At 39.3% G+C, this 54,824-nt stretch overlaps 1 protein-coding gene across 3 annotated transcripts; it reads left to right on the top strand.

The window, feature by feature from the left end:
• The first annotated feature begins 3,245 nt into the window (after positions 1–3,245).
• ZNF143 (zinc finger protein 143) lies at positions 3,246–46,589 on the top strand. Of its 3 annotated transcripts, none has more exons than XM_033121207.1 (16): positions 3,246–3,357; positions 14,067–14,185; positions 14,505–14,597; positions 15,424–15,507; positions 16,025–16,105; positions 17,381–17,577; positions 18,293–18,367; positions 24,967–25,086; positions 26,553–26,628; positions 27,345–27,470; positions 29,717–29,896; positions 35,387–35,614; positions 38,058–38,206; positions 40,338–40,499; positions 44,635–44,781; positions 45,608–46,589. In XM_033121207.1, exons 2-16 carry the CDS (start codon positions 14,074–14,076, stop codon positions 45,689–45,691), a joined length of 1,914 nt encoding a protein of 637 aa, XP_032977098.1. In that variant the 5' UTR covers positions 3,246–3,357; positions 14,067–14,073; the 3' UTR covers positions 45,692–46,589. The 3 variants fall into 3 exon arrangements, with proteins under 3 accessions (XP_032977098.1, XP_032977099.1, XP_032977097.1); XM_033121208.1 differs by having other exon boundaries at positions 3,247–3,357; positions 16,022–16,105; positions 45,608–46,139; XM_033121206.1 differs by lacking the exon at positions 3,246–3,357 and adding an exon at positions 6,060–6,553 and having other exon boundaries at positions 16,022–16,105; positions 45,608–46,139.
• Positions 46,590–54,824: the final 8,235 nt, after the last annotated feature.

Here is a 54,824-nt window from a genome sequence, read left to right as displayed (position 1 = left end):
GCTATGCTTAAGTCAGCATATATACTGAGAATCATTTATCTGAGATTGGAAAGGAACATTTTAAGTAACCTAATCATGGCAACACTTCCAAAATATGTTCTAATTAAGCCCTAATCAGTGCTTTCAGTGTGGAAGCTGAGTGAGATTAACTGAGTTTAGTCTACAGACCAAGCAAGGGCTCTAACTTTGGGTCCATGAGCCCTATGACTATAAACTTTAATATCTTTTTCATAGTTTTCATCCAAAATCTCAAAGGAGCTATCAAAGTGCTCAAGAACCACTGCTATAGACTATTAAAGAGAATTGGAGAAAGATGGGCTACCATTTATTAAGCACTTGAATGCATCTCTGATAGGAACTGTGCTAGATTTGTTTACCTCCATTCTCATACATCCTCCCAATCACACCGTGGCATAAGTGGTTTTACCTTACATGAGACAACAGGTTTTCAGACAAGTGACACATCTACAGCCACAGCTCCCAATGGAGAGCAAACCACTAGTTTGGTTTTAAATTCCTGTTTAAAAAAAAAACAACCTACAAATTCACGATAAATTCAAATTTATTACAGAAAAACAATTCAAATCACCTATAACACACCCATAATTAATGCATCATTTCTATTTTTCTATACATGTTATATATGTATACATATACATATTATAACCATTATGTCACCGTACAAATATGCTAAAGTCAATTCTCCAGAAAGTTTTGAGTTATTGAAGGAAATGTTTTTAAAAAAATGTGATGGTAATAGTTTTTAAATGGGGCTAGAAATAAGTTAGGCTATCTAGAAAATTGGGCAAATAGTCCAGCTTTAAGAGCCTAGACTAGCACTGGTTGGAAGTGAAATGCTTTCAAGCCGCTGATTTAAGATACAAGATGTAAGGGACAGGAGGTGATCTGGGGAAAATGTGAAGATTATGAATGGCTCTAAATACTATGTACATTTGAACTCTGTTCCACAGTCTCTGGTAAATACTGTTAATACAAAGTTCTATTACCTGTGACAAAATCAGAATTAAAGTCTCTCCCAGAATCAGATTAGAATTACAGCGTCCTATTCACCACCACTACCATTCAATTTTTACAACTACTTAGTAGTCCTGGGGATGTCCTGTTAAGTGCAATCTGCAATTAAAGGGTTATTTTAAAATTCTTTTTGAGGTTCTGTATTATAGTGTTTTAATGAGTAGACTACAGGCATGGGACTTAGTAATACAGATATACCATCTGGAAGGTACAGACAATATAAATTAAAATACTTTTCATCTGAACTTGTTAAGGTCCGGAATTGTCCCCCTCAGACAGACAGAGAACCCGCACAATAATGCAAGTCACACAGCGAGGTTTATTTCCAGCCGGCTGGGGTCCGAGTCTCTGCCCGACGCAGCGGGTTTTAACAAGGACCCCCAAACACTTAAAGCCAAGGGGTTATATAGCATTTTCAAGGCTTTTCATAGCTTCTGAGAGTACTAGATAAACTTACAGGACTTACAGAGCTTCAAAGAGTATAAGATTTACTACAGGACAAGGAGACCAGGAGTATAAGATAAGCTACAGGACTTCTAGTCTCCATGCTGCAACTGCCCACATCCTGGAATTTTATAATTATGTTGTTTCAGGCTAGGGGCTGTTAACCCTGACCTAAAGATAGCAGTTCACATGCTAACAGTCTCTTACAAACTCGGTACAGCCCTAGGACAAAGGGAATCCATTGGATACAAGACTGGTTTAAGTGAGCCATTCCTCCAGTTTCAAGTAACCTAATCCAATTTTGTCACATTTTTCATTTTTATAAGAATGTAAAAAATCACTACTTTATAGACTTCTAAAGAATATAATCAAACGAAACTCAAAGTTCAATTTTCCTTCGAATGGCATTTAGACAATGATTGTGCAACTATACTTTGGTTATAGTCAGCCTGACCCCCCCCACCCTACTCTCCACCAAAAAGAAAGTAATGTTAAAATCTCAAACTAAGCTCAATTGTAAATCAAAACATTTTAATTATTCTGAGAATGCTACCTTTAACTTCCTTTTGATTTAACCCCTTGGCTATTCCATAATCGTCTGAATGCAATAGACAATACACCTAACATCATTCAGCTCTCGCCAATTTTTGCAAGCAGACAGAATACAAACCTGTTAACAACCGGCAAGCCTCCTCATTCTTAGTAATTCAATTCTGCATCTGGAATGCCCGATTTAACAAACCTTTGGTCTATACACCTTATCTAATCTTTACTCAGCCTGCTTGTCAAAGCAAATGAGTACTTAATACTACTGACATGGCTAGTATTTCCAATAGTATAGAAAAAGTTTGGGTTAAGACCTACAAAAATAGTACCTAAATTTCACAACTAATTTGTATCCTTTCTTAATAGGTTTGGACAGTCCAAGTCAATGCTTTTCCCACCCTTTTGACTTTCCTTTAATTCGCGACACACACACAAAAGGTAAAAGGTCAAGTAAAGTAGCGACACCATTACAGACGACTTCAAATTTTGAATTTAAACATGAAAGCACGAAAAATTCCGTAGTGTCTCCCAGCAGAATTCAAGACCATCACCCAAGTGCCAAGCTGCGCCGGAGCTTCGGCAGAGGCAGGAAGCTCACCCTCCCACCGAATGGTCATACCCCGGCGACTGCAGAAGCAGGGCAGCCAGTAACCGGCAAACAGAAGCTCTCGGATAAGCACAGCCCTTGCCCAAGACCAAAGGCCTCAGCTGGCATCGAGAGCCCCCAGGGAACTGTTAGGCTTTCCATCCTGTCCTATTCCTCCCACCCACATCCCTCCCAACGGCCGACACTCGGCAATCGCAAGACAAAGCCTAACGAATCGCCAGAACGCTCTCCAACAAGCCCACCGGGAGAGCCAAGGCCATCTCCTACCCCTGTGGGGAAAATGGCGCCAGCCACCCCTTCTCCCTCCTGGCTAGTCACAAGGACCAGCCTCCCTCCCTCGCTACAAAATGGCGCCTCCCGCTGGGGCCCCAGAATCGGCATAATTCACTTGTCAGAGAGGCGGTGTCGGTCTGGGATGAGCGGTTCTGCTAACCAGTCAGACAGAGGAACTTTGATTCCGCACTTTGCGCAAGCCACTCAGATGCTGCCTTTAAGGCATGACGTAACGAATATGGGGCGTGGATAAGGCGGTCTCTCACGTAGCCTAAATTTGAGCCAATGGCAAGCAGAAACCGTCCAGTGAGTAACGTAGTGATAGCCCAATGGAAGCTGGGGGTGGGCTTCAGACTCACTATGCGGGTTGCGGGGCCTGGGGGCCGGGCGGCTGTTTCCTGTCCTGGTGCATGGTGGTCGGACGAAGGAATTGTTGGAAAATTTTCTCGGAGGTTCGTATATAAATGTGTTTTTACCCAGTGTGCATTATTCTCCGCCCGGCCGCCGCCCTTAGCGCGGCGGCGCGGGCCCGCTCGGGCCCCGGCTCTGACTCCGGCTGCTCAACCTCCGCCGCAGGCCTTGCCGGTTCTACGGCCGGCCGCGGGAGCGGCGCCTGGGCAGAAGCGGAGTTTATTAATAACCCGCGGCCGCCACTCTGGGGCGGCGGAGCTTTTCTCGCTGCGGACGCCACCCCCCCACACACCTTGTCTCTGCGCGCTGTGCCCCGCCTGTTCCCCTCTGGGGACCGCCGAGGGGAGGGAATGAAGGAGGGGAGGGTGGAGCCCTCGGGAGCCTGGCGGCGCTTCTCCGCTTGACCTCCGCGCGGAGCGAGTCCCCAGGCGCTGCTAAGGCGAAGCTCCTCCGACTGGGACGGCGGGCCACAGCCCGCACTAGGCCCCAACTGGGGCGCCGGCGGCAGGACTGGCCGAGGGCCCGCTGGGACCCCACCTGCGGATCGCACCTGGAATTTCCTCCAACCCAGATCGTGCACAGATCACTTGTTTCCCTCACTTTTATTTTATTTTTTTAATTTTTAGGTCACTGAGGCCTAACATCGAATGTTAGAAATTAATCCATTTTGTTATATCTCCTTTTTCATGGTTGGGCCAAAGACTGAACGAATCCTTCAGTTGCTTTTTAACATTTTATTGTGGAACGTGAACGAGTTTTTATTCCCTCCCCTTATTCTTTTTTTAACCTTTAACCCCCGCATTAACGAAGTTAAGGAAAAAGTTGGGAGAAACCATTGCTAAACCCATTATTTGTTTAAAACCAATGTCAACATTTAGTTTGGAAGTGTCTAATCAGCTGATATAATCAAGGGGGGGATATGGTGGAAAATTGTCAGCTTTGATACGTGAGTTTTGCTGTAGTTGACAAAAATCTGTGTATTTAAGTTCATTGTTAAGTTTTTAGTAAGAATAGGTGATGAGATCACCGAAAAACTGATGAGATTCGTAACTAATCCAGGCGTATAATTCGATAGCCCCCCATTATTTTTTTTAAATAATAGCTTTATTGGTATAATTCATATATCTTACAACTTACCCATTTAAAGTATGTAATCAAGTTGGTTTAGTATATTCAGAGTTGTGCAACCATCTCCACAATCAATTTAAAACATGTTTATGACTCCAAAAAGAAACTACCCATTAAGTTACTCCCCATTTCCCCTTAACCTTCCACCCCTCCCCCAACCACTAATCTGCTGATTTGCTTATTTTGAACATTTCACATGAATGGAATTACAGTCTGTGGGCGTTTGTGACTGGCTTCTTTCACTTAGCATTATATTTACAAGGTTCATGTTATAGCATATGGCAATACATTTCTTTCTGTTGCCAAATATTTCATGTATAGATAACATGTTTTATCCATCTGTTGATGGACATTTGGGTTTTTTCCAGCTTTTGTCTGGTATGTGTAATGCTGCTATGAATATTTGTGTAAAAGGTTTTGTGTGGACATGTTTTCATTTCTCTTGGATATATATACCTAGGAGTAGAATTTCTTGGTCATATGGTAGCTATGTTCAACCTTTTGAAGAACTGTCAAACTGTTTTCCAAAGTGGCTGCACCATTTTACATTCCTACCAGTAGTGTATGAGAATTCACAATTCTTCATATCCTTGCCAACACTTGTTATTAACACAGTCTTTTAGATGGTAGCCATTTTAGTGGGTATCCCTTGTGATTTTGATTTGCATTTCCCAATGACTAATGGTTTTAAGCATTTTTCTCATGTGCTTTTTGGCCATTTGTATATCTTCTTTGGAGAAATGTCGACTTGGATCTGTTCCGTGTTTTTAAATTGGATTGTCTAGTATTGATATTGAGTTGTAAAAGGTCTTATTTATATACAGGTACCTTATGAGACAGTGATTTGCAAAATGTCCATAGCTTTTTTTTTTTATTATTAACTTTTTTTTTTTATTATTAAGATTTTATTGGGGAAGGGGAACAGGACTTTATTGGAGAACAGTGTGTATTTCCAGGACTTTTTTTTTTCCCCAAGTCAAGTTGTTGTCCTTTCAATCCTAGTTGTGGAGGGTGCCATTCAGCTTCAAGTTGTTGTCCTTTCAGTCTTAGTTGTGGAGGGTGCAGCTCAGCTCCAGGTCCAGTTGCCATTGCTAGTTGGAGGGGGCGCAGCCCACCATCCCTTGCGGGATGAACCCGGCAACCTTGTGGTTGAGAGGACGCACTCCAACCAACTGAGCCATCTGGGAGCTCAGCGGCAGCTCAGCTCAAGGTGCCCTGTTCAATCTTAGTTGCAGGGGGCGGAGCCCAAGTCGGGGAATCGAACTGGCAACCTTGTGGTTGAGAGCCCACTGGCCCATGTGGGAATCGAACCGGCAGCCTTTGGAGTTAGGAGCAAGGAGCTCTAACCGCCTGAGCCACCGGGCTGGCTGCAAGTTACGATAGTGCTGTGACGTAAGGATTCATTGTGTTCTTCATGGAAAGATGACCAAGCTGGATTGGGGAATTGTGCCTCTACTAGTACTTTAGCTGTTATTAATTATGTATAATGTATATGTAGTTTATGATCATGTGAGGAAAACTCTCTGCGTCCTGAGGTTTTCATCCTTACTTAATTTGTAAGTTTTCATCTAGTTTCTGTTTTTGTTTTATAATGTGAGGTTTTACCTAGTTCTGGGTCTTTTTGCTCCTGGCTGTATTTCAGGACAAAATGTCCTGAAATAAAACCAGGAGTTGCATGTGTTACTGCTCCATTCTGTGCTTAATTAGTGACACAGTGTTTTAAACTTTATTGTACTGTCAAAATGATTTTGTTTATAAGATGGATTTAGACTGAGAAATCCCCCTCTCCCTTGTAGAAAAGAAAATTTTGAAAACAATGATAAAGTTTTCAACATACTTGCCCATAACTCTAATTCCATTTTAAAACTACGCTGTAGTAACAAACAACCCTGTCTATTAATAACTTGTTCATTAATGTGTAGACCCAAGCATTTAACTCCAAACTACATTTTTTTGTACTTAAGATACCACTTTACTCAGCACTTAACTTTGGCTAAATGATTTTTGGGGTGAATTAAATGGCTTTTAGGGTGATTTACATATATACATAAACTTTATCTTAACCACAAACCTAAGTCAAGTACTGGAGTAGTTACTCCTGTTTTGCAGGTGAGTCAACTGAAGTTTAGAGTAACATGTCCAACTGCGTATTACACAGCAAAGCTGGGGCTTAAATCTATGACTGACTCAAAAGCCCAGTCTCAACTGAGTTATTCAGTAACCTACTACATACCCAACTCTAACTTTTAAAATGTAAGATGTCTGTAGTTCCTAGAATGATAACACTATTTTAAGTACTGTACATAATATTGGCATAGGATGGATGTTATTGTACCTTTTTATTTATCTTTAAGTTAAATGATGAATGCATTTGGCCTCGTATTGAAAATACAAAGATTTATATAGTATGGAGTAATGGTCACAAGAAGTTGGAATCATTTAAATTAATGGTAGTTTGTACTTGCAATAGCCACACAATACAGTAGCATGTTATAAAAAGTAAGACAATGAAAAGAGCACTGGAATAAAAGAAAACCTAATCGTTAATCCCTTCCATGACCTCATACAAATTGTGTTCATTTGTTCAACAAATATTTAGTAATCAGGTACCATGTGCCAGGCGTTCTTGTAGGCACCAGGGATTCAGGGGTGACTAGGACAGATGGGGACCTTGTTTTGGGGGAACTTAGAGTTAACTTAGACATTCTGGTAAGTGAAATTCTCTATGAAGGAAATAGTCCTATGGTAGAGAATAAGGAGATGGTGGTAGAATGGATATTTCAAGTAAGAGGTGACACTGAAATATATGTGCAAAAGCAGGAAGAATTAGATGTGTACTAGTTACTAGAAGGTCAGCGTGGCTAAATATACAGAGGGTGCCAAAAAAATGTATACACACTTTAAGAAAGGAAAACTATTCAAATTGTAATACTCAATATATATACTGATAACAAAAGATGACTACAAGTCACGTTTGACTTCTGCAATTACAAGAGATGCTCAAAGTGGTTACCATCAGCATCCAGACACTTCTGATTATGGCGAACTACTGCTTGAGCAACATTGACCAAAGTCCACTTGTATACATATTTTTGGCACCCCTAATATATGATAGATGATAATTGTAAAGCACTCTGCAACATGAGGTATTTTAAACTCATTATATATTGAACATACAATCTTGGGAGTCAAAATTCCAAAGACCCATAGGACATACCTTAGAAGGCTTATAGTCTAATGGGGCAGGCTAGATGTAGGAGTTAACTGGTAAGAGGAGAGAGGAGCATTAGGTATCAGGAATGAGAAACCTTTCAGCCAAGAACAAGGTTCTATAAACCTCACTTTCCTCACCTGTAGAAAGAAAAGTGGCACAAGAATACATCTTTAGTGCTAAGAGCTTTACATACATTATTTCACTTAATTCTTACAACAGCCTTATCAGGTAGGTGTTCTCGCATTTCTTCAAAAGAGGAAATGGAAGCTCAGCAGAAGGTTAATTGCCCAGGAGCTGAGCAGGATTCAAATGCATAACACTCCAGCAAATTATAAAGCCATATGCAGATAAATCTATGATAATAAAAGCGATTAGTAATTCAAAGTGACCTGGGCCAGAAGTCAAATAACGGCAAGTAGTATAGGAGTCAAATGTTGACTGAAACTGGGTAGTGTCCTTGGAAAAGCCGGTGGTAAAGGCTGTTACCTGTGCCCGGACTGCCTTTCTGCTCGTCCTAGTGTAGGAAATGATTATTTTTTTATGCCCAAATTCACATGCCCTGTCTTTGCATCCCTGAGACAAAGTTTAGGTGCTCTTACTCTTAATGCTTCTGTTTATAGTAAAGTAACTAGTTTTTTTAAAGTAACTAGTTTTAGTTTTTAAAACAATGAACGTAATACAAGGTAAAAATTTTTTTAACTTATAGAAGGTATAGAGTAAAAATTAAACTGTCCATACTCCACCCTCATTTCCTAGTCCCATTTCTGGGAGGTAACCATGTGAATTGTTAAATATATATACAAGCATATGCAGATACTTATATACATTTTTAAAAACATGAATGCAGTCATACCATATATACTCTTCTGCAATTTGCTTTTTCCCCCTTACAGTATATCTTGGACATATTTCCCACCCTTTCATATAGATTTATCCCATTCTGTTTAATGCCTGCATGTTTCATTTATGGATGTCCTATAATTTATTTAACCTGTCCTTTTTGATGGATTTTTAGATTGTACTATTTCTTGCTATTAAAAATAATATAACAGTGAACTTTGCACACTTAAGATCTGTTTAGTGAACACACAATGGGATTTATAGATGATGTAATACAGAATTATTGTACACCTGAAATCTATGTAACTTTACTAACAATTGTCACCCCAATAAACTTTAATTTAAAAAAAGACAGAGAGAGGATCTGTTTAATATGTTCCAAGTAGAATTACTTGGTTTAAAATTTTGATAGCTAGTGCCAAATTGTCCTAATTGTGGGTTTTTTCCACATTGTTTGGTTTGATTGTTTTCCAGTCTCAACGTGGCTTTATCTTTATATTCTTAGTTATAAGATTTCTGTTTAGCTAGTCTTCAGGTGGTTCTCAAGGGCGGTGGTTCTATAATTTTGTTGTAATTTTGATGTAGTTGTGAGAGGAGGCTAGCATATAACGTTTACGTACTACACCATCTTGACAGGGAATCACCATGTTGTGTTTTAATGATCTGTTTTTACATGTCTGGAGTAATGGAATGAGTTTCTTAAAAGCAAGGACCACTTCTTTTTTACCTCTCTATATCCGTCAAGGCATACACATTGTCTGATATGTGTGTGCATACACATATATGTATCTGTACATACCTATACTACCCACAATATAAATCCTGCACATTTATCCAACAAACATATTTTTTAGTAGTTTGACCACGGTAAAGGTAAAGACCTAAAGGAGAATAATAGGAGATGAAATTAGAAGGGTAGGTAGGGGCCAGGTTGGAGAGTAGCCTGAATGTCAGACTAAGGAATTGGACTTAGTCCTGTAAGTGATATAACTATAAAATATCAGAAGGGGAAAAAACGTTCAAATATGGAAGGATTCTATCTTAAAATCCCTTTGCAAAGATCTTAAGTTCTTGCTCTTCTTTAAAGTAACCCCAACTGGAATTCATCGTACTACTGATTTTTGCAAAAAGTCCATGCTGAACAGACCCACAGACCAATTCTCAGAGTAAAGGCCTTGGCCTTCTAGCAAAAATTAGTGAATGAATGAATGTATGTTTATATATTAAAATTAAAATATTTAAGGTATATGTCATTTTTATGCTTCCCTTTAATCTTTTTGACTAATCATCCATCTGTTCTTATAACAGACCAACCTTCTAGTATAATATCCAATGCCACTAAAGATGTAAAAGGAACATACTCATTGTGTTGCTGGTGGCCATGCAGTTAGCACAACACTTTAAAAAAACTAATGGCGGTAAATAGTCATAGCCATAAAAATGCTCATATTTTTAAATCCAGTAATCTTAATCCTGGGAGTTTATTTTAAGAATGTAATCTACTCTACCCCCCTCACACCAAAAACCTAGTAATAAGAGAAAGTAGAATAAGACAGAGACACGGAGCTGTATAAATCTCTTCTCATATAGCTTAAAACTACTCATAAGCATTAATAGCAAACATATATGTAATGCCAGGTGCTATTCTATAGGATTTATATTTATCTTAATAACAGCTCTGTGAAATACCCTCCTTTTACAGATAGGGAAACTGTGACAGAGCAGGTAAATAACTTGCCCGAGATCTTAGATAATATGTGGAAAAATGAGATTTTGAAGCAGGCTGTCTGGCTCCAGAGTCCTCATTCTTAAGTATAATGTTCTATTACCTCTTACAAGCATTCCTTCCTAGGTGTAACCCTCACTTTCTAATCTAACTATGGGACATCCTCCTTAAATAGTTTGTTCTAGTAACTGCTTACTGTAGATACACTGCTTCCACTCTGGAGAAGAATGGGTAAAGTAACTGTGATAAATGTTACGATAAGAGTATAGACAGAGTATCACGGGAAATCTGAATCATTCTGACCCAGTTTGAGGAGTTCAGGTAAAACTGTCTGGTGGACTCTGAGACCAGAAAAATTTAGCCAAGTAAAGAGAGCAGGAAGAGTTTTCTAGATGGTGTGAATAGTAATGTTTGGAGGTCTAGATGCAATCCAGTAGCTCCTATAACAGTTGTTGAGCCAAATGGTTAGAAGGCAGACTTTGCCACTTATGTTGTGAAGTTAAGGACATTTAACCTTTCTGATCTTCGTTTTTATCTGCAAAATTAGGATAAAATGGTACTTAATTCATAGGATTGTTAGGAGGATTGAATAAATTAGTCATAATGCCTGGCATATATTAATTTGGCGCAAAAGTCATTGCGGTTTAAAAGGTTAAAAATCGTCGCAAAAACCGCAATTACTTTTGCACCAACCTAATAGTAAGTATTATGGAAGGGTTAGTTATCATTATCATTTTCTATTTAATATGTTTGTGTTATTAACATTATTAAATGACAGTATCATTAACTATTAGAATTTTAATCATATTGTTGGAGTACAGAAAGGGAGCAGGTTTTGGCTAGAACAAGACTGGAGGGATATAGTAACTAATTTGTCTTGATTTGCCCAGTGCTATCCCAATTTTAAAACAAAGTGCATTTCCCCTCCCCCCCGCCCCAAACAAAACAAAACAAAACTGAAAGTCCCATGTCCCCAGAACTTCCTCAGTCTTAGGCAAACTTAGGTTACCTCCCTACTGGCGAAGTTAGTCGTCCAGATCAGGGTATTTTGGTTTTTGTTGTTGACTTGTACAAGTGCTCTATGTATTCTGGATATTACGTTTGCTACATTTCTGTAGGGTTTTTCTTCTTCTTATGCTCACATACATCATTTTCCAGAAAGGCAGGAACTTTATTACACACATTATGTCTTCATTGGAGATTCCTAGTGCTTCAGGACAGCCTCCTCTGTGTCTGATTGTGGCCCATGAGTCTTATTAAAGCACATGAAATTGACTGCCTTTCACAAGGTAGCCCTTTCTAAAGATGTCATGTGCCTCTTACATGCTCATTTTCATACAACCTGGAGAAAACGTTGGTGACAGAAATGATCAAGAGATGGTGATGGATATGGTGTGAACAACTGTAGAGTGTTTTATCTCTGGCTTGTTTATTCCTTTTCTTCACTCTCAGATTTTCCCCATTGGATCATTTTCTAACAAGGCATTAATTGTATCACAGAGTCTTTTTGAGAACTTTAAAAATAAGATGGTCTGTGCACCTGCCATCACTTAGTACCTCTGGTAATTGTAGTGCCCATTTGAACTCTTCTGAGTCCTTTCTCCATTCACTACCCCTTGTATTTGCCAGCAATTTATGTCCAGAAAACAGCTGTCTCATCTTTCAGATAGAGTAGATTTTTTTCCCCATTAGGATTGAAACTATAGGTTAAAGAAATTTAACAGCTGACCAGATTTCAAACGAGAGAACTTTTATTTATTGCAGATATGCCAGCTACCCTCTGATGTTGCATATTGTGGTTATTTGGAGATTTATAAATAATTGAATGAAAAGGACAAAGGCTTGAGTTACAATTAAACCCTAGATATTTTTTAACTTCATGACCCAAGTTACCTTGTAATCTGCCTCTCTTAGATGAATACAGCAAAAATCATGCAATGCTTACTACATCTTTATAGGTGTTTTCCCTTGCATTTTCTTATCTTAATTTATTTCTGTTATATACTGATACTAGTTGTTCTGAAAATTAGCTTGTCCCAATCCTATACTCATCAGGCATCTTAACAGCAGAGTACCAGTGTTGAGACTTCTCTGTCAGCCCTCAGAGGAAACAAGAAAGTGCAGTTTCAGTCTGCTCTATGAATCTTTCAGGGATCCATGAAAAATCAACCCTTGATTGACTTTTAGCACAGCACTAATATCTTTCTGTGAGTCTAAACCACAGTCCCTGGCTTTAGTCCAAAGAGGGCACAATTTATAGAGTTTCTAAAACAAAAATCTCCAAGTAGTCCTAAACATAAGTGTAACTGAAAATTATTATGCTTTCTGCCTATTGCTTTTTTAAATATTGACACTGAAAATCAGATCTTTAGACCTGGAAAGGTCCTCAAGAGATTCCCTGGCTTAAGCAGCTAAGTTATCCCAAATCCTCTGCGATAACTCAAGTACTTTTTAGGCACTTGAGTCAGCAGTGAGCAAACAGGGAAAAATCCCTGTCCATTCTAGTGCAGGGGGAAATAGATAAGAAAGAAACAAACAAGTAAATACATGTAATATGTTCAATAATAAGTACCATGCAGAAATATGAAGGAGGGAAGAGAGATAGGGTATATCATGTTTGGGGGGTGAGAGGTGCAGTTTGAAATGAGGTGAACAGGAAGCTCTCATTGAGGTGACAGTGAACAGAGACTTTAAGAAGATGAGGGAATAATAATGAAAATGCTGGAAAGAATGTTTCAGGCAGAAGGAACATCAGATGTAAAGATCCTCAAGCTGCAAAACACTTGTTTGAGGAAAAGCAAGGACACCAGTGTGGCTGCAATGGAATGAATGAGATGGAGAGTAACAGGAAATGAGGGACAAGACCATTGGCTTCATAGGCCAGTGTAAGGACTTTGGTTTTACTCTGATGAGAAGCCATCAGGGTTTGAGCAGAAGAGGGACATGCTCTAACAAAGGGCACTCTGCCTACTGTGTTGAAGAGACTGTGGGGAAGTCACAGTAGAAGTAGGCAGACTAGTTAGGATGCTTTGCAGTAATGTGGGTGAGAGATGGTAGGTAGGCTTGCATCAGGGAAGTAATGGCGAAGGTTGTGAGAAGTGGCCAGATTCAGGACAGATTTCTGAAGATTGAGGCTACCGGGATTGCTCATAGATTATAAGTTGGAATCTTCAACCATACTAAACCCAAAGAATTCTAATTATGGGAATTTTAGACATGATACAAAACCGATAGGCAAGACTGATAGGCAGTGTGCTTAATAGTACTGATGAATTATGAAAAGCATGCTTTGGACTTTGGGTTAATACTCTTTTTTTTTTTTTTTTTTTGCAGCATAGTTTTTAATAGCAAAGAAAAAGGAAATATTAAAATAACCATGAGTAGAGGGCTTATCAAATATATTAGAACCTGTACTCAGTATGAACCACAAAACAGCTTTTAAAAGGAGATATTTCTATATGTGTGGACATGGAAGTGTTACCAGTTCAGAGTCTCTATGCCTGACATTTCAAAAGGCCAAAATTCAAAACATCAGAGTTTGGAGTAAGGAAAGGTTTATTGATCTAGAAAGTGCCGATGGAGAAGATGGGAGCCTAGTGGTATTTCAAATCCATCTTAAGAAAGCACCGAGTTCAGGCTTCTTTTACGTCAAGGGAAGGAGAAATGGGAAGGGCAAGAGGTGACTCGGTTAATACTCTTAACCTGCATATTAAGTGAAATTTTAGCTTATTTCAAACACCGTTTACTTTCTTAGCAATTTTTTATGGTTCTGAAATACTCTTTGTAGCTTTTTTTTCATGTGCATCATTCTTTGTTCTCAAGTGCCTATATTTTTCTTCAAGGTAAAAAATGTTGTTAGCCCAAATAAATCGAGATTCTCAGGGAATGGCAGAGTTTCCTGGAGGAGGAATGGAGGCTCAGCATGTTACCCTGTGCCTGACAGAGGCAGTAACTGTGGCAGGTGAGCAGTCTTGTTTGAAGGGATGATGTGGGTTTGAAAACAGCATTTATCTTAAGGGAAATGAAAACTCACTGTGTTTACTTCCCTCTTCCTGGTGTAGCTAAAGGCAAGCCAAAGCTAAGCCTTTCTAGGAGCGTTTTTAACTTGGTGTGGGTGCTGGGTACAGTAAGGCAGGGAAATATTTTTTGTAAATGCTAGAAGAAATTCTATTTGAGTCTAAGTTAAGCAATCTACCTTTTGCCTAATTTTCATTTAAAAAAATTAAACAGCATGCACATATAATAGTTATCTAAAGAAAATAACTGCCTTTTTATAATAGATGGTGACAATTTGGAAAATATGGAAGGTGTCAGCTTGCAAGCAGTGACACTTGCAGATGGTTCTACTGCTTACATACAGCACAATTCCAAAGGTATGTGCCTCATATACAGCCCATTGGTTAATACCAGCAATGCATAACCTCAGAGTTAGAGCACTTAGCAACTCTACCCCTTCCCAATCCCCCCTAAAGACTCTAGTGCATATTTTAAATAGTTTCAGTGTAACTTAAATTTTGTTTTGATAATTTGGAGATACCCTTTGAGATACTTGAAAAATGGGGAAGCGGGGAGGGAGAGTGTCCCCAGCCTGTTTCTAGTAAGACCTCTCTTGCCTTTTTTGGTTCAAGTAATTATTTAATGTTTTTATAAAATATGCATAAGAATAAAGACATTTGGTTTTGCTTATATAATGTTGTCTCTGAATCAGTGTTTACTTTGCTCCAAGCAATAGTCTTATTCTCAGACTACTTGTTTTTGTGGAAACCTACTGAGCATGTGTATATGTAGTCCAAGGACTTATGCCCCCAGGGATGAGAATGACAACTAGCCTCACATACACTGACATATCTGTTTATTCTTCTCAACTTCAGCTTCTCAATGGTCAGAGTCACTGTTCCTAAGTGGCTCTCAAAGGTATATAGAGGTTCAACTCACGTAGCCTGCTGTGATGAGCCACTCTTCCTCTTGAACTTGTCTAATTGAAAATTGGAGGGGAGGAAGGATGGCTGAGGGAGGATTTTCTGCTTTCTGTAGGATCACTGGATGTGTTATTGAATTGCCTCAGAACATTGAGGGAAGAATCAAGATGAACATGATCTTAAGTAGTGTATGTTTTTATAGTTGATATCATTTTGAAATTGTATAACGTTTAAAACTTTTTGCTTGTGCTAATTTATTGGCTTAAATGTTGTGTTCCAGATGGAAAACTCATAGATGGCCAGGTCATTCAGTTGGAAGATGGTTCTGCTGCCTATGTTCAACATGTACCCATACCTAAAAGTAGTAAGTATTTGATACTTATTTAGCCTTTTGATTTTCATACTTCAGTATTTGCTGCCTGCAGTTCCTCTTACTACTTAAACTTAATCCTGAGCTCTAGTCCTCCTTCTGAAAGGGAAGATCAATAGATGTCAAAAAGAGCATCTAAAGACCATTTTAATTGAGACTTTCTCTCAAAGATAAGAGAAAAGAAGTTACTGGATTACACTTGAGATAAATGTGCAACAGTCCTAAGTAACTATTTCTATTATTTGAGCAAAATCCTGCATGTCTCTCATGTTCTTCTTTTTTCTTCCTTCTTTCAACTCTCCTTATCCCCTGATATATTCCTAAAACAAATATCTTAATATCTTTTTACCTTTAGACACTTATTCAGAGCAGCTTTACTGAAATTCCTTAAATGTTCAAGAACCCATAAAGCAAGTGTAGTTTTTATAATATGTTTAATGATTTATTTGCTCTGTTGTTGCTGAGTTGTCAGAAAACATGGGATCTAAATGTAAGCATTGTTCTCGAGCAGGGGACAGTTTACGTCTAGAGGATGGTCAAGCAGTACAGTTAGAAGATGGAACTACAGCATTTATTCACCATACCTCCAAAGGTAAAATAGTTTTGGAAATATGAATAAAATAGGGGAGAAATGGCAGTGTGGGAAAAATAAGACCTGCCTTTAGTTACTGAAGTGCTGTCATGTAAAAGAATTGTGCTTGTTCTCAAGTACAAGATGGCAGATTTTTTCACAGTCTAAGGAAAAAATTTCTAATAATTTGAACTTTCCAATACCAGGTCTGAATAGCAAACCCCTGTTGCCTGGAAGACTTCAAATAGAGGCTGCTTTTAAAATATGAAATTAAATATTTGAAAGTTAAATTGTTGATTTTTTTTTCTTCCGCTTAAATGTAACTTCTTTAGCAAAGTCCTTTGCTTGTTGTGTTGATCTTTATTTAAAACTAAATAAAAATTTAAAAAATATCTAAAGCAAATATGGCAAAATGTTAATGTTTATTAGCTTTGTGTGGAGAGGACCATGGGTTTGAGATGGAATGCATCGGAGTAATGAGCATAGCTCTACAACCAGAATATCTGTATTCAAATCTTGGTCTCCTGTTCTTTAGCAGTATGACCGTAAGCAAAGTACTTAACCTCCTTGTTCTTCAGTTTCATCAGCTATAAAATGAGGATTATGATCAGTATCCACATCATAGGGTTGTTGAGACAACAGAATGTGCAAACATCTGTAAAGCACTTAGAATAATTCTTGTCACGTAGTAAATGCTTAATAAATGTTACCTATTGTTAGTACTTTATAAAATATTTTATTATAGAATGATATAACATGTTTTAGAAAGACTGTTTAGTTGTGAAACCAAAGGGAGAAATTTTTTAAATTTTAGAATATTTAAATTTGTAAGTAAATTTGCTTATTAAAGATGAGAAAAAGTAAACTGAAATTTTTCTTTAGCTGTGCGAGTAAATCATGGGTTCATTGTAATTGTACAGATTTACTATTTCACAACACTGTATGTAGCTTGGTATAGTTACTTAGAGGGCAAAAAATGGACTTTGGAGTCACACTGACATGAATTTGGATCCTGGTTTCTCTACATACTGATTTTGACTGTTAATTGTTAGTTTTATTTATTTCCTGGTTCCTAAGGAAAGTAAATCTACTTCCCCAAACCTCAGTTTCCCATTTGTACAGTGGGGGTGGTAGTAAGTATACCTGTCTCTCAGAATTGTGAGGATTGAATGAAATAACACATGTAAAACTAATGGGCCAGTGCTCATGTAAACTACTCAGTAAAACCTCTTTTTCCTTTAAATACGTAACTGCTGATCAGACTCTCTTTAATGCCATTCTCTTCCACTCCCTCAGATAGTTATGACCAGAGCGCATTACAGGCAGTTCAGCTGGAAGACGGCACCACAGCTTACATCCACCATGCAGTGCAAGTCCCGCAGTCTGACACCATCTTAGCCATTCAGGCTGACGGTACAGTGGCAGGTCTGCACACTGGGGATGCCACGATTGACCCTGACACCATCAGTGCTTTGGAACAGTATGCAGCAAAGGTACATCATTTTACAATGACAACAACGTCCCTCTTTATTTTTCATTAAAAAAAAAACAAAAAATATATATTTTATCAAATAAGGAACTAGCAATTCAAAGTCAAAATCAAACACAATGCAACATACAGATGCTGTATAATACATTATAGATGATGTATTATACACTTGAAACCTATATAATCTTATTAACCAATGTCATCACAATAAATTTAGTAAAATTTTTAAAAAAAGAAAAATACCACAGCAAAAAAAAGGAAGTCAAAATCAGACAGCATCAAGAAGATTGGCGTTTATCTTAAAAGAAGTGAAATGTAAAAAGAAATACTGAAAGAAGAATAAGGTGATGGAATAAGAGCTTATAGAAAAGAAATGTGTGGCAGGTAACTCACAAAAAGATATATTTGAGGATGAGTGCCATAAGAGAAGTATAGATGGAGCTGTTTATGAATTAAGAAGTAGAAATTAGAGATTGGAAAAAGGGAAGGAAAGTCTCAATTAAGTTTTACAACAAAAGGGCAGGGTTCCCCCCACCCACCCACTCCCGGCATAGAATATTTGTATTCTATATAATATAAAAGGTTATTTCCCAACTTTTATTATGGAAATTTTCAAACACACATAAAAGTAAATGATAATGAATCCCCATGTACTTATAACCCAGCCTAAACAACTGTCAAATGGTTAAATGTTTTTAAGCTTTATTTTATTCCTATAGGTGTCCATTGATGGAAGTGAAAGTGTAACAGGTGCTGGATTGATCGGAGAAAATGAGCAAGAGAAAAAAATGCAGGTATGTAAAGCTACTTTTTTACATTAGAATCTCGTTCTCTTAGCATTTCTAAGTTCTTTTATGGATGAAAGCCAGAATAGGGAACTCACTACCTTTCTAGGAAAATCTTACCTACTCAGAAAAACAGTGTATAGTATGTATTAGCAGCTTTCTGAAACTAACTCAGGTCTCAGGATTCATCATATGGTTGTAAAGTGGCACTGAAGAAATAGAAATACCACAGAAATCCAACTGAAGTTTGTGTGCTAGAAACCAAGGCAGCTTTGGAGACCAGGTGATCTGATTGCCCCTGCATGTAGCAGTTTGTGGATCCTTTTTCTGGGGCTTTGTCATTATTATGACTAACTAATCCTCGCTACTTTGCTTTTTATATCTTTGTTTCTTTTGCTTCCAATTCCCTCCATACGTTCATTTTCAACTCTTGGAGAGAAGGTCCGGCATAGCTGGTTATCATTGTTCCTACTGGGCAAAGCTGTTTGTACTTTTTGTGCCAGACTGCTTCCTGGGCTGCAAAAGGCCATGAGTTAGCTGCACTTGATTCACATGCTCACCCTGGGTCCAGTCATTGGCTAACCCTTACCCAAATAACAACTTAGAGCAGCAGTGCTTCTAAAAGTTTTGTAGCAAGTACCAAATAGTGCAGATGCATTCTGGGAGATCTACAGTTCAAAACTTCAAAAACTTGCGTAATTCAAGACTCTGTTTGGAATTATGTGTTTTTGTGTTTGCATGAGTGGGTGTTCTTGGAGTTTCTATAATCATTGTAGTACATTCTTGCTCTAATGCTGCTCCTTATTGTCTCGGAAATTATCTCTGATACTTTGCTGGCTGCTCCCTTACCACAGTGTTTTGCATTCTTCTGAGAGTTTTATCATATTTAACTCCTATTTTAAAGTTACCGCTTCAGGGCCACACTTAACTTGAGCATTAGCATCACCACTAAGTGACACTGAGTGATACTATTAGGGGTTATCAAGAAGGTTTTAAGTTTATAATAATAGTAAATGATAAAAATAACAGGAATCACTGAAATCACTGGTAGAAATTTGATGCTTCTAAACATTGCTGAATAGCCAGTATTTCTGTTTTTCAGCTAAAGTGGGCCATGAAGTGGCAATAAACACTGTTTACAGTTCACTAAGCCCATCAGCTTTGAAACTATGTGATTCTTGACAAATTTTTCAAGTCTTTGAATTCATAAAATTAGACTTCAATATTTTTCATATGGCCGTATGTCATATCCACCTAAGTCAACCTCTACTAAAGTGCAAACATAATGTAAATATATATAAGAGATGCTGGTCCGTATCTGGATGTGACCCAATAAGGGTTCTATCTCTGATTAATGACTAACAGTTACTATATAAATGTCTAACGATTATGCAGTGATCCCCCAATTAGTCTAGTACCCACCTGACACTATACATAGTTGTTGCAACATTATTGACTCTATTCTCTACTTTACAGCCCCGTGACTATTTTGTAACTACCAATTTGTATTTCTTAATCTCTTCACCTTTTTCATCCAGCATCCAGCTCCCAACCGCGCTCCTTCTGGCAACCATCAGTTTGTTCTCGTATCTATGAGTCTATTGTTGTTTTGTTTGTTTATTTGTTTTGTTCTTTAGATTCCACATAGAAGTTTATGGTATTTGTCTTTCTCAGTCTGACTTATTTCATTTAGCATAATAGCCTCTAGATCCATTCATGTTGTTGCAAATTGTAAGATTTCCTTTTTTTATGGCCAAGTAATATTCCATTGTACATGTGTACCACATACGTACATTTTTTGAAATAATTTTCAGTCATCACAAGTTATGAATTCTACCTTACTTCATTGTTTCGGCTTAATTAAATTAGATGCCAAGCCCTTGATGTATATTTCATACCAGAATTAAAGCTTCTGATAAATTTGCCTAGGAGGGAGCAATATAACAACAGAAAAGATTCAGATGTGAGCCTCTCCAAGATAATGTGCTGCCACAATCTAGTCTGAAAGTGTGAGCTGTTGGGTTTAATCTTTCAGACCTGAGAAGATGATAAGCATACTCACTTCTCTCGTGCTCCTAGAGAAGTAGAGAGACTAGCAAGAACTCTTTTCTCTTGCTTTGGAGTCTCACTTTCAGATAATATCTGCCTTTAGAATTTATGTAAAGCATAATTCCAATTCTGCTAAGATAAAACTACACACTAATATATGTTCATTTAGAAAATACTGAATAGAAACACATCATGATGTTAATAAAAGTTTTCCCTGGATGGTGGAATTACAGTTCCCTTGAACTTCTCTTTACTCTTTGCAATGGTATCCAGATTCCTCCAATGTACTCTTACATGGATTACTGTTATAATTAGAAAAAGTAATAATGAACTTTGAAAAATAAGAGTTAATTTTTAAAGGAGTCATACAGGCTCTTCTGGTTTTTGAGAAATAAACAGAAACTTATTCCAATTACCATTTATTTCACATATAATAAAGGTCAACCATTTAAAGTGGTAAACGATGTGGTTTTAGTAAATTCCCAGAGTTGACCAATCATCATCACAATCTTAATTTTTAGAAGTTTTTAACACCCTCCCAAAAAAACTTTCAGTTCCTTTTGATTCTGTTCATATATTTAGTGACATAAATCGTTTTACCTAGCACTGTGAGGTATGAAGGCAGATAAGACACAATCCTTGACTTCAAGGAGCTGTTAAACTAATAGGGAAGAGAAGGGAATACAGATGCTTTTAAAGTAAGACAGCTGGTCAAGTGCTATGTCAGTGATCTAAGCTAAATATTACAGAGATGCTGAGGAATTGAAGAATCAGTTCTGTTTGGAATGATGAGAACATACCTCATGGAGGTAGGGAGATGGAATTTCCTAGGCAGAGAAGATGTGGAATTGTATCATTCTTTGTAAAGACACTTTTCGGTCTGTAAGCATTTCCCTTATAACTATTGGGAATTGTGCCCATATTTTACCTAAATGTTTTATCAACATTGGCCTACTTTTAATCAGAAAATTGTAGTCTGCAACATTTAATGGAAACACTGTAATACCTGAGTATGGCTAAATTAATGCTTGTATTTTAACAATTACATTGAGATCTATGGCTTGTTTTTTTTCGTTGATTTGACAGTTTCAAGGAAAAACCTAAGGTACATTCTGTATAGCCACCAGTGTCCATATTAGGCATACTGAACCACCGTTTTCTATGCTGTTACCTAATTCTGGGCCCCTCTAAATCTCCTGACCCTTGTTCTAGCCTCAGTAATTGTCTACTCTTTCTCCTTACCATTTAAACATGTGTATTACCGTAGTCAAACGGTGAGGACCTGACCCATTCCCAGAGTTTCAATAACTCTATTCAAAGCTAGAAGAATGATTTTTAAAAGCTATTTTGTCACATGCAGTATGATAAGAAATAAACAAGTTTTTAAAAAGGATCTACCCTAAAAAAAATCTTATGTAATGTAAATGCATCAGGTAAATAAATTAAATGTGTTAAGTCAGTTTTATGCAGATTGAAAATATCTGGGTTTACCTGAAAATGGAGGAAACAATGATTATTTTAAAACCTAAATATTTAGTAATATAAGTAAAAATAATTTTTGTTTATCAGTTCTCATACTGACTCAGATTCTGTAAAGCACATTCATTACCTTAAAAATGGAGATAGAAAGGATCAGGCAATTAGAAATATATGTATGGAATTTTTTTTTTTTTAAGATTTTTATTGCGGAAGGGGAACAGGACTTTATTGGGGAACAGTGTGTATTTCCAGGACTTTTTTCCAGGTCAAGTTGTTATCCTTCAATCTTAGTTGTGGAGGGTGCCGTTTGGCTTCAAGTTGTCCTTTCAGTCTTAGTTGTGGAGGGTGCAGCTCAGCTCCAGGTCCGGTTGCCGTTGCTAGCTGCAGGGGGCGCAGCCCACCATCCCTTGAGGGAGTCGAGGAATCGAACTGGCAATCTTGTGGTTGAGAGGATGCGCTCCAACCAACTGAGCCATCTGGGAGCTCAGCGGCAGCTCAGCTCAAGGTGCTGATTTCAATCTTAGTTGCAGGGTGCGGAGCCCACCATCCCTTGCGGGACTCGAAGAATTGAACTGTCAACCTTGTGGTTGAGAGCCCACTGGTCCATGTGGGAATCGAACCGGCAGCCTTTGGAGTTAGGAGCATGGAGCTCTAACTGCCTGAGCCACAGGGCCGGCCCTGTATGAAATTTTTATTTACCAAAAACTCCATGTTGATCTGCAGCAGGTGCTGTGTGACAGAACCTCTTTGGGAAATAAGAGAGTTCTCTTTAACAGAAACCAAAGGGATTCTAACAGCTCTTTGGAAAAAAGGGTCATCTGCTTAATTTTGTTATGCCTTTTATTTTCAGATTTCTCTTTCAGCCTTTAGCATCAGTAGTATCTCCTCAGTCATGATGATCTTTATTCCTCCATTATTTTTAAACTTTTTGCAATACATAAAAGCTTTTGGAAGAGACTTTTTGAGCCATGTGTCACAACCTGGGATGTTGCAACACTATTACCACATTACTCAGAGAGTAGAAAATCATTCTTCAATTTTTACACTATCTTAATTTCTAAAATAGATGGTCATCTCTAAAATCAGTGCAGTTGTTTGAAGTCATGTGGTGTCCATTTCCAGAAAAGTGATTTCTACTGAATATAAGTACAGACTAGGATTATATGGATTGTAATGTCTCCCACAGGTGACCCAAATGACCTAACACCTCCTCTTTCATTGCTTTTGAAATTGAAAATGTTTTTTACATTGTTTTTAGGACACGTGCTAAAAAAAAAAAGCATGTGTGTGTATATGCACGCGTGTGTGGATCCCTTGAGTATGTCAGGGAATAAACTGTATATAATGTGAATGCCACCTGGGTTGATTTTTCTAGAGTGGGAATACAGCCTTCCCTTCCTTAACTGCAGTTTCAGTTACTTATGGTCAACTGCTGTCCAAAAATATTAAATGGAAAATTCCAGAAATAAACAATTCATAAGTTTTATTTATTTATTTATTTATTTATTTATTTATTTATTATTTTTTAAATTTATTGGGGTGACAATTGTTAGTAAAATTACATAGATTTCAGGTGTGCAATTCTGTATCACATCATCTATAAATTACATTGTGTGTTCACCACCCAGAGTCAGTTCTCCTTCCATCACCATATATTTGATCCCCTTTACAACCTCATCTCCCACCCCCCAACCCCCTTACCCTCTGGTAACCACTAAATTACGTTCCCCAGATTAATTTTCAAACCCCGTAGCCATCCTGTGGTCACCTACTGCCCTCCAATCCCCTCACCCTCCCCCCCACCCCCCCCCCGCCCATCTAGCAACCCTCAGTTTTTCCTCTTTGTCTCCAAAACTGTTTCTGATTAGTTCATTTACTCACTCTTTTCTTTAGACTCCGCATATAAGTGAGATCACATGGTACTTATCTTTCTCCGTCTGACTTATTTCACTTAACATAATGTTCTCTAGGTCCATCCATGTTGTTGCAAATGGTAAGATTTCTTTCTTCTTTATGGCTGCGTAATACTCCATTGTATAAATGTACCACAGTTTCTTAATCCAGTCATCTACCGATGGGCATTTTGGTTGTTTCCATGTCTTAGCTATTGTGTATAGTGCTGCAATAAACATAGGAGTGCATAAAGATTTTTGAATTGGAGTTTTGGATTTCTCCGGATAGATACCTAGGAGTGGAATTACTGGATCATAGGGTAGTTCCAACAATTCATAAGTTTTAAATTGTGTGCTATTCTGGGTAGCATGATGAAATCTTGCACTGTCCTGCTCCATCCTGCATGGGAGGTGAATCATTCCTTAACCCAATGTATCCATGCTGTATACACTACCTGCCCTTGAGTCACTTAGTACCTATCTTGCTTATCAGATCGACTGTCATGATATTGTAGTACTTGTGTTTAAGTACTTGATAATATTTTACTTAATAATGACTCCAAAGCATAGCAGTAATGATGCTGGCAATTCAGATATTGCAAAGAGAAGCTGTAAAGTACTTCCTTCAAGCCAAAGTTGAAAGTTCTCGATTTAATACGGCATTTTATCATCTCACATAGTCATAAGAAAGGTGATTACAGTACAGTAAGCTATTTAGAGAGAGAGACCACATTCACATAACTTTTATTACACTTGTTTTGTTATACTTGTTCTATTTTGTATTTAGTTATTGTTGTTAATCTCTTACTGTGCCTAATTTATACATTAAACTTTATCATAGGTAGGTATGTATAGGAAACAACATAGTATATACAAGGTTCGGTACTGTCTGCGGTTTCAGGCATCCCCTGAGGGTCTTGGAATGTGTCCCCCATGGATAAGAGGGAACTACTGTAGATCTGTGAGCTCTTGCTATACCCCCTCGTGGGTCTCCTTTCAACTTCTTCCAGAACCGCTGACTTCAGCCATGGAACAGAATTAGCCTAACTGGCTCATGATAGAGTCTTCATAAAATGACCTGAGTCTGGAAACCTACATCACAATTTTTTCTTGTTTATTCTGAAAATAGTAATTTCATCTATTTTATTCTGTATAAATAATTTAAATCATACTTTTTATTTCATCGAGATTGTCTTACAAGGACATGCAACAAGAGTAACTGCTAAATCTCAACAGAGTGGAGAGAAGGCATTTCGATGTGCATATGATGGATGTGGAAAATTATATACAACAGCTCATCATCTTAAGGTATACATAAAGAAATGCTGTATCTAGTTATGAGAGACCTAGGATATTAAACGCTAACATAATATATATCTATAGCATTCAAATGCTGTTTTCCACCACTTATCAAGGCACAGACACACATTCACACTCATACAAAGACACACAAAAGCCTATGCAGATTTTAGAAACTGTCAAGTCTGAGGTCTTGGACTGTGTTTACTTAATCTCTGTCTCCCTATTGGCCAGCATGCTACCTGGCACCTGGCACATGGTAGGTACTCTGTATATTTGAATACTTTTTTTTTTTTTTTTTTTTAGTTTTTATTGGGAAATAGTGTATTTTTCCAAGACCCATCAGTTCCAAGTCAAGTCATTGTTTTCAATCTAGTTGTGGAGGGTGCAGCTCACTGGCCCATGCAGGAATTGAACTGGCGACTTTGGTGTTATGAGTACGGCGCTCTAACCAACTGAGCCAACTGGCCACCCCAATTTTGAATACATTTTTGTCAAACGTGAAATGTATGTAATTATATGAGCATTGTGTATAATCACTCGTTAACAGTGATATGCTGAAATCTAATAGAAGTTGGGATTGATTTGGTCTGTTTTCCAAATATATAGGCCATGTACTTTCTTTGCAGCTAAACACAACATACCACTCATAAAAATAATAGTAACAATCATTGAATAACTTGCAGTGGGTCAAGAAGTGTGCATTTGGCATATTTGGAGTAGCAGCCTGAGAGCCCCTCTCCACTACTTCTCAGTGTGTAACCTTGACATGTTACCTGACTTCTTAGTACTTCATTGTCCTTATCTATAAAATTGGATGATAAAAAGTACCTCCCTCATAGAGTTGTTGCAAGAATTAAATAATATTATACATGTAAAGTACTGAAAAGAATGGCCTGGCTCGTGGTAGAAGTTCAGTAAATATAGGCCATTGTCATGATCATTGATTTGTCCTAGCAGCACTCTACAGCAGATACTGTCATGTCCCCACTTTACAAAGAGAATTTGGAGGCTTAGAGAAGGCAAGTGCCATGGCCACACCGCTGGTCACTGGGGAAGCTTTGCCTAGCTGCAGCCTCCCCATTCTTGCCCTTACATTGTGTAGCCTCTCCCTACACTCGGCTCTTAGCTCTCACCATGTACGTATATGTTCCATACAGATCACATGGTACTTATCTTTCTCCGTCTGACTTATTTCACTTGGTACTTATCTTTGACCAGTCCAGAAGACCAAACCTCCAGTGTCCCTGTTCCTTATTTAAAATGAGTACTTCTTAACATAGAGCATTTTGGTTTATATTGAAAATTGTTGGGCTGTAGTTTTTGAGAAAAGTTATCTTTTGTTTCTCAAAAATAACATACAAACAACAAAATAATTCAGCAGTGAATAAAAAAAAATCCATAGGCCTGTGTTGACCCCATCTCCCTGAGGAATGCCTGAAGGAAATAGAATCATGCCTATATTTTCATGACAGGTCCATGAGAGGTCACACACAGGAGACCGGCCTTACCAGTGTGAGCATGCAGGCTGTGGGAAAGCATTTGCAACAGGTAAAGACGTGAATTTTCTTTGTTTTCTGGTTCCACTTTGGGGGCAAGTAGAGACAGGCCAGAGCCAGGAACTGACCCCTTGCCTTTGTCTGAATTAACAGATACACAGCGACCAGTTTTTCAGTCTCTCCCTTAACTACCTCTTGTCCTGCTTGCTCTATTAGCTCTCTCTCTGTTCTCATTTTTCTCCTCAGGCTTGTTTTGTTTTTGCCTACTATGTTCGGTGTTTCACTTCACACCCTGCTTTCTTTTAGCAGGAAAAATAAAAGCCAAGTGTTAAAAACGGACACAGAATTGAACATTAGGACGGACCTTAGGGAACCATAGGGAACTGGGACTTAGTAGTGGGCTGGGGCCTGCCCAGGGGCGCATTGCATCCAGCAGGACGAGGACCAGGCCTCCTGGCTTCCACCCTGTTCCTCACTCCATGTCTCCATCCACTTCAGGCTTTTGCATTATGAGTTGTGAACATCTAATAAGATTGGGGCACTTTATAAAAAGAAAAACACACGGCCTCTTCTAGACAGCGATGAAACTATTGAATTTTCAGCATGACAGTCCTGAGCTGTCATATTCTTGTACGTTTTTAATAGTTATTCTGTTGTTTGCCTAGTATTATATCCTTGGTGTTTACTGTATTTTTAAATAGCTTCATCTCAATGGGGATGCTTAGAGGGGTCTTGTGTAATTAAATTTCTTTTATATTTTTCTTAAAGGTTATGGATTAAAAAGTCATTTCAGAACTCATACAGGAGAAAAGCCATATCGGTGTTCAGAAGATAATTGTACTAAATCTTTCAAAACTTCAGGAGATCTACAGAAACATATCAGAACTCATACAGGTACCGATGTGAACAAATATAGCCAGTCCAGGAGTTCTTACCTGCAGGGAGGGGACTTGGGGAAGGCGTCTCTGAAAGAGTTTCAGAGAGTACATTGTCAAGGGCTTTTCTTGAACTCTTGAAATTCCATTAGCACATGTATGCTTCTTTCCAAGATGAGGGCCCATAACTTTGTTAAATTCTCAAAAGGGTCCATGTCCCAAAAAAGATTAACAATGGCCCTAGACCACCAGCCCTCTCAGTTTTCAGGAATTATCTAAGCAACAGGCTTATTTAAGGATTACACATCTATATAGTAGCCCAACTGAGACCAAAACCTAAGGCACCCAATTCCTTCTCAATTTAATATTGTTTCTGAGACATTAAGCTGCTGCTAAAGAAAGTGTCTGAACCCCTAACAGCCCCACAGAAAGAAAGGCTTGTTGTTTCCTGTGATCATCTCCTCCCCTTTGCATTTCCTTCTCTCCTTTTCCTAAAGGGTACTTGTTCTTACCTTCCTTCCTCCCCTCTCTTCTTGATTATTTATGGAATTAGTGGTATAAAGGTAATTATTTGTTTTGGGTCAGAGCTTGAAGAATTTCAGAAACTTGATAAGAGATGCTGTTATAAGCTGTTGACTAAGAAATATACTATAAGAGAAATTTGTTTGAGATTTTACAACAGATAATGTTAAATATAGTGTGATAAGTTTGTCCCCAAATAGTTACAAGCATTCTGAAATAGTTTAGCACATTTCCATGGAGGATTCTTCCAGTCATTAAACTTTTAGTTCAAATATGATCCGAAATTGGCTTTATTTTATAATGTTCAGGAGCAAAACTATAGGTCTCTGCTTCTGTTTCATTCATGCACTTACTTTTATTCATTATATTAGAAGCAAGTGTTTCCAAACTCCTGCAAATTTTGTTTGGATTTGCTACATAATGTTAACTTTTTATATAAAAGTTACATAAAATCATAATCTAGTTCTAATATTTGGTCAAAACATCAAAATTGTGCTTTCTTTGATAGTACTCATCCAGCAAACCACATATTTATGTGGTTTTTAAATCATGAGTATTTTCATTGGTATAATGTTGTATTGAGTAAGGGGCTTCAAGGGACTTCTCTTATAAACACAAGTGATTTGTAAAACCAAAGCAAGGTGTTACAGAGTCAGAGGAGTCGTGCATATATAGCACAATGACTAGTGTTAAAATGCCTGGTATCATATCATACATAGCATGTCAGAGCTGGGAAAACATTAGAGGTCATCTAGATCCTGAGAGGAGAAGGGATTTACCCCAGGTAAAACTCTTTGTTCTCCTTAGGTTAATGCATTGAACAAAACTCTCATTAAAGAAAGGATCAAGGATTCCTGCTCCTGTTCCTTTTTAAATGACTTCATACTTGAGGGCAGAAATCTTTTGGAATGGTTTCCACCAACAAGAAAATCCTAATTTCACTTGACCAAAAGAAAAATATGTATAGATAAATACTCATATCTGTTTGTCTATCTACACACACACATTTAGCGAGAGAGAGAAAGAGAGAGAGAGAGAGAGAGAGAGAGAGAGAAATCTTTTTTTCTGTCCAAGAAATTGTTTGCTTAATTTGAGCTCCTTCGAGGAAAGAGCACATGGGAATCAAAAGCAAAGGCTGTTTTCTCCTTGACAGTTTAAAGGCCCTTTGGCTTCTGAAGTTGTTTAAAGCAAATATGAAGAAAAGGAATATAATTGGCAGAGTAGACTTTTTCGTAAGAGTATGAGAATAGTAATATACTCAACCAATAATTTTATTATGTATATTATATGCTAGACATTTGATTTTAAAAAGACCAAAAATCATTTTTCTTCAAAGTTTTATGGAATAATAAAGTGGGAGATAAGCTTTTAGGGAATTCTAGAGTTCTAACTTAACCTAGGGTTGTTCTAACTTAATACTGTTCCTCACTCTATTTTTCTTTTGTATTTCTTTATGATATTTCTTTAGTTGCTTTGCTTAGTTTGTTTTTTAATATGCCCATCTGTTTGATTCCATCTTGGAGAGTCATGTAATCATTGAATAGTTTTGAATACTATTCAGGTTTTCCTATGTAAATTTAAGTTTGGAGTAGATTACAGGAAAATAAAACAAAACTGAAAGGGAAGCTCAAACACAAGAAGGCTAGAGCCTTGAGCATGATCCTAAGCAGAAGTGAAAGATAAGACATTTCAATTTTGTATGTATTTTTACACCATTTAATTTATTCCCTTTTGTGTTTTCAGGAGAAAGGCCCTTTAAATGTCCCATTGAAGGCTGCGGTCGGTCTTTTACAACATCAAATATCAGAAAAGTGCATATTAGGACACACACAGGAGAAAGACCTTATTACTGCACAGAACCAGGATGTGGGAGGGCGTTTGCCAGTGCAACCAATTACAAAAACCATGTGAGGATACATACAGGTAACAAACAGTCTCTGATTTCTTGATCTTTTAATTTTCATTCATACACCATTTCCAAGTAATCTCTTCCCTCCTTCTTACCACTTGGCATGGTGGAGAGAGATTAAGCAATTTAAAAAAACACTTCACCTTAGCTTTTGTACATTCATTTATTTAGCAAATAATTGTTGAGCATCTGCTACGTTTTGCCCTGTCAGGCATCAGAGATACAGAGACAGATAAGACATTGTCCAGGGCAGCTGAGGTGAGAAGAGATAGTAGACATAATTGCCGCGGAGTACAGAGTGTCTTCCATGTGCATGAACAAGATGCTATGGAAGAAGAGAGGGGAGCAGCCATCTTTGTGGGAGAAGCATTCAGGGAAGGTTTTACAGGGGAATTTGACTTTTAGAGTGAGTCCTAAAGATTGCTGGGTAGAAGGAAGGTATTCCTGGCAGGGGAAATGCCATGGGTAAAAGCACAAAGGTACAAGAAAGCATGACTTATTTGGAGAACTGGGTGGCTCCTTATGACTGGAGGCCCAGCACTTGGAGAAGCGTAGTACAAAGTGAGGTCAGGGGTGGGAGGCGGGGGTCTTGTGTGTTTGCTGTCATGGTAAGAGCGTTTTCTTTTTTTTTCTTCTAACTTTTATTTATTTAAGTGTGTTTTTCCAGGACCCATCAACTCTAAGTAAAGTAATTGTTTCAATCTAGTTGTGGAGGGCACAGCTCACAGTGGCCCATGTGGGGATCCAATTGGCAACCTTGTTATTAAGAGCACCATGCTCTAACCAACTGAGCCATCCGGCCACCCCCAGGGGCGTTTCTTAAAGTGGGTTTTGTGGTGCTTGTGGGACAGAGTGGGAGGAGTGGTCTGCGGATAGATTCTTTTTTTTTTTAACAGCTTTATTGAGATATAATTCACATACTATACAATTCACCCATTTAAAGTATATGAGTCAGTGTTTTCTAGTATATTCACAGGGTTGTACAACCATTACCAAAATCTGATTTTAAAGCACTTTCATCCTACCTAAAAGAAGGATGCTACAGAAGGGTCTTCTGCTATACCCACCCCACAACCATAAGCAGTCACTTATCTACTTTCTCTCCCTTTGGATTTGCCCATTCTGGACATTTTATATAGATGGAATCATACAATATGTAGTGATTTTCATCTGGTTTCTTTCTCTTAGCATAATGTTTTTGAGGTTCAGTCATGTCATAGCATATATCAGTAATTTTTTTCTTTTTAATTACTGAATAGCATTCCATTATATGAATATCATATTTTATTTCTCCATTCACCAGTTTTCACTTTTAGCTATTATGAATACTGTGAACATTCATGTACAAGTTTTTGTGTTGACATGTTTTCATTTCTCTTGAGTATATACCTAGGAGTAGAATTGCTGGATCATATGGTAACTCTGCGTTTAACATTTTGAGGAACTTCCAAACTGTTTTCCAAAGCGTTTGCACCATTTTATAATCTCACCAAAAATGTATGAAGATTCCAGTTTCTCCATATCCTAGCTAACAGTTGTTACTATGTATCTTTTTGATTATAGCCATTCTGTTGTGTGAAGTGATTTGATTTGCATTTTCCTAATGTACTTATGTTGAGCATCTTTTAATGTGATTGTTGGCTATTTGTGTCTTTTTTTGGAGAAAAGTCTATTCAGCCTTTTCTGGTTTTTGCCTGTTTTTTTGTTTTTTTAATTGTATTGTCTTTTTATTGTTGAGTTGTAAGGATTCTTTATTATATTCTGGATGCAATTCCCATATCCGATATATGATTTACAGGTATTTTCTCCCATCCTATGGGTTGTCTTCACTTTCTTGATGGTACCATTTATAGAAGAAAAGTTTTTAATTTTGGTTCTCCACTTTGTGAATATATTTTTGGTGGGTGGGAAAGGAAGGGCAAATGGAATGGGAGGGTAGGGCAAAATGTGCATTAGTTTTACAAGAAATTTTTTAACATTGTTTGTATTACTGGTATTCAGAAACTTGTGATAATTCAAAATTAAAAGACATTTTTATAGAACAGAACTTCAGTTGCTTAAGTCAGTGTTTCTCAGGCTGCATTCCACAGACCCCTGGGTATTTCTGTAAATATTTTCAGGGATCCACAAACATTCCTTTCTTTTGAAAGGGTACATTAATAAGTTTGAATGCTGCTTTGGGCAGAGTGGAAGCCTTAAGGCGATTTAAAGAAAATTTGCTTTTTAGAAAAAAAATCACTCAGTCAATAGTATAAAAAGAAATTAAAGGGAGATGAGACCATAAGCAAGGAGACTGATCAAGAGGTCTTAGAATATTTGAAATGAGGTGGAGATGGTTATAAATGAAAGACATTGAAGAAGTATCAGCAAAAGGCTTGGTGACCAAGTTAGTCATGAGGAATAAAGAAGAACCTATCATTCTAGCTTGTGTGATAAGTTGGATGATGCTAAGATGGGGAAGAGCAGGTTGGAAAGGGAAGATAGTGGTGTCAGTTTGGAATACATAGGTCTGTGGGTATCTCTCAGCACCTGAACTCTTACCATCTGTCTATTTGCTATAACGATTTGTAAAATTTTTACTCAAAATTTATGATCCAGATTGAAAACCATTATAAATAAATCTACGTGTGGGTGCACTTTTCTATGAAAGGAAAAAATATTAAGTTGCATGTGAGTCTAAGTGAGAGAACATACAATCCACTGAAGTCCTATTTCTGATGCACTCATATCTTATGCTTACATTGTGTAAGTGCATTACGCATTATTGCTATCATCTTCCCTACATGATTAAGTTAATGTGTTTCCTAAGAAAGTTAAAAAGGCTGTGAAAACCTAAGAGACCTAGGAAAGGTGGCTGTAGATTAGAAGAAAGATATTTTGCTAATATATAATTTGCATTCCTTTTATATCTTTAAGATGTTTCATTTTTAAATTACAGTACATTTTTTTTTTTTGCAATATAGAAGGAAAACTAAATTCCTATGTTTAAGAGCCTTTTTGTGATATTTTAGGAAATTGCGAAAACATTTTTCCCATTTAAAGTAATAGACCTATTATCTGAAGGTTTGCCATTCAAAACATTTTATGGGCAAATTAGATTCTAGTAAGAGGGGTGCCTACATTAAGTGTGGCCATCTTTAGAACATTTGGGTAGAAAGAGCAACACTCTCAAATGTGGCTGCACACCGCATTTGCCTTTTAAATATAGACTCCTTCCCCAAATTCTGTGTGCAAAGATTCTAACGTAATTTTACTGGGGTAAGGCGCAGGTATCGGTATTATTAAAAACTCACCAGGTCTTTTATATGTATACATGGTTGAGAATCATTGAAGTAGAGAGATCCAGTAGGTAGTTATAAATGTTGGTCTGACTCGAGATAGTTCTGGGCTGGAAGAAAGGATTGGCTAATGATCATCAAGTGTGTAAAACAGTAAATGCCCACATTATGCTGTCAGTGGAGTGTAAAGATTAATGTGGTCCGCAAGGTTGATCAGATGACCCAGTTGAGGCTGTGCCCCTGGTCCATAGGGAGCTGAAAAGCACAATGTAAACCCATTTATGTCTTGACTATGATTTGGTGCCACCTAGTGGCGGTTTTTGCTCCAACCTGAATATGAATAGGGCTAATTCCCCGTTTGGAATTGCCCATTTCCTTGTCTGGCTTTGCCTTCACCACGCCTTCCCCACAACCATCCTCCAAGATAAGAACTTTAACCTGCCCTGTTTTTTGAATGGGGACTGGGCAGAGGATGGAGGCAAGCTCCAATTACTTTATGTCCAAGACTTATATTACAGATTACACTACTGTGAAATTTTACTATTTGTGAGTGGTTTACCCAAGGAAGGTGTAAAATGAGAATAAAGTAGGACATGCACATGTTTACACACATGCATATGCATATTTTAGAAATAATATGAGTTTACTTCCAATGCATTTTATCCAACATAGCTCTTTATTTTCCTTCCCCATTCTATATTTGTATGTCCCTTTGTCTACAGCAAGAGTTCTGGCTTCTAACAGCATTGACACATTTACTTACTTGCTTCATATTTTTTTATGTCTCAAATAGTTTCAGAATCTCTTTGCCCATACCACTACTAAAAAGAGTTGACGATTTGTTTGCTGTTGCCCCCAACCCTGCACCCTAGTCCAAGACTGAGCATGTTAGTCAGATACTATATGTATGAGTTACTTTAATTAGTTTATTCTTTCTCCCCAACCCCAGCTCTTTGTGTGGTTAAAAGTATTCATTTAAACCACAATTAGGCTAATTTTTTTCTAGTTTGCTTTCAGTTTTAGATGCCCACCACTACCACGTGTAAATACTGTCTAGATATTTTATGTTATTAAGTAATTATTGTTAATTTTGTGGGGTTTTTTTTTTTAAAGGCTCCATCTTTCAGATATACAGTCTGAAATATTTATAGCTGCAATGGAATGCTATCTGGAGCTATTTCAGAATAATCCAGAGTAGGAAGAAGGGGCAGGGAATGAGTAGTGAATAAATGAAATAATATTGGTCATGAATTGCTAGTTAGAGCAGGGTGATTGGTATGGTACGTGGGGGTTTTTACACTGTTTCTCTATACTTTTGTGTTGTTTGAAATTTTTTATAATAAAAAGTTCTGGGGTGGCCGGATAGCTCAGTTGGTTAGAGCATAAGCTCTTAACAATAAGGTTGGTGGTTCAATTCCCGCATGGGATCGTGGGCTGCGCCCCCTGCAATTGAAAATGGTAACTGGACTTGGAGCTGAGCTGCACCCTCCACAACTAGATTGAAGGACAACGACTTAACTTGGAGCTGATGGGTCCTGGAAAAACACGCTGTTCCCCAATATTCCCCAATAAAAATTAAAAAAAAAAAAGTTCTAAAAATGGTTGTATTGCCTACATTGTTCTCAAATTGTTTCATGGAAAAAGATTTCCAGTTTTTACTTCCTTTTGTATTGCCTAGTTGTTTTCAGTGAATATTCAGTAGCTTTTGAATGGATATAAGAGGTCAAGTGAAGTTAGTATGAAACATTTATGTCCTTTTAGATTTACTGAGATGTAGGCTTTTTAGAAAATCCTATTTTAGTATCCTTATCTTTAGGATAAACTGCATTAGTTATAATTGCATTTATTATTGTCATTATTAATGTAATATCATAAATCATATCTAGATTATCTAGTAATAGGTAACAATAAATCATCAAAGCTTAGAGTTAAGCTGGCCAACATCTCCATCCTTAATTTTCTCATCCCTTGAAATTAAGGGAAAAGTGGTATGCAGGCACAGGACAACAGTCAGGATGCAGATTACCTTTTTAGCCAAGTCAGAATCATTGTTAAGGAGTCTTTTCTTGTGTGCTGCCCTATGGTGGGATAGAAAGGAATTTGGCAACTACTTATTTTTGCCATTGTAGGCTTTTTCTTTTTTTTTTTCCTTTCCGGGGAGGTATGGAATGCTTATGTCTTTACATGTAAAAGTTGACTTTTTTTTTGCTGCTTTTGTTTACTTAGGGGAAAAGCCATATGTTTGTACAGTCCCTGGGTGTGATAAAAGGTTTACAGAATACTCCAGTTTGTACAAACATCATGTTGTTCACACTCACTCCAAACCATACAACTGTAACCACTGTGGGAAGACGTACAAGCAGATCTCCACGCTGGCCATGCACAAACGGACGGCCCACAATGACACTGAGCCCATCGAGGAGGAGCAGGAAGCCTTCTTTGAGCCTCCCCCAGGTGAGGGTTTTGTCTAGTACATCTGTCTCTGTGTCTGAGAATCCACAGTAATGAACATCATTTATGATTAGTATTTTCTCAAATCGTAAAGTTTCATTCAATATGTGATTATTCAGTTATTTCATTCAATTGTGTGATTATTCATTCAATAATCACACGAACGTATAATTTATAACTGTGATACGTGCTATCAAAGAAAAGTACTTGTTGCTCTGGGTTCTATAAGGAAACTTAGTCTAGTCTAGACCATTAGAGAAAGCTTCCCTGAGGAAGTGAGTTTTGGAGAGATGTAGAAGGCGAATTAGGGGTTAACTAAGTGGAGAAGAGGCAGGGGTTAGGGTGAGGGGAAATAGGGAGAAAAGGCAAGAGAAGATTCCAAATAGAAGGAATGCACATGCAAAAAGCCGAGGTTGGCAAGAGCGAAGTGAATTGGGGAGACTGAAAGCAGCCTGGCCAGTGTGGCACTTCTCCCTGAGAAGGTGGTGTGAAATGAGGCCGGAGAAAGCAGGGGCGGCTAGACGATTGGCTGTGTTGAAGAGGTTAGTCTGAATCATCAGTGTGCAGCACTCCCAAAGAACTCTTGGTTCATTCCCGTGCTATTAGGTATTGTTGTACAAAAGAACAAATCATAGGTTGTCTTCCTGTTTCATTGAGTACCTCCTAAATGAAGTAAATTAGAAAATTAAAAAAAATATATATTTTCCCATTCTTAACGACTGATACTGATGCATTGAAAACATTTAGGTGAAAAAAGTTGGTTGAAGAATAAGGGAAAACAGATCACTCATCACCTGCTCAGGTGATTCTCTGTAGTTCTAATTTGTCTTTTCAGATCTCTATCATGTGATAGTAAGAAAATAACAAATCCTTCAGTCTTGAATGCTGTATTATTTTCTAGACAAAGCACTGTGTAAGTGTGCATGGTTACATACTACAACAACTGCTGAATCCTGGCAGTTGGAAAGCAGGCTTTGACGATGTCAAACTTAGATTTTAAGACTTCCTTTTTTTAAGCTTCCTCAGTGTTTTTCTTAAATGTTGATATTTCAGATTGTCAGAATTTCTTATATTCACGAAAATAGTTTATAATATAATATAATATACATTCTGTTAATTAAACTAAGATTGTTTTTCCAAGAATAGGATGGATTTGTTTTCCTTTTCTCGCATATGATCCCCTAAGTTTTGTAACCTATTAGAATAATGGTATATAAATAGCTGTGGGATAGGACAAAAAAAAATGAAGTAATGAGTATACCAGAATGACTATAGCCACATGTACTCCCACGTTAGTACGTTCATCAGCCACTAACTTCGGGAAGTACTCTTAAATTAGCATATTAAGTCCTCCTTTTTTCCCCTTTCTTCCGCTCCTTCGCCCCCTCCCTTCAAGCCATTGTTTCTCAGTCTAGTTGTGTAGGACACAGCTCCCTGGCCCATGCTGGTATTGAGTTGCACTCCCTGCCACCCCCAGCTGAGGCAGTCGGGTCACCAGTCGTAGGTCAGCCGCTCACAGCAGCACTCAACAGCCCACAACAACCCACAGCAGCTCACTTCAACCACCAGCTGCTCATGGAAGCCCAGCTCCAGGGAGAGCCATTATTCACAATCTTAGCTGTAGAAGGCGCAGCCCACTGGCCCATGTGGGAATCAAAGCAGTGTCCTCGATGATGTTAGGTGCATGGTGCTCCAACCACCTGAGCCACCAGGCCGGTCCTAAGTCCTTCTTTGAAGGAAAAAAATATATATATGTACCTTCTTTCTGCCTTCATGGGAGGTGGCAAGTGACGGAAGAAGAGAAGGATCAGTAATCTTCCTGGTTGCCAAATATAGTAGTAATGGACTGTTTGAAATGCTGTTTACTTGCTGGTTCTTTATGAAATAAGTGCATGGTTGTTCCTGTTCTGTCACTTATTAAATGATTAACCTTACCTCAGATAACATGCCACTACATTGTCTTTACACAATGATGTCATTTACTGATGACTTGCAATCAATCACTTGTGTTAAAGAGTAAGTAACTTTATTACACCTGAAACTAATAAAAAAGTAAGTAACTTATATTAGTAGGTTGTGTTTATACACCGTTCTGGATTTGTGGTTAATGTTTATGAAGATTGTCTTATCATTTTTAACAGCTTCTTAAGTGACTGCAAGAACTTAGTGCATACTTGCCATATTAGAAGGGTTATTGGTCTGTTAGTTTTCAAAATTACAACACTTTGATATGGAAAGGTTTGGTCTGGTCTGCTTTGATTTGGTTTGGCTTTGCAAAATGGAGGTGGAGGAATTGGAAAGAGGTGCTAGAAGCCATTTCATTATTTAGAATATAATACATATACACTTTAATTTGTATACACTTCTCTATGATATTTAAAATATCCTCTGCTTTCTAAACATCTTGGTTGGTCGGTCAAATAAATAATTCATTTGTTTTCAACAGGTCAAAGTGAAGATGTTCTTAAAGGGTCCCAGATCACGTATGTTACAGGTGTAGAAGGGGACGATGTTGTGTCTACACAAGTGGCCACAGTAACCCAATCTGGGTTGAGTCAACAAGTTACACTCATATCCCAGGATGGGACTCAGCATGTAAGTATCCACCAGAAGCCAAACAAGTTAAATAATATTTCTCTGAACCTAGGCTTGAAAGTCAGGTTGGGTCACAATTGAAGAAATCCTCGAATATCAGGGCATAAGTGTGGACTTCAGCTTGTAGGCTGTGCTAGCTTTCCTGAAGGTTTTTTAGTAGCCTGCTGAAAGAGCCCACATGCAAAGAGATTGGTAGAGAGGGAAGATTTGTGACTGTAGGATTCAGAGGTGTTACTGGTATAGTTCAAAGGCGAGATGATAAAGGTCAGAACCACAGTGAAACTGAGGGCTTGAAAAATAACAGATCCATGTGAAGCACAATTCAGGGAAGGGATAAGATTTGGTGGCTGATTAGGAGGTGAGATTGGGAAATCAGCAGAGCCTTAGCTGAGTGATGATGGCAACATTCAAAGATCCTGGGGAGTCAGTGATGGCCAAACCTGTAAAAAAGTGTGGCTCGCTCCTAATCTGGAATGATGGGAGTTCACTCAACTAGTTTCACAGAATTAATAGTACAGGTATCTTGATTTCTCCAGGAAAGGCAATGTAATGGTTGTTCTCCAATAGGCAAACTTGTTATTGTTTTCTAGATGCCACTGTTTTCTAGAGTATAAAATAATTCAGACTCAATTTCATTTTTAAGCTCTAGCTAAGGTTGTCTTAGTACCTGGTGGAAATAGGCATATATGGTTCTTTACCCTTTTATATCTGCCTTTTCCATGGAGAACTCTTGGCCTACCCGTCTCTCTCAGAGCTTTACCTCCCATGATCAGTCTGCCATTTGTGCTAGTGACTGTTAAGATATGAGTGTCAGGTAGGACACAGAACATACTGAGGATTGGAAAATAGAAAGCCTTGTACCATCCCCCAGCCCTCTCCCCCTCACTTGTTCCGCACAGTCCTCTGTCCACTGAGTGGCATGCAAGACTAAACCTAGTTACTGACCAGTTTTAATTTAGCTTCAACCCTAAGACTTTTTCTTGAATTACATCACCACAGAGGGCCTCTGTAGGTCATTTGATCTAACCACCCTCCTTATACAGGAGAAATTCCCTCTAAAGCAGACCCAAAACAGATGAGGCAGTTTCTCTCTTAAGAGGCAGCCTGTTCCATTCTTGGGTGATTCTGGTGTTTATCACACTGGAACCTATTGCTGTGTCATCCACTCATGGCTCCTCTCTCACCATCGAGAATGAGTCCAATCCCTCTTCCTGTGTTCCAAAACAGCTGTTTTCCGTATCCCAGTGTTATATTTTCTCTGGACGTAGCCTTCCTGTTTCTTTCTGGAATTAGGTTTCTGTTCATTTCTTTAGTCAATTAAATAATCACCATTTACTCAACATCTACCCAATGCTAGACATTTTGGTAGATATAGTGTGGGGAGTACAGGAAGGGGGTGTCATAATCTAATAGGAAAGAGACATTCCTAAAATGAACGATAATTTCTTATAATAGTGAGTATATAATTCAGGAATATATAAAGTTCTGTGGCAGTCTGGAGAAAGGAGTAAATGATTCTTCCTGAAGGAATCTTGGAGGCCCTTACAGAGAATGGCCATTCAGTTGGATCTTGAAAAGTTTTCATAAGCTCACCAGGCAAAGAGTGAAGGGAAGGGCAAAGTCACGACGATAAAACAGAATATAACACTCTCTGGAACTGCAGATGGTTGGTTGTGGCTGTAGTGCCAGATGCTGGTCTGGAAGTAGTGAAAGATGAGTCTGGGGAAGCTGTGAGAGGTCATGCATGCCATGTAAGAAGTCTGAACTGTAGTGACAGGGAGCCACTGGGGATTTAAGCAGGGAGCGTAATGAAATTTGTTTGTTTTTTTAGAAAGGTGTCAAGGTAGAGGATGGTTAGGGAAGGGTTAGGCTGGAAAGAAGTTGTATTATTGCAGAAAGACAGATGAGAGAAAAATAAGGGTCCTAATTGGCAAGAGAGATGGAGAGGAGGAAATACATTTAAGAAATACTCAGTTTTTCTGATGACCTCTTTCTAAAAGTTTATTCCATTGTAAAATGCTTTTTTGTTCCCATAGAGTGGATTTATATAGGGATTACATCTAGTCCTTAATAAAGATTGGCAAATATAATAAAAAACGTTAACTGATTTGTAAAATGCATTATATTTCAGGTCAACATATCTCAAGCTGACATGCAAGCCATTGGCAATACCATCACAATGGTAACTCAGGATGGCACGCCCATCACAGTCCCTGCCCATGATGCAGTCATCTCCTCCGCAGGAACACACTCTGTTGCTATGGTAACTGCTGAGGGTACAGAAGGGCAGCAGGTAATTGCTTTTTTTTTTTATGTCAATCAAAACATATCAGCATCAATGCTGTTACTAGATGGTACAGAGTGATATAGCAGTTGAACACACAAATTTCAGACTCAATCCTACCGTATTTCCCCGAAAATAAGACCTAGCCGGACAATCAGCTCTAATGTGTCTTTTGGAGCAAAAATTAATATAAGACCAGTCTTATTTTACTATAATGTAAGACCGGGTCTTACACAATATAATATATATTATATGATATAATATAATATAAGACCCGGTCTTATATTAAGTTTTGCCCCAAAAGACGCATTCGAGCTGATTGTCTGGCTAGGTCTTATTTTTGGGGAAACAGGTTAGTTTTACAACTTCTTAGCTATATAATCCTCTGAGTCTCAGGTTTTCATCACCTGTAAAATAGGAGTGATTGTTGCATCTGTTGACATAAAGATCGAATGAGATAATGCATATAAACTGCTCAACCCAGGTATATATTAAGTGTTCATTAGTGATAGCTCTTCTTGTCATCATCATCATCAGATACTTAAGGAAAAATTCATTTGCAAAATTTACTTTAATTTTTTGAATATGTAATATAGTTCACATAGTTCAAAAAAGTAGATACAGGTATGCATTGAAAAATTTTTCTCCCCCCGCCGCCTCCATCAACCTAGTTCACCCACTTTTATTAATTTCTTATGTATTCTTCCAACAATTCATTAAGCATATACAAAAAAATACAAATAAATAGTCATCTACACCTCCCTTTTTTCCAGTGGTAGTAAACTATACTGTTCTTCACCTTGGTGTTTTTTTTTTTAACAATATATCTAGAAAAATCTTCCTATTTCATTATATAGAGAGCTTCATTGTTCTTTTTTTAAGCTGTATCATATTCCTGTATGGACATGAAATAATTTATTTATTATTTTGCTATTTCAGACAACACATAACCTTGTGCACATGTGATTTTTTATGTGCGTGAGTATATCTGCTAGGTAAATCCCTGGAGCAGAATTGCTGGGTGAAATGATACATACATGTGACAAGTGTTGCCCCACTTCCCTTCTAGGGAATGCCAGTCTACGTTCCCACCTGCATTTGAGAGTGCCTCTTGCTTTCTGCATAGTCAACACAGTGGTATCAGACTTGGATTTTTCCCAATCTGATGTATCTCTTTATAGTTGTAGTTTTTCATTTCCCTTAAACTAAATGATACTAATACATTTCAAAACTTCTTGTACAATACTGTAGGCAGTGTTAAGTTTCACTGCAGCTTCCTTACCCTGTTCAGTGAAAGAGTCTGTCAAAATTAGTAGCTCTCATTCTTCCTAAATTAATTTATAGATTCAAGACCATTACAATCAAAACTCCAACAGGCTTTTTTGATGATATAGATAATATGATTCTAAAATTTACATGAAAATGAAAAGGAACTATAATAGCCAAAACAATTGTGAAAAAAAGAATAAAGTTGAAGGTCTTCTATACCTTGAAATACAAAACTCAGAATCATAAACCTTCTTAGAAGAAAAGTGAATCTTTTTGCAACCTTAGGGTAGAGATTTCTTAGACAGGATACAAAATGCACTAACAAAAGAAAAAACTGATAAATTGGACTTCATCAAAATTAATTCTGCTCACCAAAAGACACCATTAAGAAAAAGATTAGATAAGCCCCAGTGTGAGAAAAAGATATTCACAGTATATATGACAGCAAACTTGTATTGAGAATATATAACAGATATCTGTAAATCAACAATAAAAAGATGGAGAGCCCATCAGAAATGAACAAAATAAATTTTTTTTAATGAGCAAATGATTTGAATGCTCATTTGAACAGACCTGTTACAAAAAAAGTTGCATGAATGGCAATAGCACAAAAAAGTATTTAATATCTTTAGTCATAAAAGAAATGCAAAGTAAAATTACCGTGAGATACCATTTCAGACATGGAAAGTGACTAAAATAAGAAAGAGTAACAAAACCAAATATTGGTGAAGATGTGAAGCAACCAGAACATTCATACACTCTAGTGAGAGTGTAAAATGATACGACTTTGGAGGACTGTTTAGCAGTTTCTTATAAAGTTGAACATACCTCTATCCTATGACACAAATTCCTCTAGAATACATACTGTTATGATTCCATTTATATGAAATCCAAGAACAGACAAAACGAATCCATGTGATCAAAATCAGAAAGGGCTGGTTGGCTGGGGGATGGAAATTGATGGCATGGAATATGAAGGAACTGTACTATACTTTGCTTTAGGTGAGAGTTTCACAGATGTATCTCACTGTCAAAACTCAACACCTAAGATGTGGGCGTGTTTGTTGTTTGCTAACTATACCTTAATGCCAAAACAAAAAGCCCAAGCACGAGCTTTCAGGCCACCTTATGGAATAGTCCCACCTAATCATTTTGCAGCCATTTCCAATGCTCTAGGATTCCTGGATGGGATTATAGCCCAACTTGGGTAAATACACCTGGTACTAGTCACAGTTGTAGGTCTGGGAAGATAGTGACCCGAAAGCAGACACTCTTATGTAGCTTATCTGTAGCCTGTGGGTTGGGAAAATTCTCAGGAGAGAAGGCTTTGAGGACTGGAAGGAAATCAGCAGCTTCCAGTAACTGGGATATCACAGCAGAGGTGGGGTTTCACTTGAGGAACAGCTGCTGCCACTCCTCCTTCTGCTGCAGCTGTAGGCCAGGGGGCAAATGCGGGCCATCCACACGGGCTGTTCAGACGCCACCTATGAGTTATCTGGAACATCTGCTTTAGCATTATTTGTAGTACAGCCCCCGAACTTGGTGGGATTGAAACACTGAATTCTGTCTCTCCTGTGGTGAGTACTAAACTCTGTTGGCAGTGTTTTCAGCCTTCCAGCTGCTGCTTTTTACCAGATTTATTGGAACCTCCCACACATTTGCAGTTCTGGGGTCTTAAGGAATTGAATATACACAGATTTGGGGATCCCCCCTTTAGTTTTCTCCTTTCTAAGATATTCCTCCCAATGCGTAGCCATTCTAGCACCCCTAGACTCCATTATCTGATACGTTCAGTTGCCCTATGCTGCTCAGACTGGGGAGTGCCCTCACTAGAAGAGCTATGTAAAAATAGATGGGACCCAGTGTGGTTGCCTTCCTTTGAAATTCCCTCCAGTTTCTGCCTGCTTTTCCTCATTCGCTAATCCCTTTGAATAACTTCTTTTTCATATTTTTGTCCACAATTTATGATTGTTATCTGCAAGAGGGGTTAGTCTAATATAAGCTACTTTGCTCTTGCTGAGCGGAAATCTGTTAGAAGATTACGGAACATTGCTGGGATTGATCCAAGATGAATATCTATTAGCTTAAAAAAATGTAGCATTCTTAATGGATTAATGGCCAAGTAAAATAGAAATTTTAGTCTTTAACCTGTTCTTCCTTTGAGTTTGACTGAATGAAATTTTATAACATCCTATATCAGAAGTAGTTGATGCCATTTTCTATGTTAGCTACATAGAAAAAGCTACATTTGTGATTTGAGAGGCCACAAAAGCACTTTTAACCACTCTAGCTGGATGCTTCAGGAACAATATTGAAAGATTCCATGGAATCTAAAACAGGAAATGAGTATAACAAGATATGTTGCTATTTGTCAGTAATGCTAATGGTCCTTTCCTAGTTAAATGGAAATCTAATTTTAAATGCAACAGATAAACAGGAGAAAATAGTATGTTATGTAGATAACATACCATTGCTCCAAATGAGAATAAATACACATTTGAGATGTGAATTAGTCCATCTGTGTAACTCCCCGAGCAGCCACTTAGGGCTAATGGAACCTAGGTTACATTAGTAACATTTCCCCTGGTCAGTGGAACCTGGTATAGAGGGTCCACTGCTCCAGAGTCCTCTACTTTGTTTTGCCATTGGCTCCTTCATAACCTTAGATAAATCCTTTCTTTCTGAGCGTCAACTTCTTCAAACAAAAAGGAGGAGTCCAGAATAGACAACACGTAAGGCCCCTTACAGCTTTAGGCTTCTATAAGTCTATGGTCAGAAGGGAGTTTTTCCTTTCGAATTTGAAGACAATCCTTCCCATTAAATGGATTTTAATCTATTTAAATTGTAGTTTTAATTCTTCCGTGTATTTTTTAAGGTTGCGATTGTGGCTCAGGACTTGGCAGCATTCCACACTGCGTCATCAGAAATGGGGCACCAACAGCACAGCCATCACTTAGTAACCACGGAAACCAGACCTCTGACCTTAGTGGCAACATCCAATGGCACCCAGATTGCAGTTCAGGTGAGTACAGTGGCAGCTGTCCTCTGTCAACAGCAGCGTTACTCTCAACTTTGTATACTGTGCTTTATGAATAACCTTTACAAGAAGCAGGGCACAGAACAATCTGTGTCACTTAGCCACTTGAGGGAAATTGCTGTGTCTGAGGGGGGTTCAAAGAGACCAACGCTTTGTTCTCTACTACCTTTGCATATTGTTGGGGAATTTCTAGCAAGAAAAATAAAGCTTGTGGTATATATCCCTGTGTGCACCCAGCCAGCTATCTTAACTCTCAAAATAAAAGCCTAACTAGGTAGGATTCTACAGAGCACTTAGGAGCTGCTCCATGGAAATGAACCTAGTGTAAACACAGACCATAAATCTGAGAATCACTGCACAGCCCTGTTTTACACTGCGGAATGTCAGAAGACTAAGAAGAAAACCATTCTCTGGGAAGTCACTGTATTCAAGCAGAGAATCTAGAATGCTATGTGCAGATTATCTTTCCTTGGGGGGAATTGTTAGTGTATTTACTTGGAAAAGGGTTAGAACATACTCGGGGAAATGACAGCCATTGGTTTTAGTTTAGTTTATGGACATAGAAGCAAAATGCTCAGGAAGCTCTCTCCACATCTCCGTTTGTCTCTTGAGTATGTGAAAGTTTATCAAAATCCTGAATAAAGAAACTGCATTATGCTGCAGGAATTGGTTTTTGTGCTCTTACTGATTGGATCAGCAGTAATACCCTAACAAGCCCAGGTGTGAGAATCATAGAGAGAAACTCCACTTCTGGCATATACTGTCCTTTGCCATTCTTTTGACTGTGGGTTTGTGTATGTTCCTATTTCAGCTTGGAGAACAGCCATCTCTGGAAGAAGCCATCAGAATAGCATCCAGGATCCAACAAGGAGAAACGCCAGGGTTGGATGACTAATCCTGAGAACAGTGGAGCAATAAAGCACGAGGAGCCGTTCATCTTCAGGCAGCAGAGATCCATGAAGCCCGGACCCAGGGAAATGAGAAATTTTCCATTCCTGAAACACTGTACACATTTTTATGCAAGAGTGGAGAACGTTTTATTCTTGACACTTTTGTGTATATAACTCTTGGAATAGATTCCCAAACTGATTCGTTGTGTACAAGGAAGTATGAAATTAGGGCAATACAGTACATTTTCATGTTACTCTTTTATCAGATCGCAAACTCCCAGAGTCTTCATGCAAAACCAGTGAAGTCTTACGGAGCCTTAGGATGGATTTTTAACTTACTGTGAAAAAAATAAAGGCTATATCTAAAACATTAAAGGTTCTATATGTCAAACAATCATAATTCCAAAAGCCATCATGGATAATAAAGGATGTAAAGCCTTCAAATATTTCCCCCAGTTTAGTACAGTGTCTGCAGTTTCTGTTCTACTGTGTACTTGTTCATTTTTATTTGTATCTCACTGTCTGAAGACTATTCATTATAGTTTTCTATCCCTGTTAAATACCAACTCTTTAAGCTGAAATGCTAATTATATTAGCACTACATTGGATGATGTATAAAATTACAGAGTTACTTAAAAAGTTCAATCCAGTGCTTTGGTTTTGTTAAAGACTTTATTTAGTGTTCAGGTTTTTGTTACTATTTTTTTAAAATAATGAACTATCAAAGTTCGACCACAGGCCAGAGCCCAGATAACAGTGCTGTAATTGGAAATGGCTTTACTCTGAAAATTAGGTTAGTGGGTTGGTGTAAATTATTTATTTTTGCTTATGTACTTTTGTGTTAAAGCTTCTTTACCCTAAAGTTTGTTATTAATTTTGAATACAGCAATTTTTAAAATGTTACAGTTATATTTGTTTTATTAAATTGGTATGGGGTGGGGGGAAGTATTGCAGAGAATACCACAAAGGTAATAAATTATAACCCAACCTATATATATTGAGAGTATATTGTGTATCAAGCACAGAATAAGTACTTTTCTATACATTTTTATATATCATAACAATTTTTGTGAGATACGTGGAATTTATAATCCCTGTATTTGTACAGGAGGAAACTGAGTGTCCAGAGAGGTTAAGCGCCTTACCTGGGCCATACAGCTGTGAAAAGTCGGGCAAAGACTTGAGAACCCAGACTTTCTGACTCTCAAGTCCAGTGCTTTTTTCACCATGGCACAACTGCCTTCTCCGATGATAATCTGTTGGAGAGATTATGAAGATGAGCTTTGGCTTCTGATTGCCTAATAACATGAGCACTTGAAAAACCATCTCTAATGTCAGAAATTCAGCGTAGAGTCCACCAAGGTCCAAAAGAAGGGGGGTTGTAAAGGGTTTTCCTGTAACAATCAGTCCCTCACTGTTGTTCACCATGCTTTGTTTCCCAGGGAACTGAAATGGGGCTGTTTTTCATTTCCAGCTTCATAGTAAAAAGGAAACACAGGTTGTGCTGTTTAATATAAATGTTATCTTTGATCAGGTTCTTAGAGGTCTTACTAAAAAGGATCATGGCTTAGTCATTTTAAATGGGAAACCCTTCCAGGTTGGGCAGAGGATTGGTCACTTGTCCTTCAAAGCTCTTCTCAGACATAAAACATTAGAAAAGGTCTTAGTCACCCACAGATCTAGTCTTCATTCTAGACAGAGACATTGAAACCGCCAGAACTCCCAGCTGAGGCTCAGAAAGGGGCTGGCATGGGGGGACAAGAACAGAATCTGTGAAGTCACAAGGCGGTGCTTCTGCCTCCCGGCCCCAGTCCTGGCTGCTGACACGGAGCTCCTCTACTGGGTCCAGCCTGGCCTGCTGTGCTTTCCAGGACCCAAACTCAAGCTGTTGACTTCCCTGAGCCTCTAACATCTGCCTTTGCTCTGATTCCAGGCTGTTTCTCCCTGGCCCCAGCTCCTTTGCCAGCTGGACTGGGCAGGGCTGAGCTGGACGGTGCCAGTGGCCTGCTTATCCCTCAGCTCAAAAGAAAATGCCTTCCTGCTGGAACCAGAGAAAAGGGCAGAGGCATCTTGCTGGTTTGTCTCTTACCTGCCTTCCTGGGAGCGGAACCTCAGGAGCCCAGGCTGGGGAGGACTTCCCCAAGGGAGGACTCCAGCTGATGTGCTGACAGTTGTTACTCCATAAAGCTGATGTGGGTTTTTCAAAGTGCAGGATGCAGAAAGGAGCCCTCCAAAGCTGAAAAGCCCCTGAAAGGCACTTGATGAAACAAGAATACACTTCAGCAAATGGAGCCGGTGGGAGCATAATTGCAATACGATCCAGACAAAGCTCAAGACAAACCTTTGAGCCCAAGAAAAACACCCCCATTTTATCCCAGACACAGCTCCAGGCCACCACAAAGGAAAAGCACATTGCCTACAGCCTGCACTTGTAAGAATTAAGGAAATAGAGGAAGATAAGGGCTTGGCTTCCTTAATCCTCTGCAGGTGGCAGCTGCCCAGAGGGCTGCACTGCCTCCTGCCTACCCCCCAACCCCTGCCTCCAGGTCACAGGAGCAAGCTAACTGGGCGGTCTCACATGCTTCCTTCCTGTATGGCAGCCCTGGGACTAGGTGAGTAACTTGGGAAACCATGCACTCGGTGCTAAAATGGACGGGATTCCATGTATCGTCCCAAGGAATTTACGGTCCAGTATTTCCTGGCTCAGATACGATTGAGACCAGTCAAGTATCAGCAGACCCCCACAGTGAGCACGGAGCAGGAGGGTGTAAAGGAAAGGGGCATAGGAGAAGTCTGTTGTGAAGGAGGGAAAGGAAGCATATGCATATGGGAAGTGGAGAAAGGCTGCCTCAGTCCCCTCTGCGGTCAGCACTTCCTTGCGTAGGTTTCCTGTAGGGATGAGGGGATCTTTCAAAGAACACTCCAGCCAAACACCCTCTGTTTCTGCCTGAGGAATAGGCTGCTTCGTGGACATGTGACCAATGCAGTTGAACAAGATCCTGCACTTGGGAGTTAATGCACTGTGGTTGTAGTCTTGAAATTCTCAGTAATTTTTCCTTTGAATCTGTGTTCTGGAAGTGAAGTCTCACGGAACAACGGAGCCGGCATTAGAGCCTTGGAGCCTGGACTGATACAGTCCCACCCCCCAGACCTCCCTGGATGGGCTCTCACTGCCACTTCCCCGCCTGGCCTCCCCCTTCTCACCCTTACCCTGCGACTGCTGCTGCTGCTGTGCTCTCTGCCTCTGGCAGGGGCCTGGGTGCCAGTGCAGGAGGGTCAGTGATAGGTGCATCTCCCTGTGGAGTGGGGCGTGGTGATAGCTATCCTCACCCCAGGCTGGCAGCTCCAGTGTTCCTGATGGATGGCCGACTTTAGCCTCTTGCCCATCCCCGTACTGAGTGTGTCCCAGCTCTGAGTTTTGAAGATACCTGGGAGTAGCCCGTCTGTTGTGAGTTGGGGTGGCAGCCTTGTGGAAAGGGGTGAGGAGATCTGTCAGGCTCAAGAGAGCACCTGCCCCAGCCACCTGTGAGGGCCCATGCCCTGGAAAGTTCTTTCTCCAAGCTCTGTGACCAGGGGTCCTCGCTTCCTCCTTCGACCTTTCACAGAGCCTGGCTCATGTTTGCCTCTTCTAGCCAGCTGGAGGTACCCTCCTCCTGGGATGAGGCACGAAATTCTAACTGTAATTTCAGTGGTTCCAAATACAAGTTAAATACTCTGTTTTCATTTAAAATTGGCATTGGGTAATATAAAGGTGAAGGGTAAAATTCATGCTAAAAATTTATTTTTTCTTAGAATGACATTAAATAGCAAATAAAAAACGCCATGAGAAGTAGACTATGTGGGGGGGAGGGCGTAAAATATACACAACATAAAATTTACCATTTTAACCATTTTTGAGTGTACAGTTCAGTGTCATTAAGGACATTCATATTGTGCAACCATCATCACCATCCATCTCCAGAACTTCTTCATCTTCCCAAACTGAAACTATACCCATTAAACAATAACTCCCCACTACTCTTTTTGCACCGAGCTCCGTAGATTATGTAGCCTGCCCTGCTGAGGAAAGTTCTTCTATTAGCCCTTCTCTTTTTGCTGTCACATGAGTGTGACTTGTATTTTAGAACTATATTATCTGCTTCTCCTTTTAGATTATGGGCTCTCTTAATATAATTGGCAACTTCAACTTCCCCATAACTCCAGGAGGGCTTGCGGAGCAGCAAGTCATCTCTATCTGTTATCTCTGGCTCTAAACTCACCTGGCTTGAGGGGTTCAGAGAATCCTTCGTCCTCCATGCAGGAGTTTCATTTGCTTTCAGAGCATGGCTAAAACTGAAGGACAGGGGCCGGCCCGGTGGCTCAGGTGGTTGGAGCTCCATGCTCCTAACTCTGAAGGCTGCTGGTTCGATTCCCACATGGGCCAGTAGGCTCTCAACCACAAGGTTGTCAGTTCAATTCCTCGAGTCCCGCAAGGGATAGTGGGGCTCTGCCCCCTGCAACTAAGATTGAACACGGCACCTTGAGCTGAGCTGCCTCCCGGATGGCTTGGTTGGTTGGAGCGCATCCTCTCAATCACAAGGTTGCCAGTTCGATTCCTCCACTCCCGCAAGGCTCCCGCAAGGCTCCCGCAAGGGATGGTGGGCTGCGCCCCCTGCAACTAGCAAAGGCAACTGGACCTGGAGCTGAGCTGCGCCCTCCACAACTAAGACTGAAAGGACAACAACTTGACTTGGAAAAAAGTCCTGGAAGTACACACTGTTCCCCAATAAAGTCCTGTTCCCCTTCCCCAATAAAAATCTTAAAAACAAAGCAAACAAACAAACAAAAAACTGAAGGACAGAAAGTCATGCTGTGGCAAGTAAAGAATTGCTCAAGATTCAGGATAATTGCATGAATAGTTGAAATGAAAATTATCCGGCAAAACTTTTTCTTGACACTTGCCACATTCAAGTGAAAGAAAATGGGATTCTTGCTCTAATGTCAATCCCAAATCTCTCCCTAGTTTGCCTCACTTCTACAAGGTTTCCTGTACACATTGGAGGCATCCAAAAGCCCTCCACAGACTGCCCTTCACTACTCTGTCCAAAAGCCCTGGCTCAGATAAAAGCCTGAGAAAGGTATGTGAAAAACAGCTCTAATCTGGGTTACAGACTCAACTGCAATGCCCTCCAGACATATTCTGCAATTTCTATGAAAAAGCAAAGACATACAATCTCTGCTGTCGCAAGGGAGTTGCCTTATCTTTGTAAATAAGAGACTTCTTTGCTTCAAGCCTGTAACAGGGTTTTATGAGGACCCTGGGAGAGCAATAGGTCCCAGTTGGTAGCAGCTCTTAACATTCACCAGTTCGTTTAGCCACACAAAACTCATCAGAAAAGCTTTCCCCCACTGTCTTAGGGCTTTTCTAACGTCCTGAAATTGCTTAATGTTCTTTGAAGCAGAAAATCAGGAACAACAGAAAAATGGACCACTTTTTTCTGCGAAGGTGGTCTTCACTTTTGTGAAACTGGTGAAACCTTGTGGGTATTTCAAAGTAAAAAAGGAAAGGACTAGTTGATGAATGAAAGGCACTATTGGTGAGTCTTGGGGTCAGCCACCAGCAGGAGGCGCTGTGTAGGTTCAGGGAGCAATCCACAACCACACACCACTTGCTTCCCCACTTGCTTCTGGAATAAATGAACCAGCTGTGCCTGGGCAGGGGCAGTCTTTTCTCTAACCTTGAAGGACATCATGTTGGGAGAAAACAGAGTGAGTGATGGGAAGAGAAGGATTCTGACTGCCTCCTCAGGTCACTGGGATGACACTATGGAGGAAATAAATGCCCACACCAGACCTGGAGACGAGTTTTGTTCCTTGCCCAATATGATATGGCAACCACTTTTGCTTTATAACCAGTGTTGACCAAAGAAAAACCTCTGAGGGCATCTCAGATTCAGTCCTGAAATGCCAGTTGCAATCCTTGGGACTGGAAGGTGCTGAGGACTAAATATCATTGTCACACATACACTTACAGGGCAAACCTCTGCCAGGCCTAGAGTCCTAAGCCCTCGTCACTTCTTATTATCAGCAACATCCAACATTCCTAAGCCCAGTCCTAATGAATGGACAGGTTGTTGGCAGTATTTGGCATCTGCACCACACCCTGCAGTCTCAGGGGAAGGTCGATAGGGCCACCTTCCTCCATCCCCACAGGGAGAGTCACTTGCTCACCCAAAGGCAGAGCCCAGTCCAGGAACCCAGGTCAACCTTGACCAGAGACAACAGGGTGCCAATAGCTCCTATCCCGTGTTCGTAGACAGCAACAGTTGGGCTAAACACCCTCCTCTGCCCTGCCTATGGATCCAAGTCTAATAAGTGGATCTGATCTGGTCCCCGAGGAGTGAATCTGCCTTGTTCAGCTCTCCTGGATCCCAGACGTGTGAAGCTGTGTCTGTGGTTATCAGAGCAGAATGCCAAGGAACTCTTCTTGCTGTTGAAACCCAGCCTGGTATCAGGAGTCTTATTCTGCCTGCCCCTGAATTCTCCATCTATATCATCACTCTCCAGGTGGGCTTTTTTTTAGGCATATGACACCACTTTTTTGCTTGATTGCCACTATTGACTATAACTTCAGATATAGTGTTTTGCCTGAGGGACTAATAAATCACAGGAAATAAATGGAAATGGAATTTTAAACATATGAAAAGATACACAATCTCACCTATAATAAGAAAAAATAACAAAACTATACTAAAATTACCACCAAATAAAGTTAAAAAAAAGTTATACCAAAATTGCATTTTTCACCGATCGAATTGGTGAATCTCAAAAGAGTTGATCTTTTGGCAATGATGTAGGGAAATAGGTTTAAATAAAGTGCACATGTCCTTTGACCCAGCAATTTTACTCCTAATAATGTCCGCTAAGGATGCACTCACGTGTGGAGAAATGATGTCAAGAATACTCATTGCAGCATTGCTCCTAATAGCAAAAGTTTGAAGACAACCTGATGGAGTACCGCTTAGATATATGTTGGGAGAGTCCTGCTGCCTTGGGCTCCTCTGAGCCTCTTCACTGTGTGAGAAGATTCTGGATGGGGTGCACTGGGGAGTCTCGGGATGTGGTAGGCTGAATAAAAAGTTATACCAAAATTGCATTTTTCACCTATCGAATTGGTAAATCTCAAAAGAGTTGATCCAATAAGTTCATGTTTTAATCCCCAGAATCTGTGAATGTTAGTTTTTATGGCTTAAGGGACTTAGCAGGTGTGATTAAGGATCTTGAGATGGGGAGACTGTCCTGGATTATCTGGTGGACCTGATGTGGTCTTATAAGAGGGAAGAGACAGTCAGAGGAGGCGACACTGTGGTGACAGAAGTAGAGATTGGACTGGTGTGCCTTGAAGACAGAAGAAGGGGTCACAAGCCAGGAAATATAGGTGGCCACTAGACACAGAAAAAGACAAGGAAATGGATGTTCCCCTCAGAGCTTCCAGAAGGAACCAGCCCTGTTGATACCTAGACTTTAACTCAGTGAAATTAATTTCTGACTTCTGATCTCCAGAAGTATAACAGAATAAATTTGTGTCGTTTTAAACCACAAGTGTGTAGTAATTTGTTACAACAGCAACAGGAAACGAATACACCCGGTATCCTAGCCTTGAGAGCTCAGAGCCACTGGTCCAGCCCAGTCTGGCCCAGGGACCAGACCAGCTTCTGAAGGAAGTACTGCAGTCCCATCCGTGTTCTGTTTCTCCGCGTCCCCAGCCATGCAGTAGCATTGGAGCTTGACCTCCTTCAGGAGCAAAGTAGTCTACAGAGAAGTCACACCACAGATAGCCAACCCTCTGAGAAATGGCGCCGAAAGCCTCCATCCACACTGGCAGCTCTCACAAAGGATCTGTATCAAATGGCCCGTTGGCATTCCACCTTCTACAAAGATTTCCTCAGGCTTCTGTTCTTTTTGGCCCCTGAGTTTAGATTTCCAGAGCACACAGATGCTTTGGCTGGATGATCATCGCCTCTTTGCAAGTTGAGTCACATGGACCCTTCCTGGCAGGAGGGAGGGCACCATCTCAGGGAGAACTCAGGATGACCAGGTGGTGACTTCCTTCTGCAGTTGCACTTTCCCCTTTGCCAGTGTGGGAGGGCTGACACCCTGCTAGCTGGGGCCAGCCTGGTGGGGAAGGCACACAAGTCCTCCCCCTCTTCTCCCAGGGTTCTGTTTTGATCACGCTGTATATCTGCTCTTCTCTCTTTCATCTTAGAGATGAAGAGAACAGGAGCCACCTAATTAATTTTTGACTGGAGAATTACTGATTTTGGAAATAAAAAAATAAATGAGGCTGTATATTAACACTAACAGGTACATAACTCTCAGGTTAAAACTGAGGAGGAAAAAAAAGAGCTTGAGGGGCCCGCACGGTGGCTCAGGCTGTTGGAGCTCTGTGCTCCTAGAGCTGAATGCTGCTGGTTCAATTCCCACATGAGCCAGTGGGCTCTCAACCACAAGGTTGCCAGTTCAACTCCTCGAGTCCCGCAAGAGTTGGTGGGCTCTGCTCCCTGCAACTAAGATTGAACACGGCACCTTGAGCTGAGCTGCCACTGAGCTCCCGGATGGCTCAGTTGGTTGGAGCGCGTCCTTTCAACCACAAGGTTGCCGGTTAGACTCCCGCAAGGGGTGGTGGGCTGCGTCCCCTGCAACTAACAACCGCAACTGGACCTGAAGCTGAACTGCACCTTGACTTAGAAAAAATACTGGAAGTACACACTGTTCCCCAATAAAGTCCTGTTCCCCTTCCCCAATAAAATCTTAAAAAAAATAAATAAATAAGCGCATGAGAAAAACAAACAAAAAAAATGCTCTAATTTTGAAAGAACAGGATCAGAAAAAAATCATTTTTTACACTGTATATTTCAGTGTAATATTTCCCATTCTGGAGCACTAACTATGGACAACCTTTTATTTGAGACAAGATAGTAGTGAGTAGAACTGAGGGAAAATATGGAGAAATGAAAAACCACAGCAACGGACCAAGCTATAGTATTTTCACGTTCTGGACCATGTGATGACCCTGCTACCATTTGTTCTCTCGCAGGTATGTATCCTGCTGCTGCTCTCTGTTCCATTGCAGGTATGCATGCTTGGACCATGGGTAGA

The sequence above is a fragment of the Rhinolophus ferrumequinum genome, chromosome 11 (genome assembly GCF_004115265.2).
Source record: "Rhinolophus ferrumequinum isolate MPI-CBG mRhiFer1 chromosome 11, mRhiFer1_v1.p, whole genome shotgun sequence".
NCBI classification, from domain to species: Eukaryota; Metazoa; Chordata; class Mammalia; order Chiroptera; family Rhinolophidae; genus Rhinolophus; species Rhinolophus ferrumequinum.
The sequence above is the reverse complement of the archived record's forward strand: the minus strand, read 5'-3'. Positions and strand labels throughout refer to the sequence as shown.

Bases quoted from the DNA above. Each gene is read 5' to 3' on its own strand.
- ZNF143 (XM_033121208.1), top strand. From the start codon at position 14,074: ATGTTGTTAGCCCAAATAAATCGAGATTCTCAGGGAATGGCAGAGTTT. The intron at 14,186-14,504 runs GTGAGCAGTCTT...TTTTTATAATAG, and splicing joins AGAGGCAGTAACTGTGGCAG to ATGGTGACAATTTGGAAAAT. The intron at 29,897-35,386 runs GTAACAAACAGT...TTGTTTACTTAG, and splicing joins CCATGTGAGGATACATACAG to GGGAAAAGCCATATGTTTGT.